Here is a 72089-nt window from a genome sequence, read left to right on the forward strand (position 1 = left end):
TTGGGGAGGTTCTGACTAAGAACAAGGATCCTGTGAAATTATCTTATCCTACTCTCTATTTTCTAAAATAAGCCAGTTCAGTGTAGTGGTTAAGGCATCAGGCTAGAAAATGGAAGACTGTGAGTTCTAGTCTCTCCTTAGGCACCAAGCCAGCTGGGTGACTTCAGACCAGTCTCTCTCTCTCAGCCCTAGGAAGGAGGCAATAGCAAACCACTTCTGAAAAAATCTTGCCAAGAAAACTGCAGGGACTAGTCCAGGCAGTCACCAGGAATCAAAAACTGACTCGAAGGCACAAAAAAAAAAAAAAAGACACCACCCAAAACCCCCAAAATGCATCAGTTGTCTGCACTTTAAATACACACACACACACACACACACGTGATTAGAAAAGGAAGTATGCAAATTTAATGTCCTTTCAAAGGTGCCGATTGTGGTTTTTGCAAGATGGTTATTCCCTCGTCTCCCAGAGCTCTGAACCCACTGGAGACCACTGCCTTGTGGTTGTTGGAAGTCCTGGCAAATCCAACATGCCTCATTTGCATGTGAATTGGCATGTAAATTAAGTTGTCCCACAATGCAACTCTGAGGAAGCTGTTTGTTGCCACTCCCACCTCCTTTCCCTCTTCTTCCTTCTTCTCCACCAGAAGCAAGCACATGGATGTGTGCTGCTCTCCTCCATTCTGGGCACCATGTGGTGGGCCTGGAATTCCCCTTTCTTCCACACAGCTCTTGGCAGCTGTAGGGCTGGGAGTTTAGGGCAAAACTAAGTATTTAGAAAGAAAAGAAGAACAAAAGAACTTCATCTTTTCACCAAGATGGAAGTAACAGAAGCAACAATAAATTCAGTAAGAAAATCTTCTACTTATCTTAACCTAATCTGTCTAAGCGTGTGGTTCTTTATGCTTGGGAGGGCTGAGTGTGTAAGATCCATAACCTGTGTTTCTCTGATGTGCTCACTGAAGCTATCTAAGGTAATGTTCTTTTTCTGTGCCAGCTTCTCAGCTGTGTTATAAGCTCTGCTCCATTTCACTGGTTCTAGCAGGCCACTCAAGTGGCTTCAGTGGTCTCACAAGGAGCAGGAGTATGGCACACTTGTGGGAAATCTCAAGCGCTCTCCCTATCTGGAGAACTTTCAAAAAGCCAGTCTACTCACCGGCTCTTCATTCTACTGCGGTCATTGGAACTGCTTTCTGTGGTATTGTCTTCAGTCTGCCATTTCTTCCTCTAGAGGACTTAAATTGAGTTTTCATCTCTAAGGGCTTATCCACATGGATAAACCAACTCTTACAGTTGGGGATATAAAAACTATCTTTTTTCCCACAGTCCAAGGACAATATACCTAAAGGTCTTCACAGATGTAAATGTTCCAGATCTGGGTGATATAAGTTAGTAAAATATTGACCTTTCTAAGCCTTAACTCCTTTGAAGAACCCAGTTCATCATAGCAATTATATCTAGCCAATATGGAATTACAAATGGACAATCCCATAACTCATGTATCATAGTTCCTTCACATTTATTACATATCCAGGATAAAAACAATAAGAGGCAGTCTTTTAAAAATATTTCTAAGGAGTCCAATAGACTAAACATCTTTTTTTTCTGAGCTAGCTGAGTTTTTAAGTCTTAAGAAATGTATCTGTTGTTGTTTATTCGTTTAGTCGCTTCCGACTCTTCGTGACTTCATGGACCAGCCCACGCCAGAGCTTCCTGTCGGTCGTCGACACCCCCAGCTCCCCCAGGGACGCGTCTGTCACCTCTAGAATACCATCCATCCACCTTGCCCTTGGTCGGCCCCTCTTCCTTTTGCCTTCCACTCTCCCTAGCATCAGCATCTTCTCCAGGGTGTCCTGTCTTCTCATTATGTGGCCAAAAGATTTCAGTTTTGCCTTTAATACCATTCCCTCAAGTGAGCAGTCTGGCTTTATTTCCTGGAGGATGGACTGGTTTGATCTTCTGGCAGTCCAAGGCACTCTCAGAATTTTCCTCCAACACCACAGTTCAAAAGCATCGATCTTCCTTCTCTCAGCCTTCCTTATGGTCCAGCTCTCGCAGCCATATGTTACTACAGGGAACACCACTGCTTTAACTATGCGGGCCTTTGTTGTCAGTGTGATGTCTCTGCTCTTAACTATTTTATCGAGAAATGTATCTAGTATTCTTTAAAACCTGGAGCTAGAGATTGGGCTTTTAAAGAATGTTTCATCATTTTTCAAGTTATTTGAGGTAGAAAGGTTTTAAACCCAGCTTCCAAAGAGCCCTTAGGTTACTCCAATTCTCCTCTCCATGTGACTTCTTATTTGCTTAAACAAATTCTACACATTGATCTCATTCATATAATCGGCACGATAGTATATCAGGTCTGGCCTTCAGAGGATACAGAGATAAAATTCATACTGTTATTTCCGCTCAACTCTTCTGTTCCCAAGATTATTTCTTTTCAAGGGTACTTCTATCTAATTTTTTTCCAGTGGCTCTCTTCTTTTAATACATATAAAAATTGACCATAGATCATTCTTTTTAAAAAGTTATATTACAGAAAAGATAACAATGAAACTAAGAGACATAGTAAGTGCTCATTACCATTAACAGTTCTTATGGTTCAGACTCTTTGGTGGCTTCGGTTCAGTTTATATATATGCACCCTGCAGAATTTATAAGAGCCCTAGTCAGGCACTCAGGTTCACACAATAAAAGCTAACCACACTCGAAGCGGGAGAGCCCTTTGGCATTTTCAGGGCTCTCCAGCTGGTCATGTTTCCTGTCTCTCCCATAGTTTTGAGGAGATCTGAAAAGAAGTTCTGCTATGAAGAGGTATTCCACCATGAGGTCTGCAAGATGAGGAATCCAAACCATGAGGGAACTTGGTATGGAAAGAGGTCCCTTTTGGAGACCTTCTCCATGTTGAGGACACAAGGGAGGGCACAACTAGGAAAGATGGCAAAAAAAAATCTTTATTTTCCAGCTAATGTGCAATCTCAATTACTCCTGACAAATTGGAACATAGACAACACTGCATTGTAGGGGAAAGCCTATAGAAAATATATTTACAAAAGAAATTACTTCTATCATTGTGTAGATAAGTAGATGTATTAGACCTTTATGATCATTCTTGAACCATGTGAATAATCACTTTAATGCCAGTTGTCAAGCTGATGCAATTTGGCTGCCTGAAGTGCTGAAACAAATCTGATTGAATTCAAAATGATGTTGAATACATTTGTGTAACTGTGAAAATGGTCTCAATCTGTCTCAATCAATTTGTATATGATTACTTTAAATCTGACTCTAAATCAATTTGTAAAGTCATTTTAAGTCAGACATTTGATCAAATCACTTTTTGAATCATATTTTGGAAATCAGCATTTGGATATAGCTAATACACAACAGGGGGAAATTTCAGAAAACACATGACTGTCAAGGTTTAGGGAGTTGGAAAGCTAATCTTACAGGGTCCAACTTAATGATCACAAGTTCTAAAATATCTCTAGGCCAGTATTTCTCAACCTTAGCAACTTTAAGATGTGTGGACTTCAACTCCCAGAATTCCCTAGTCAGCCATGGCTGGGGAATTCTGGGAGTTGAAGTCGACACATCTTAAAGTTGCTAAGATTGAGAAACACTGCTCTAAGCTAAGCAATCTGGGTGGCTGCTTTGTGGCAGGCATCTTATATCCAGCAAAGGACAATCAAATGCCAAAATTGTATTCTGATGGCAATCTCTGATTAAGTATTTTAAGTATTTGCAGTGGAAACTGGGTTTGCCAGTGATGGGAAACCAATAAACAATATATTACAGAACTTTCCCAAGAAAATTGGATACTGGATCAATGCCCCCCCTGTCAAAATTTTTCACTGCCTGGATAAACATGCATATATGTAACATTATCAAAAGATCTGCAAAGAGCCATCATTATTATCAGGTTGTACAGGGCACCTTGCCTATAATTATGAGTCATTTTTCAGAGCAAAGTTACCAACTTGACCAAATCTTAAAAACTTTGAAAAGGATGAAGAAACTAGACAGCCAGAATTTATCTAAGTGCCTCTTATAATAGAAAACCAGATGGGTTTAAAGATTAAAAAGGTAACTTAATGAACATATTTTGGTTAATAGTGTTTAGTCATGTGGGTTCTTGCAAACCAACAGATTTGGCTTCTGTAACCCCTCAATATTATTTCTCAGAGAAGAATAGCACCAGAGAAGAATAGGCCATAGTCTTCCAAGTGCAGTTGTGGCCATCTAAGAAGCATCTTTTTGAGGGAAGCCAGATTAACACCTGCAAAATTTCCTCAAAATATTTGCTTTAGAAACTAGAACATTTAAATGATAATGTCATCATCAATCATTCTATTGGAGCTTTAAGAAGGATATTTTGAACAGCCATGCAACTTCCCACCACTCCCCCCAAAAGCAAATAAAACACCTACTCCTTCAATACAGAAGCCTGCCTGCCTGCCTGCCTTCTGCTGGAGATGGTATAAATAGAGTGATGAGTGAAGCACTAGCCCAAATCCAGGACGGCATTGCATGAAGCTTCAATGGATTCCAAGGTAAATTAGAAATCAGCAGAATTAGGGTTTATTAAACTCTTTTAGATCAGGATTATAAATAGCCATAGTCTATTTCCTCATAAAAGAGATACCAAGTTCACCAAAATTCCACAGCATTAGGAGGGAATGAAGACTGGACAATTTGATAGATGTTGGTGTGAGCTTTTGAACTATGCTATTTTGAAATCTGATTTTAAACGATGTGTTGAAAGTTGCTATGGACTTTTTCAGATGGAGGGAATAGTTAGTCTACTCCTTAAGAACAGAAAAAAATGGGATGAAATAAATAATCTGCTTAAATTCCTCTTCTGCCAGTTTATTCCCAGAATGGTTTTGTTGATGTCAGAAATGCCAGTGTTGAACGCTACCAGGTGGGAGGATGTGATTGCCCAGAGATTTTCGATTTTCTATTGGTTGGACTGGAATGTAAATCTTCCTATTGTATCTGATGCTATTCAAAACATCCAATGTGGGCAGAAGAGGCTCAGTATATATTGTGGCAATCAAAACAGTTCCACCAGTATGCAAAAGATGATAAGATTAAACAAAACTTAATCTCATCACTCCAAACTGTGAAATTTAACATTTTTGTAGAATTTAAAAGGTCATTCAGAACTACCATTCCAGATTAATAATACTAACAAAGAAATAACAAGATAGGTTATCACAGCAAAAATGGTTGTCAAATAAGAGATAATTTCCATGTGAAATGCTCTTCTGTTTCTTCAGATGCATCTTTTGCTCAGCACTTTCCTCCTCTTCCTGATCGTAGATGGGTTGCGGGCCAATAATGTGAACATTAAATTGAAAGTCCTAAAGAGAACGATGGAGAAAAGCCCTCCCCAAGTGGTGCAAGGTATGTAATGTGGGGGATATCCATGGAAAACTTCTTCTAAGTCATCTTTCACTTAAGCCAGACACTGTAGGAACAAACCACAACCACCTTACCGAGAATCTGATCACAAGACAAATAAGCCAATGCTGTCTTTAATTGGAAACAACAGGTACTGGCATGTCTGCACAGTCTGCTTTCAGGAAGACTGTTCTCTTAAATCTCTGGGCTGATACTCACATCATAAAAGGGAATCCAGGAAACTCCCTTAATTCTTTAACATGGAAATAAATAAATAGAAATATAGCATTTTGCTGAACATGTGTGCTTTAATCTGTGCTCAAGGTCATCATTCAGATGAACTTCCCCGGTTGAACTAGGATAATTTTGTGTGTGCACAGAACATATAGAAATCTGCCATTTTACCTAGAGCTTTTCAAAGGACTTACAAGTAGTTCTCAATTAATAATCCTAATTGGGACCGGCAACTCCGTCACTAAGATAAGCTGTTGTTAAGTGACACATCACATGACTGCCCTGCTTAGCAATGGCAATTCCAGCAGTCCCAGTTGCAGCTGTTAAGCGAATCACTGTGATCATTAAGTGAGATATCATGTGATCGAAACTGCCAGCTTCCCCATTGATTTTGCTTCTCAGAAACTGGCTGGGAAGATTGCAAGTCATGGTCATGTGATATCTCACTTAATGACTGCATTAGAAATGTCAGGCACCTGAATCATGAACATTTGACTGTGGGGATGCTGTGACCATTGTAGGTGTGAGGACTGGTCATAAGGCACTTTTTTCAGCACCGTCATAACGTTGAACAGTCGCTAAAAGAATGGTAATTAAGCAAGGACTATCTGTATATTGAAAAGGAAAATAGAGAAAATAACCATATTTCTTCATGAAACATCAGTGGATTTCCTTTGTTTTTCTTTCATTTCCTTCTGCCAGGCAATGCAAAAGGCAGCGGTGTAGCAGTGAAGGAGGGAGCAGGTGAACAGCCTTCAAGTAGAAGCCTTGATGTTTTCTATGGAACTACCATGAGCTGGACTTGGTTCCCAGGATATCTCCCCAGTGGAGCTGTCTCTCATTGGAACAGCTATGCTAATCGGTGGGAATATCCTTGCATGGTTTCAGACTGTTCTGCTGGCTTCTACAGCCCCAACCACGGTTCTTACTGCTATTACCCATATGGAAACAAAGAATACTCCACCTCTCAGTTCTGGATTTTGGTGAATGGACATGACTTTGAATCACTGAGCTGGAAGGGGGGTTCATGGGGTAGTGTCCCATCCAACTCCATCAACACCTGCGCAGGTGTGAGATTATATGTGGGTAAAAATAAGTATGGATTGGGGAAGGTGGACAGTAAAAATGAAGCCTTCTTCCTTGGTTACAAAGGCAAGGAGTACTGGTATAAAAACTATGATGTCCTGACCATTAATAAAGACTATCGCTCTCAGAGCATCTCCAATGTCAGGTACATGCTAAACCAGGGATCCTACAGTGAGTCAGGCATGGTATTAGCCTCCAGCAAACTCACCAACAAAGATTGTAGGGCAGTGAAGAAGACCACCACCTTATCGGGAACAGTGACTTCTGAACATAGCTGGAATGTGGGCATGTCCATCTCTCAGAGCATCAGCTTTAGCATGACGGCAGGGATACTTGACATCTTCGGAGGATCGTGGGGCATTTCTTCAGAGAAAACCTTCAGCTGGAATAAGGGTTATACGTACAGCGAATCGGTCTCATATTCCGAGGCCGTTGAAGTTGAAATCCCCCCCAACCACACCTGTGAGTTGGTAATGAATGGCGTGAGAATGAGGGGACAGGTTCCCTTCACTGCCATAGCCACCCGTTATTACCGCAACGGCAGCAGCCGAAGTGCCACCGTCCAAGGTGTCAGCTACAATGTAGTTGGGATAAAGGGAGATTCACAGGTTGAGCGCTGTGTCCCCATCCCAAATGCTCCCCCATGTAATACATAGATTGGGCTCCCTAAAACGATTTTCTAGCTCTATTAGGTTGCAGCAAGAATCCAGAAGAAGTTAATTACTCTTGGGCCATTAGAAGGATACACTGTCGACTGAGTTTTTTGTCAGCCCTACTTGGTAGACCGGACCTGGAAATGAACCCCACAGGAAGGCTAAAACTATGTTGACTGAACTGAGAGGCTGTAATGACAGCATCCTGCAAGTCTGATTGTGTTCTTCCTCCTCCTCCTGATGCTCCAGTGAATTTGTGAGGCATCTGCCCGAGCTGCTTCTGACTGTTATCTTGCTGCTCTGGACTTAAAAAATGTTTTGGCCCCTTTTGCCTAGAATATACCCATCACCTTCTCAGTATAGTTCATGCCATTTTGTGAAACTGACTTTTTCCCTTTTTCATTATTGTCCAGGGTTGTATTAGAAAGAAGCTCCACTGGAGTTAATGTCTAATTCCTTAAAACTAAATATGGATCAGACTCCAACGACCCAAGTCCATTTCTATCTTTATATCCAGGTGGTTTTTCCTTTTATTCTCTCTTCCTAATTCTGTTATAAATTTCCTATTCTTAAATTATAATAATATAGGACTTTTTTTACAGAAGTGATAGAAACTATTGTATTCTAGTTTGGAAATTAATATTAAAGATGAAACATGCTTTAAAAAAATAAATGGATGCTATTCTTCTATTATTTTTATTGTACACTGATTTTGGTATCTTTAAAAAACCTACCAGAGTTTCTGCCTTAATTCTTGTGGTTCTTTACGATATTTTGGAAAATCTAAATATCAGACTGATTGACTTTACAGCTTTGGCTTTGGCCACATGACAAAAAGGAAAATGAGAAAGCAGAGGCTTCTCGCAAGAGCACTGGGCATCACATTGGAAGCATTTTTTTTCAATAGGAACAGGTAGAACCTTCCAGTATTCTGTGTGGACCATTTTCATGGGTCTTGCCTATTAACGTTATGAGATTTGTAGCCACAGGGAAGAGGGATTACCATTTCCATCAACTGCTTCAATCCATTTTACATCCCTGGTGGTGTTATTTATTTATTTGTTTGTTTGTTTGTCATATTTTTATTACCACCTATCTCCCCCACTCAGGGGACCCTGGGCGGTTCACCATAAAACAGTATAAAATACAATAAAATCAGAATAATATCAATAAATATACACATAAAATATAATAAAATCCAAGTGATGGAAGTTCTAATTCCACCCAAAGGGGACCAGAACCAGTTCCACCAGGACTAGGGAAGCAACCAGCCCCAAGAGTGGCTTTTCCTCTCCCTACTCCAGGCATGGTGACAAAACCAGGTCTTCAGCCATTTCCTGAAGTCCAGAAGAGAGGAGGCCAACCTCACTTCCAGGGGAAGGGTGTTCCAAAGGTTGGGAGCTGCTGCAGAGAAGGCCCACCTCCTGGACCCCGCCAGATGGAATTCTCTTGCAGACGGGGTCTGTAGCATTCCCTCTCTGCATGACCAGGTGGGATGGGATGATGTAACGGGGATGAGACGGTCCCTTAGGTAACCGTCTTTATTGATTTCAACCTGCATGCTGGTTATACTGTATGTAAACATCTTCCCACTCATGGTCTTGTTTTATCCATGCTGATTGTTTTAATGGGTTTGCACAATATTTGAATTCTTGGTTTTATTGTACGCCACTCAGAGTCACTTTGGGTGAGATGAATGGCCATATAAATTTGACAGACAGACAGACAAACAAACAAACAAACGATTTCAACCAATGATAAGTTCTCCACGCTTTCTGGATGCTATAGGAAAAGACAATGCTGCAATTCCTATTGCTATGTGGTGGGCATGTCACTGGCTTGGCTATTATGGCAAGTTACCACTTACCATATAATAGTTTTCCTGGGTGGCCTGTATTCCATCCATCTGTCTGACTTTGTTTCTGAAACAAAGGACAGCTTCTCACATGGTGCTTGAGCTCAGTTGGTGAGCTTGAAGATGAGCCTCTTGCCTGATGAGCCTCTTGCCTGAAGAGATGCATTTTTTTTCGTCTTTAATCCTTTTCTAGTCAAAGGCTAGTAATGTTACCAGCAGGCCACATTATGCTAAATCCAAAAGAATCTCTGCGTGCCTGGAACATTCTTATTATGTGCTCTGGTTACTGTATTGCAAGCCCTTGGGTGAAATTGATCTTGGGCAACAAAAGGTGTGAAATTGACTCTTGGCAAGACAACTGATGCCAGCTCATCTATCAGCTCATTCTTGTCCAGAGTTGTTTATTATATTGTTCTACTTTTTAAAGCACCTGTTACGGGGTTTTTTTTTTATAATGAATGTATCTGTGTATTTTCTTCTTTTTCTGTTATTATCTGAAAAAAGTACTTAAAATTAATTTAAAAAAATCAACGATGGCAGCTGCCAAAGTATTCTTTTCCAGTTTTATATCCCTTTGGCTTTTTTTCTGGAGGGTTTGCCTTTTTTCTAATTTAGCTTGAGGTTTCTGCCTGTTCTTGATATGGGATTGGTGGAGTTACGTTGTAACAGGGACAGTGACTTTCACAGAGGAACGCTGCTTGTGAGAAATAAGTGGCTGGTTTCCCTTCATTGTTTTTCTTTGAGACCGCACATCCAGGCAGCAAGACGTTTCCAGGGGGGCGTAGTCACCCAGCATCTATTTTTCTGGTGAATGCAATGCCAACAAGCAGAACCTCTCCTGATTCTGTAGCCAGCCAAATAGCTCTGTCTACAAATACCTGGAGAAACTGACGAAAAGACAGCAGACGGGAAGTAGCATAACCCTTCCCAGTTTCAGGCAATGAGCTCGGGGATGAGTTGTGGAAGCCTGAGTCACCCACTGCTGGATCTGCCTCACTTCCAAATTCCTGTAGACCTGGAGATTCCGGGACGAGTGAATAAATTCCATACTTGAGTCTGTGGGCTCCAGCAACCTCATTACTGCAGCTTTTGCTACCCAGGACAAAATCCCTGTGTGCTGAACTGCAAATCCCATGCTGGTGCAAACCATTGTTGGGTCAGTTGCCAACTAAGTACTCAGCAATCCAAGACATATTTGACAAGAAGGAGGCTGATCACCTTCTCTCTCTTTGCCCCAACAATTGTGCAATCGCTTAGTTCTGGAAGTAGCAGTCCCAAGGGGTCACCTATATGCCCTTTCCGAGTTGATGTCAGCCTTCCCAGGTAGACCAGACAGGAAATACAACCAGCTGGGCTAATTCTACTTTATTGTAAGGCTATTATCAGAATCTTGCAAGTCTGAAAGTACAAACCTCCCACTGTCTTGTTTACAGCCTGAAAAGCTAGGGAGGGTCACTTTTGAGCCTCTTTCTTCACCTATTTTGCAGCTGCAGGCTATGCCCTCTCTTATCTGACTGTTCCCTAGGCAGCATCTCTTCACCCCATCTCTCAAGGTCTTTCTCACACACCATTACAGCTGGAGACAGAGGCCCTTTGTCATCTCATTGTGAAAAACCTATAGAAGGGCTGTAACACCTGTCCTCTGGAATGATATTCCCCCAGAGCTTCATATAAACCCATCCTGACCTTATTTAGACTAGTCTTTAAGACCTGGTACTTTTCTCAGGTCTTGGGCTGGAGTAAGTGATAAGTCCCCTGTGGGATGTCTGATGTTGGTGCTTGTTTTCTTCAGAAAACATCTTTCTTTTTTGTATTGGGTAGATTGTTTTATTTTAAATTTTGTATACTGTATGCTGCCCAGAATTGTAATGGAATTGTGGGCTTATAAAATTAATAAAATAAAAATAAATACTATTACTACTAATTTACAGGATCTTCTCTTTTACCTTTTTTGGAAAATCAGGTATAATTATAGTTAGACCTCAATTCTTTGGAATCTGAATGACAGATTCAGTAGTGGTGAAAACAAAAAGCAATTTAAGGGCCCACCAAATTCCTATTTTTAATTTTAGTAATAAAATCAGACTTTGGCTGCTTGGCTATAGCCTCTCTTCAGGGAATGTACCCAGAGGCCATTGTGGGAAGAACTGTCATCTACATATGAAGCAAATTGGCTAGCTTATTTTCCTGTGGGCTGTCTGCCCACAAACACATGGAGACTTGTCCTTACTGTCTAAATACAGGCCCAACACAGTTGTTGTGGAATGGTTGAGACTTTGAAATCTGAAGGTTTCAAAACATTTCTTTTAGAAGCCCTCTGGGTCTTCTGGCAGCCCTCTGGCCCTGCCTCTTGCATTAGGGTCATTTCTGCTGCTACCACCTACTGTATCTTTGGGAGGTGCCTCACCTGGTGTATTTCTAGCCCCAGAGAGGTATGGCTTTCACAAGCTGTGTACTGGGGATTATATGGTAAAAATGGAATAATTTTGGCAGTACCACCTTCTTGCCATATAGCACTGAGGTATGTAGCTAGGTGTCAGGATCATACAATCAAACAAACTCAGTGCATTTGATTGCTGGTTCCTGTCAGTGCCAGGCAGACCGAGGTCTTCGACGTGTGTCAAGATTGTTTGTGCTAGATGGAGGGAGGGTCCCGACAGGATTCCAACAGGAGATGAAGCGCTGGGAACCAAGGTCATAGCAATGGCTAGAGCCAAGTTTGGGAGGGGGGGGGGAATATGCTTACTCAGAGGAGAATCTTTTAATTAGGATTTGAATGCCAGTTTCAACATTTGCAGCTTTCTGTTGGAATGCTTACTTTAGTCTCTAAATAAAACCTTTCCTTTTCTACCATGGAAATGTGTAAAGAAACAATTTTTGGGTTCTGAGTACAGTGAACCTTACATTAGGTTTGCGTATTTGCATTGATTGAGATGATTATTTTTCCTGTTGTCTTTTATGGTTCATTTTACTGATTTTATATACATCCTCTTGTTTTAATGCCTTGTTAGCCACCCGGAGTTATCTGATTAAGATGGGCAGCCATATAAATTTGCAGAATAAAATAAATAAATCCAGTCCCTTCTCCCACTTCCTGGGAAATATGAGATAACCCCAATCAACCTTTATGGAAAAAATCATGAATACAGACTTAGAAGAATCTCCAATAGAAAAATATATAGAGTAAATTTATAGACCCTGGGCAGACCACAAGATGGCATTTGCCTGTGAAAGAGGATTTCTCCATCTGAAAGTTCTGGTAATATCCTGATGATGACAATGACGATGACGATGATGAAGATTACAAGACATTTGAAAGGCATAAGATGTGTAATGCAGAGCAATGGCAAGCCAGTTGATATTATCATTGGAGGAATTGTTCCTCAGCAATTTCTTCTGTAGAAATATAGGCAACAGCTGGTGGCACTGGTTTTTAAGCCATTGTCATATACAAAACTTCATTAGTCTGACTAACGTATATTTACTGCTTGTGTCTCAGTTCAAAAGAGCAATGAGGGATGTGGTTTAGAGTTGTGGGTCCCTATGTTCAGAATCTGAAACACAGGACTAGGGCAAAGGTGGGTAGCCTCTTATGGCTAAGTGTTACACTTAACATATTTGGAGGGAGGGGCTCAATTGGTGGGGTGATGATATGATTTGCATGCAAATGGGATTTTTTTCCTGTTTGCAACGAGGTTAGTTGCTGTATTTTCTTTTCATTTTTAAATTACATCATGCCTAATGTGGATTTATTCATTTTTCATTTTCCCTCAAAATGTTGGGAAACTTTATTGATAATTTTCAGCAGTTAGGGTCAGAGGGGCTCTGAAGGACTATCTCACGCTGTACAAAACTGTCTTGGTTACTTAAATCAGCAGAAGAAATCTTTTTAAGATGCTTTTATTGCCAGAAGTTCCACTATCTGGTAATATGGAGAGGGTCTTCTGTGTGGCTCTCAAGCCATGGACTGCTGTCTCCAGGCAAGTGCATTTGGACCCTTCTCTTTCAGAATTTAGTAAAGTGGAAAAATGATCTAATTTGCCAAGTTTTTACCTGTTAGTTGATTTCAATGGTCTTGTTTTTAATTTCATGTTTTATAATGTATGGTTTCATTTTAATTGTTACCAACTACTGATTTTTTAAAAAGTTCCCTTTTATTGATATTTTCAATCAAGCATCAATCCAGGTATACAATCATGAAAATAATATATTTAAAATAAGATAATACAAGGTTAATTTCTGACTTTAGGCAAGGAGTTTATGCCAGAGCCTTGGATGCACAGAAGATATCAGTATTTGGGAGGTCAATTATCTATCAAATGGATAGATAATCTGATATACTTCGACAAAGTCACAATCAGTACTCTGGTCTCTGGAGGGCTGTTTTCATTCCATCATTCAGTAAACATTCACCTATCAAGCATATCAGCCACCTGCAATGCAGAAATGTTACAGGATATTGTTTATTTCATACAGATCCATAGCAGCACAATGAAAAGTAGAGAAAAGGAAAATCTGTAATAGGGCAAAGATGAGTCCTTGATTAACGGTTGCTTCAGAAATATTGTCTTGGCTGTCTAATCTGTTGTATAGTCTTAAATCTTATCTCTCCTTCTCTAAAAATCTACTATGGAAAAGCAAGGGTCTGGGAAGACATTTGACCACTAATATCTAATGTGTTGTTGGCCAGCATTATGTAGAGAGCTCTCAGTTTGGAGGATTCCAAGTATTCCATGGAGCATTAAGCCCCAGAGCCAGCTGTGCATCTAAGAAACAATAGCAGCCCTCAGGAGTGGGGAGAAGAAAGTAGAATTCCAGAAGATCATTTATTACTTTAGCCTACTGAATGGAGATCTGGTTGACTTGGTACCTGAAGTTGAGGTGACCTTTTGTTTTGTTCTTTGTACAGCTCCCTTTCTGAATGGATGATGTATTGATTAGTTTTTGGAAACACAGTGACTTGAGCCTTACAGGAGTCTGAGACATTCTCACATGGCTTTTCTAACATTCCATCAATCAGTCTTAATATGAGCCTGAAATCCGAATCTATCCACAGCAATTTGGGGACTTTGGATGTTGCTGGATTAATTATCCCATCACCTCCTATTTCCTAATCTTTAGAAGTCCCACTTTGGGAATAACTGGCTAGACAGAATGACACATTAAAGCTAGTGGGAAATCCTGGAATCACAGCCCATGTCATTATTTCACCTGAAATCATCAGTGCATGGTGATCTGAAATGTCCAGGAGATAATGGCAAACAGCCACAGCTGCTTTGCAGGGAGGAAGAGAGGGAAAAAAGCTATGCTCTTTTTCCTCCAGAAGGGAGGAGATGTTTTACTTTGGTTAGGACCATGTGGGGGAGAAGCCAGCAGAAGTTATATAGTGGAGGAAGCATTTTTATTTGTCACTTCAGCTTACTGGGTGGACAAGAAGAGATGGTTGCCTGCCTGCTTTGTCTTATATTTGCCTGCAATCTCATGCCAGTCCTCTCAGCTGGCAAAGGTAAGAATGATGCAGTGATTTTAGAGAGGTTGAAGGAGCCTGGGCCATCTGCTGTTAGATCCCATTTTTTCCCCCCATTCAATCATGTCTGATTCTTGGAGACTGCCTGGACAAGTCCCTGCAGTTTTCTTGGCAAGATTTTTTCAGAAGTGGTTTGCCATTGCTTCCTTCCTAGAGCTGAGAGAAAGTGACAGGCCCAAGGTCACCCAGTTGGCTTTGTGCCTAAGGCAGGACTAGAACTCACAGTCTTCTGATTTCTAGCCTGATGCCTTAACCACTACACCAAAGATCCCATATATGCTGTTGAGAACTTACTTCCAGTTTCTCTCCTCCCCAGTTTTCCTCTGGGTGCTTTTTCTTTCTCCTCTTCCTCTGCCCTCTCAACCTTGGTCATCTCTTACCCTTCCCTCCAGCTTTATCAGGTGACAACATTGGCATGTCTTCTTTAATTGCTGTTTTTTTAAAGATGTGTTGTATGACATTGAACTTGGGAGGTCTTCCAGATTGGACCCCTCTGGTCATCTTGCCCTAATGAAACCATTTCACTAATGACAGGAGATGTTTTTCAAGCTATCTCTTCAGAGAGCTGCAGCTAAGGATTGTATACAATTCTTTGAGGCATGTTCAACTCTGAGATGCCTTTAGTTGACTCTTAATTGGTCTGTTGTAAGAAGGGGCAATGCCAACATCAGGTTTAGGGTGGGAGAGCATATTTTCCAGAGTTTAGTCCACCAGTATAGATGAGGTTTTGAACTCTCTGCATTTGCTTTTTCCATTCCATAAGGTTTTTCTCCTATACTTTCATCTTACTTTCCCTTCCTTTAGATCAAGATTCAGCTTTCGTCTATTTTGTCAAAGGCTTTTATATAAAAATCCTGTATATGCTGCAAAACAGATTAAAGACAATGTTTCTGGAAATCTGTTTGGTAAATTGGATTTAAAAAAATGGGTTTGAAGTATTTTTCTTGGTGAGTGGATTTTTGTGTCAGTGAGAATGTTGACTTCAATCAGGCTTACTAAAAGATGGGGAAAATTTGAAAAACAATCTATTTCCAGACAGTTTAGCACATTTAATGGAAAGCCAGTATAGCTGGGATTTCTAATGCATATTTCTAACATAAATGTCTCTTCTTTGAATTTCTTTTGTTTAATGAATCTGTTTAGGTGGGCAATGTATTTAATTTCATGCAGTTATTAACTACACATATTAGCTCTGCACAGGCAGAGACCTGTGTATCTTAAGGCAGGGGAAACTCCCCATGTGCAGCAGGGAAGATTACATTTAGTTCTGCCTCCAGGTGTCAAGGGAATGTTTCATTACAGCATTAGGGTGCATCAGAACAACTTAATTAGATGATAAGCCTTGAAATAACAGATTTCCAGGGGCAAGTCACTTTTGGTATGTGTGTAAGCAGATAACCTCCACACTCAATCCGATGCATATACCCAGAAGAACAATTCTGAAAATCCTGACTTTGATAACTACAAACCTTGTATCAAATGAAGACTCTCTTTTGTTGTATTAAATTTTCAGCCAATGAAATCCACCTTTTGAAATATCACTGATTCAGTGAAAGATGTACTTTAGTTTTCCAAGGTTTGCAATTCCAAACTGGGGGCTCACAAGAGGAACTGAATCAATCCCTTATGTTGCATATATTTGTATGCCTTAAACAAACAGTAGGATTCATTGGGAAACATTATTGGGTAATTCTTTCCTTAAAATGGCACCTCTGGATGCACATGTATGGTCTTGTTTAGCTGATTAATCCAGAGATAGGATTGGGTCTTTCCTCTCCCAGTTATTGGCATAATTTAGAAATTTATTAATTGGATTCTAGCTATTTATTCATTATTCTGTGATTCTTAGGCTAGAATACACTGTTTCCCCATCTCAATCATTTTTTTTTCTTCCCAGGTTTTTCCTCCTGTGTCTTACCTTTTGTTTTTAATGGGACATTATATTCATCTTGCACTAGAGATGGGTCTATTGATGAGCAGCTTTGGTGCAGCACAACAGATAATTATGACATAGATGGCCAGTGGAAGCACTGCATTATTAAAGGTAAGTAATCCAGAACTCTATCAGAAATTAGTAATCTAGAACTCATTAGACCTATCTTCTTCTCTGGGCAATGTTTTGATATGTAACATTTTAACAGTTGGCTCATGGGTTCTAAGCAAGACATGAAAAATAGAATTAACACAGTATCTAAATAGGGCTACTGTTTGTCACTGTTATAAGCCTCTCATCCCTTGCCTGCATCAGCTGCTGCTTCTGACAACAGATGCTGGGATTAGGGAACAGTGGCATTGTAAAATGCTGGAAAATGAAGTGGTATGTGCCAGGGAGTCCATCCTATGTTCTCTAAGCTAGTTTGCTGTCCTCAGATGTGATAGAAAATATTTCCCAATTGGCAGCACTCAAATGAGAAATTATCTGCTTGAATGTAAGGTAAAGGTAAAGGTTTCCCTTGACGTAAAGTCCAGTCGAATCCGACTCTAGGGGGCGGTGCTCATCTCCGTTTCTAAGCCTTGGAGCCGGTGTTGTCATAGACACTTCCGGGTCATGTGGCCAGCATGACGACTCGGAACGCCGTTACCTTCCCGCCGAAGCGGTACCTATCGATCTACTCACATTTGCATGTTTTCGAACTGCTAGGTGAGCAGGAGCTGGGATTAACAACGGGAGCTCACCCCGCTGCGCGGTTTCGAACCGCTGACCTTCCGATTGACAGCTCAGCGGTTTAACCCGCAGCGCCACCGCGTCCCTGCTTGAATGTAATACTTCTATAAATAAATGGAGAGGCAGTACAACTGTTTTATCTCAAGTAGTAAAATGTATCAGACCAGCCCTCAAAAGGTGGTCAGCTCATGTAATTCCCAAATCCAGTAGAGCTCAGGAGACACAAAGGATAATTTGGACTTTAAAAGCTTCTGATCCTGTCCTAATTCTCAGTCTGAGCAGCTTGTTACTTTTCCTTACTGTGGAATGATGTGTCTGAAACAGGGGTGGGCAACTTACAGTGTAGCCATTTTTAGTGGCCTCTTGAACCCTAGAGATTCCACTGTCAACATTCAGCAAACTGCCAAATCACAGAGGCATAATTTATCATCTTTTTTTTTACAGGAGAAGAAATATAAAAAAGCATAAATAATCCCAAAGTATAGAAGCTTTCAGACAGACTTAATGCATTGTTGTTGTTGTTATTCAGTCATTCCAAATTACCAACAACAAATCCTACTAAAAACATAGCCATTCATATATATTACATCATTGATCCTGACCATTGCAGAAAAGATTTAAAAATTCAAAGGCAAAAAGAGAGCATTCCTTACATGAATCTAAAACCATTTGCTTGCCTTTAGGCCACTCGGTTGACAACAATGAATGGAGAAGACAGGAGATAGAACTGAATGAGTGTTACAGGATGTAAATAAGCAAGTGCAGTTCTTAGCTATCTCTTTTTCAGCCCTCCAACTAAATCCATACACTCCATATTTTCAGAGCATGGAGGAAATTCTGGAGGCAAATCCTGCGTGTTTCCCTTTGTCTACAAAAACCAGACATTTTACACATGTACTGATGAGGAGAAGGGAAGATTCTGGTGTGCCACCACAAGAAACTATGACAAGGATCTTGAGTGGAGCTACTGTGCTGACATCAGTAAGAGCAAGATATTGACTGCTATAATTATTTGTCTTACAGAAGCATAGAAGAGATCAAGATCTCCAAGTCAACAGTTTCAAAAGATTTTTATTATTAATTAGACAACCCGTGACCTGTTGAGTTATTGTTTCAGAGATATTGTCTTACCTGATTCCTCAAAACCTTCAACAATGGCAGAGCTTCTAATGTACTACCTTCACTGGAAAAGTTCTTAAAAATTCAGGGAGATATTCAGAGATATATCTGCCTTGAAAATAGCCCATGTGATTCATACTGAACTGCATAGCCCAGTCAAACACCAGGAGTTGACCACAGGAAATGTTTTATGACACTTTGTATTATGTCATAAAATGTTTTATGATAATTTTTTGTCAGGCCCAGCCCAAGAACAATGGCAAGTCAGTGTATTCCAAACTCCAGTTCTTTATTGCTCTCACCATACAGACAGAATCTTGCCAGACTAAAGCTATCCCAACTAACCTAAGGGGAAATAACCTGGGAGACTCTAGGGCTCAGCTTCTCTAACTCTCTTTGACCTCTGCAAAGGCTCACTAGACTGCGACTCCTCTTATCTCCTTGGAATGAGCTCTGTCTTTCCTGAGAACCAGTGGCAGCCTCAAAATCTATCACATTTTTATGTCATAAAATGTTTTATAATATTTGCCAAATTTCAATTCCACAGGAGTCATGGATCCCAGTTTTTGGATGCATTCTGTAAGTTAGTCCATTTGAGGTACCTTGGTTCAAAAATTGTTGGCCTATGATGCACTGTTTCACCCAGTTAAAGGTTACAAAGTATCAAACAGACACAAGAGTTTTGGTAGTATATAGATTCAGGCCTGGGAGACAAAGTATTTCTTCAAGAGTAAGAGAGTACCAAGAGGGATAAAACTACATGCTAAGAAACATCTAGCAATGTGTGAAAATTCATCTACTGTCAAGCTAAAGGAGAGTGATTAAAAATGAGTACAGTATAACCTGGAAAGAGAAAGATTTAGAGAGTATTTCAATTGCAAGGCTTAGTTCAGCTGGAGAAGGAAATTGAAGGAAGAGTTTGGATTTAGATCTAGATCTGACAGACAGAGAGAATAATAAAGACATTATTAAGGGAGTAGACACTCTTCAGGTGTCTGGGAGCAGAATAGCTTGATGTATGAAAGTTGCAGGGAGGGGGATAAGATAATGACAGGAAGGTGGGGGGGGGGGCGCTTGCTTAGCCATGGAGTTTTGAAAGGGAAAACAAATGAATGGTTGTGGCCCAATTTTCACACTCACATTTCTAACTCATATAAGAAATTTTCTGATAGCAGAGTAAATTGCAGCTTGTGAAATGGTGCCCTATGGTGCTTTCTTGCATAACCTGCACTGGTTACCAGATTTAACTGTAGCCTTAATTCGGATGCTGATGTAAACCTTTAAAGCAAAGGAGGTTAACTCATGTTTCAAAATCATATGCAGCACTGAGCTTTCCCAGCTTCCTTCCTTGTAGGTACTGGAGGGGGGGTATTTTTTATGGTGACACTGACCTCATGGAATATTTACCCCATGAAATTTGTCAAGCCATAACACTGGGGGAAAGCATGACTATTCACAAAAGGTGTTGACTGAATGCTCATTTGTTTTGGGTTAATTGTCTTCCAGTTTCCAGTTCTTTTTCCAGAAGCTGTTTGTTGCTGCTGTTTTTAATGTTAATATTGGGCATTATTTGATCTCTTTTAGAAAGGGTGGATGCAGTATATATTTCTTTTTGTAAATAATGTTTTAACTGCTTTGAATTCCTTTTTTTGTGATGGAAGGGGAAAACAAGGCATATGTTTTAAAATATTTTTCTTTTAGAACATCTGTTTTAAACATAGATTTAAACTGGCTAGATTAAATTTGCACTCCCCCTTAAAAAAAGAGGACACATTGTCTTTATCTAAATATCTTTATCATTACTCTTATTTATATTATTATTGTAATTTTATACTGTATATTTTATGATGTTTTAATTGATTATTGTAAACCGCCCAGAGTCCCCCAATGGGAGGAGATGGGCGGGGCCAAGTTGGATAACTAAATAAATAAACAAGCTTGTAACAGGAAACTAATCTTCATTTCTGCACAGGATTAGATGCCAATCCTAAGGGCCCCTGTGTCTTTCCTTTCATCTTCAACCATACGTCTTATTCATCATGCACAACAGATGGAATTTCTAACAAGAAGCCATGGTGTTCCCTTACCAAGAATTATGACGTTGACTTGCAATGGACCTATTGTGAATCTTCTGGTAGGATGGTGGCATGCAAAGTATTTATGGTCCTTTTCCTTGTGTAGAATGAGGGGGAAAGGTTATCTAAAAGAATACATGATATTGGATGGTGGGGATTGGAGCAGGAGTAGGATATTAAGACAGGATCTAAAAAAATAATGGATAGTCTGAACCACTCACACCTTTCTGTACAAGAGAGACTTTTTATCTGATAGATGCAAATACTTATGACTGGTTTCTTTGGAAAAAGGACCATGAGAAAGCAGACATGTTATTTTTGTGGTGTTTGCAACATTGATTCTTTTGCTGACTTTTGTCTTAAATATTTCCCATTATTGGATGGCCAGTAACTATTTGAGGTGAATATTTTATGTCAATAAAACTAACTTTTCCATGCCTCTATAGAGCAAGTCCTGTGAATTCTTCAGCTACAGGGGTTATACAGGTAGACCTCACTTAATGACTGCCCTGTTTAGTGGCCATTTGAACTTACTACAGTGCTGAAAAAATAACTTTACAACTGGTCCTCACATTTACAACCATCACAGCATCCCTGCAGTCATGTGATTGCCATTTGCACAATTCAGAGCTGGCTTCTGATAAGCAGAATCAATGGATAAGCTGGTAGTAAAATCACAAGTCATGGTCACATGATGCCTCACTTAATGACCATGGGTGATTTGCTTAAAAACCACAGCGGAAGTGATACTGTAAGTCCAGTACAGTCTTATGTTGTTTCCCTTAACAACCACATCACTTAACAACTGAGTTGCCAGTCCCAATTGTAGCCATTAAGCAAAGACTACCTGTATGAACATTTGTTTCCTCTAGTTATAAGTGAGGATAGGAGTAAGGTAGGGAAGAGAAAATGCCTTGTTTTGCTCAAAGCCTAAGGACAGGGAAAAAGATAATCCCAAGGTAAAATAGATGATTGCAACAGGAAGACACTTCTTGGAGGTCTTGGATGTTACACCCAACTAGAAAAAAGAACTAGTTAGCGATGTAAACATAGTGAAGGCAGGGGAGGCAGCCACAGTGGGCAAAGGTTGCCTCCTAGCCTCCTTGATGCCCACACCTTGTCCCCAGCTTTCAACAAGCTTGACTGCGTGGGGTAAGGTTACCATATCGGAGCTGGAAAAACCTGGTAACTACTAGACGGCAGCAAACAATTAGAGTTGTTGGTATCTCTTGCTGCCATATTGTCCTGATTTTTGCAGTCAAAATATGGTCATCCAAGCATGAGGTTCCAATCGGAAGGATGGAGAGATCAAGTTAGGGAAGAGTTGCCACCACTGCTATCCCCTTCCTCCTCTGCTGCTATTCCAGAGCCACTTGTTGCATCTTCATGCACTGGAAATAGAGCCCTCTGAAGCCTGGCAGCTTCACTGCTGATCATTGCTGGCCAGTCTTTTCTTCCTTCCTGCTTGTGAAGGAAGAAAAGGGTGAAAGAATAGGCATGCCATCTTTGAGCTGCAAAAATTTGAATAGCAAGTAGCTGGCAGCACAGATGATCAGAAAACTCTAGCCTCTAATAGTAGTTTGAATGTTTCAGCCCAAATAATGGTATAAGAGAAATATTTCCAGGGAGCTGAGTTAGAGGTTGTCCAAAGGGAGGGGCCATGAGTGCTGGGTGCTGTTTGTGGCTGAATTCTGAATGGGAGAGAGAAAGGAAGTTTCTCCTGAGTCTAACAAGGTATTACAGAAACTTTAATGCTAATTCAATCTTTCTGGTTGAGCAGGAGGGGAGAAGAAATAGTTTGACTCTTAGCTAAGGAAGGGGAGACTCATTAGCACCTGTTGCTGCTGTAGTAATGGTGGGACAGAGTGGCTATGTGACCCCCTTCTTTCCTTTCTGCAGCAAACCCTCATTTGCTGTAGCCTGAATGCTCTCACAACTGGGAGAGAAATTAGCCATGGGATCTAGGGTCCACCTATGCCCTGGGACTAGATCAATCACAAAACCTTGGAGAGACTGGGCATGAACTGAAATAAATAAGATTCTCCCTGCTTTGCAGAACATTATCTATCTATCTATCTATCTATCTATCTATCTATCTATCTATCTATCTATCTATCTATCTATCATCTATCTATCTACTGTATCATCTATCTATCATCTATCATCCATCATCCATCCATTCATCTACTCTATTGCTACCTAGCTACCATCTGGCAGAAGTAGGGTGGTGGGAATATCTGCAAAGCCTTTATATAAAGCATGCTACTGTACAGTGGACATTCCATATTCCTTTCATCCTTCCTTCTGACAATTATCTCCTTGCTCTGAGCATTTCCCTCTTCTACCAGTCAGCTGGGTCTATGTGTGATTGTGTGTATGTGCAAACATTCAATATGAGGATATTACTTTACGTGTTCAGCTATACTGCACTCAAAGGAGAGAAAATAACAAACCCTGAAAGCAACTTCTTGCTTTCTATTACATCCACTTCTGGCTTCAGTATGCTTCAGTTTAGGTTGTAGACTTTTATGTTGCAAAATTATCCTTGGGCAATTGCTATTCTCCATACCTTTTTCCCCCTTTAACTATTAAACATCAGAGCCTGAAGAAAAGGCAGAGGATCTACCTTGTGTCTTCCCATTTGCCCATGATGGCAAGCTTTATCTCAGCTGCACTGCAGAGTGGTGGAGTGGTGGGAAACACTGGTGTGCCACCACTGTCAACTACGATCTTGACAAGAAATGGAAGTTCTGTCCAGAGGAACTGAGTAAGAGAGAAAAAGAGAGAGGGAAAATAAACAAAACTTTTCCCCCAAATAGCCTTTGAGGAAAGAAGTCTTGAACTGGTAAATAATATGGGTGACATCTGCTTGCTCAGGGACCTATTTTAACCTATTAGATTTAATGCAGGAATCTCATGCTGCTAGCTTGTTTGGCTCCATGACAGAGACATGCTTACTGCTACTTGCTCAGTAAGGAAAGAGGTGGTGATGTCATGAAGACTTTTGATAGTATCCTGATGCAGGGGCTCATGCCTGCCAGAAGAAAGTGGATGAGCTCTTGTGTTCAGATCTGAAATAGAAAAGGTGCTTCAGAGAGGACATGGGCATACTTGCCACATCTATTAGCAGTTCCTAAAAGAAGCTGCACCTTTTCCTGGTCTCATATGATCGTCACGTATTCCACAATAGCTGTGTGGTTCCAGAAAAATATACATTTGAGTTAAAGAGGCATTGACAGAGTGAGAAGGTCATTTGCACCTGTCACTGCCTTCTTAATGGTTCTTGAATTCAAACATATATTTGAAGTTCCCAGAACAGAAGCACTAGTGAATCTTGGATGGTGGGTTCTGTTGAACTGCTCCTGACAAAGGAAAGTTTGGACATCACTGTCCCAACCCCCAAATCAACCTCCCCAGATGTTGTCTATGGCTCTGGATGTCTGCAAATGCCATATTTTGCCATCAAAATATGCCGTATTTTGGCATTTGATGGCCAAATGTCATCAGATGGTACAATAACATCTGCTTCTCTTCTGGGAAGTCCATATATCTTTCTCCATTTGTTTTTTATTTTAACATTCAGGGGCAGATCTACAGCAAGATGGTCCAACTTGTGCCTTCCCATTCATCTTCAAGGGCAAGTCCTACAGTGCATGTACTGATGAGGGCATGGATAATGGGAAACTCTGGTGTGCCACAAGTAGCAACTATGACATAGATAAGAAATGGCAATATTGTAACGTAACAGGTAGGAAGAAAAGTGAATACTTTGTTCTGTTGATTTTCAAGGAGTGGGCCCAGTTAGATCAGGGAATGAAGGCTAGTCTTTGAAAAGGTATCCTACCAAAGGTATCCTACCATTAAATGAAATAGAAACTGCTTTACGGGAGCTTGGTGTGTGTATGAGTACAGTATAGCATTGTCAATGTGCATTTGTTTTTTATTTGTGGTATACAATCCTCATGAGAAATATGAAGAGATAAGAAATAACATGAGAAATATGAAGAGATAAGAAATGACTGCATGTTAATATTTATATAAACTAGTCCTTCACTTTGAAATGTAGGGCCACAAAAGTTATAATGTGGACAAACAATGCAGTATTTAACAAAACCCCCTTTTTATAACTGAAGTTGGTTTAACTAATACAAAATTATGCAGAATAATCCAGAAGTATTACGTGAGGACTGTTCCATGGACTGTGGGGAAAGGTGATATTAGCTGAAACAGAGGACTTTCCAAGTCTGATGGAGCCATAGCTGTGCCAGCATGTCTGGAAATCTATAGGTCTCTAGGAAATCTATAGGTCTCTAAGAAGTCTATAGGTCTTATAGGTTCCATAAAGGCAAATTGGCCTTTTGTTGCAAATTCATTTAGGAGGGAAACTGCAGAAGGCAAATCCTGATTTTGTCATATGCTCAGCATCATTGTGAGGAAGTAAGCAAATAAATATTTTTCCATTCTGTGTTATTTACCACTCTAAACATAAATTATATGTGAAAGGTACCCACATCCTAGTCTCAGCTTTTTCTTTTCAGAACCAGAACTTGATCTAATGGTAGAGAATCCACTTTGTGTATTCCCATTCATCTACAAAGGCAACTCCTATAGCACATGTACAGCAGAGGGCATGAGTGATGGGAAGCTGTGGTGTGCCACCACGAGCAACTTTGATTTGGATAATACATGGGTGTACTGTAATATCACAGGTAGGATTGTTACAGACAAAATAGTTGCATTGCAGGGATAGAAGTGAACAACCTACAGGTCCAGGGCCACATGTGTAGCTCCTGGACTCACTTCAGAATTGATACTGGGTTTTTGTTTGTTTGTATGCTTAATGTAGGACATATGAAGTTTATTGAGTACACTGAAAATAAACATATTAACAGATTTTAGTTAGTGTAGGTCTTTAGGTATTTGGCTACTAGCTCACTGGGTGACTTTCTGGCCAGAAGTGTGTTCTCAACCCCACCATCTTTCCTTGAGCTTCAAGGGAAAAGGCAAAATAAACCAGAAATGCAACTTTTAAGACCAAGGATTACATTTGGCCTTTGCCTGATAAGTTGGAAATCATACTTCCCAAAGTGGTGGGCTATGAGAAAGAAGAGGGTGTGACCAATATGAAAGTAATTTGATAGGATATGAGAAACTAACCATTCCAAGAATGGAGCATTCTGGAGAATCTGGAATATTCTGTTCCTCCTCTGGACTTTGCTTATCCAGTTTTTCTGGGAGTGATCTGGTGGTATCTCAGAAGTTAATCTTCTGAAACAGAAGTCATTTGTGGTGTTCTGGATGTGGTCCACCCCCTGAAGAAGCCCCTTTTTAATCTAGCATAACATGTCCACGAACAAGATATTTTTATAGGAACTTTTCTGAGGATTTCTTTTATAATAATGAATGAAATGACATCATCTTGCTTTGAATTACAAAATTATGTTACAATATTTCTTGGGTTAAGCAATGTTTTTTTTTTCTCTAGGGTGAATGGGGGTAGGACAGAGAAACCAGGGAAGAGTATTCCAATTATGTATGTCTGTATGAACTATGGCCCCCAAGAAGATATATTGCTGAAGGCCCTCTGAGCCCTGGTAGCAGCAGCATTACTTCATATTTTACCATTGGTGAAGGGAAATCGTCCTGTTCCTTAGTTGAGGACAGTAGACAGATTAGGGCAAGGATGGTGTCATGAGTACTGATGGTGAGCAGGAGGGGGCCCCTATCCAGGGGGGAAAACTCATGCGTAGGACTGAGGAGTTAAGCAGTCATTCAAAGAGACACAGATCAGACCCGCCTTAACTTTTGGGGTTTATCTGTCTGGGTTTTTCCCATGCTTCTTCAGTTTGTTAGGATTTTCTGTCTAATGTAGCAGTAATAAAACACTAGAGATCTATTCCTTGTCTCAGCATGGTTCCTGACTGTTAGGACAGATGGGCATCTTTTTGATATCCTAGGGCTGACCACAAACTTTTTAGGTGGCCATGAACAGCAATGAATATAAGAATGCAAACTAGGTAAGGTCAGGTTTTTCTAGTCTTTTTCTTTTTATGAGGGGTAATTTATGAATTTCTTAGCTTTTTAATAGTTATTTTAAGTCTATTTAAGGGCTTGCACTAAAGGTTTTGAATCATACTACCTATAAATGGTAGGAAATGACGCCAATTATTTTTAGCACCTATAGTCAGAGTTGGCTCTAGATAGTCACAAACAAAGGACTTGAGGTTCACCTTTGGCTATGGGATTTCATATGTCCACCCCTCATTTAGGAGTTATGGGACAGATAATCTGGGATAGACCGCTCTATCCTCCAAAAAAGTATGGCTAAAATTAATTGCTGTTGCTCTTTACATACTACTGAACTTTTCTAAGATGGCTATTTCATACTGCCTAATGATAGGCCCTGCCTCCAAATTGATGCTTTGGGCTGAAACAGACCTAACAAGATCTGGAGAACCCACTGTAATGCTTGGCATTCATATGCTTGCTCTAAGACTACTAGGTCCCAGTGCATACTTTGGGCTTTTACCATTGCCCTGTGAGGTTATCCTTGGAGGGGAAAAAAGAAACATAATTGGTATCGGGTAACCTGCAGTAGATTCAAATGCCATACCTGTAGTTATTTCTACATATACTCATTTAGCTCAGTTAGCATCATAGCAACTAGCAACATATGCAGCAACTGATTCCTCTCACTGAACATGAATGGCTGCTTTGGTTTCTTATTTAAAGTTTACCTTCACAATGTACAACTCAGCTATCAATAAGAAGTTTCTATTGGACCTCAAATGTGAGGTTTGAGGCCATAAACATAAAATTAATCATGGACTCCTTGGTGCTCTCTGAGCCTTGTTGTTTCCTTGCAGAGGTTCCATTGCCAGACTAGGCAACATCTTCAGTGCGAAAAGGGAGTGGGCCTTGCTCTCAGTTTATATACTGTCCAGATTGTGTTGGTGGAAGTGTTGTTCTCTCCTTGGGAGTTCCTTGATTGGGCTGTTGTTTGCTGCTTGGTTGATTGACTGAAGAATTCAGTCAATTCTTATGTTAAACAAGTATAGGGATTGGTGAGAGAGAAGCACACAGTAGAAGTAACTGCACCCTTGTTCACACACACATGAGGTATTTATTGAGTGTGTGGGGTAGATATGAGATTCTGCTTATTGCTCAGCAAAGGTCTAACTGATGCTTATTCGTATCACCCAAGCAGGGTGACTGTGTAATCTCTCTTCCAGGCACTGAATAAATACACTGAATGAAAGGAATGACTGTGTGCTTCAGTATACATAGTACATTCTTCTACCTCCAGATCGTTGAATGCTTGGGTCAGTGGTTACTTTGCTGCAAGGATAATGCTGAGTACTTTCCTTTCTCTTTGACATACATTTCTTTTGTACTATTAAATATCAGGGCCTGGTGAGATCATGGAAAGTCCACCATGCATTTTCCCATTCATCTATCAGGGAAAGCTCTACAGAAATTGTACTGCAGATGGGCGGAACGATGGAAAGTTCTGGTGTGCCATGACCCAGAATTATGATGTTGATAAGAAACTGAAGCTCTGCCAAGATTTAGGTAAAGAAGTTAAATGTTACAAGAAGAAAATAGAGGACCCACAATAGAATATGAGGGAATCTGTTTGAATTGAATGATTAAGGGATCTTTGAAGCATGGTTTTGCAGATTCTACATGTAAACCAGGAAATGGAGTCATGTGCTTGATGCTGTACCTGTCTGCCAAGAAATAATTGAATATGAGCAACTGCTTTTGGGTTGATGCTCACCATGATCAATGTCTTTCTGTAGGTGAGAATTTTTAAGTATCTGAAGCACGTTCTGATAAGGGCTTGCTCATATTCAACTATCCCTTTGTAGATGTCCATAGGGATGTGGTGGGAGAGAGAGAGACAGAGATGTAAGCTTGAGGGCATGGGCCTCTGTTGAATTTTACATGTGGCAAGATGCCTACATACTGTAAATAGAACACACTGCCAACCAAACAGAATGGAATTTGAATGTCAGCGAGCCCCAAAGGTAGCTAGATGGCAAATAGGGCAATAAGAAATGTCCCAGCTGCTCCACCAGAATGTCACCTTGGGCTAAGACTGGGGAGCCAGTTTCAACCGCAAAAAGAAGTTATAGAATAACATCTGGCTACCCACATCTGATGATTCCCAATAAGGATGAAACGGGTAACATGGTGCCTCCTGGTGGCCATTGTAACTGAAAATATCACATAGGTTATACACTGGATAAAAATAGATAAATCCCCCCTCCCCCTGAGGGATGTATGGAAGTCATTGAAAACTCTGTACATGGAGGCGTGACATAATGTAACATCCTATCTCTCTCCTTTGAGAGCTTAAGGGTAGGTGTCCTCTATGTACCACTCTGATAACATCTGTTTAAAAGTGGTATCTCTAAGACTGAATGAAAGGACATGTCCCTGGACCTCCCAAGAAACAGAGTCCCCAAATTTTGCTCCACAAGTATTTTTAAACATCAAATGACTGAATGAATGTCTTTCTTTCTCCTCCCCCCCCTTTCTGGGGTAACTGGGGATAGGAGAAAGAAACTGGGAAAGAGTACTCAGAAGATGGATGGATGGGGCCCACAGAGGACATCTTGTCCAGGGTCCTTCCAGTCCTAGCAGCAGCACAATTAGTACTTATCCAAGCTGTTTTACTTCAGGTAGGAATAAAGGAGAAAAATGTTTGAAAGCATGTGAGCAGACCATTTCCATTGTGGATACTGATGTTTGGTTTTTTTATTCTTTGTAGAATCTAAGTTGACATTCACTACTGGTAAGAATGGACCACATATCCCTGTACTCACTTGCTTTTTTGTTTAAAATCCAGGGCCAGATCCAATGATAGAAAGCCCATCATGTGTCTTCCCATTCATCTTCAAGGAAAGGTTCTACAGTACATGCACTAACGAAGGCATGAAAGACGGGGAATTCTGGTGTGCCACCACCACCAACTATGATGTAGATAAAAAATGGATCTATTGCAATGATACAGGTAGGAAAAGAATATCAAATGACTTTACAACATAAGTTCAAATATGATCTAAAAGTTGGAGAATCATTAAACAAGATTCTTACAGTTGTCAAGAAGAATAAAAGGAGCTCTGAAGAGGATCAGATATAGAAAAAGAGTGGAGCATCTGTGGGGAATATCAAAAAAGTCAAGAGTGTGTGCAATGTGTGAGTGTGTAAAAAACCCCTAGGAGTTTGATTCACAGATACATCCATCATCTTGTTTTTTTTTAATTCTCCCCTGTGCATGCTCAAGAAAGAAAGACAGATCTTATGGTTCTCTTCTCATGTAGACTTTCCAGAGTTTTGTTCTATGCTTCTATGGGGTAGGAAAGTACAAGTAAATCTGTTCTTGTCAAGGACACTTTTGTGTGTGTTCACTTACATGCCAGATGTATCAATCTAGTGCATATTTAGATAAGCATTTTAGAACAATCATTTTTACATCAAAATGCAGCTGATACAATTTTCCCCCAAGTATGCATTTTAAAAGAAGGTTTTGATTTTTTTAAGTAAAAATGTGTTGGAATATTCAAAAAGTGCAAAAATCAGCACTAACTTCTATGTTAGTCTAGGATGTCTGAATGTTATATACTGAATTGCTCAGGCTTCCTGTGAAACAGAGATATCAGCATTCAGATGTGCAACACCGTAATCCTTTGCAATCCTTCTCTCTAGGAGAACACATCATTTCCTTGTGTGATTAACTAATTTACTGTCTGGGCAGTAGTGCAAAAAATGCCGTCAGCAGCATCTATTTTATGGTTGTGTTTTGCATATGGGAGGTTCTAATGCACAAACTGGGTGTCTTAAACTTTGCAGATACTTACAGTATTACAAATACCTACATATCTGAAGTCCCCTCACATAATGTCCTTTGTCCTTCTTTGGAGTGCGGCTCTTAACATGCTGTACAATTGTGGGCCTTGAGCTAATGGAAGCTGCATGACCTTGATCTAGGGACTGTGCGAGATAAAATCCAATTTCTGTAGGGTACCACATTGGGTAAAGCAACTGTAATTAAAACTCTAAAAGAATTAAGTATCCTCTGAGAATAAGCAAATAATAAGTTGGAGGGAGTTTTGCAATAATTAAGAATTCTTCTTTCCTACTATCAGGGCCTGATGAGAATGTGGAAAGTCTACCTTGTGTCTTTCCATTTGTCTTCAAGAACCAGGTTTACATCAGCTGTACCACAAATGGCCGGAGTGATGGAAGATTCTGGTGTGCCACCAGCAGTAACTATGATATTGACAAGATATGGAGGTTCTGTCCAGAGGAAACAGGTAATCTCAGGAGAAATGGATTAAATTTCATTCCATCGGCAAAAGTGGCAGGGTATGTATAGGTCAAGATTATCCCTCGCTAGGTGAGATTTTGCCAAAAAAATTCTCATCTCTGATTTCATGGATTCCTCTTAGAAAGATTTTGGTATTTTTTGGGTATAGGGAATGGAGGAAGAAATGTTAGGGCAGTATACAGGAATTTTCCCATTACACATAAGGCATTTTTAAAATAAAAATCCAACAGTCCAACTGCCCATATCAAAAATGCAGACTTCTCAGCAGAAAAAAACCCCTCCCCCATAACATATTATCTTCTTTCCCATAACACTGATTCAGATAGACATAACATTTCCCCAGCATGGCAACTCCCTGTGCAGTCTTAAACTCAGACTGTCATTTTAACTGCCTCAACACCAAACCACAATCTTCAGCTGGCATTATTTCCATCTTACTAACAGTAGAAAAGTCCCCATCTTTACCAAAATCTTCATCATCCATCATAACATTTTCAGCCAGATGACACATTTTAGCAACAATCTCTTCTCCAATATCCTGAACACTCTGCAGAATAGCTTGACAGCACTCTGAAAGGATCTCTTTGAAGGTCTGCTTACTCTCACGACGGAACTCTGAGAAACCTTCTTTAAAATCTTCCATGCTTCAGGCGGTAGATTATGGTGCCCCCTGGATAATTGACTTGTACAAATAGGAGTTAATCAATTAATAAAAAACTTCCATCTGAAATTGACAAGAGAAAGTGTACTAGCAAACATGTGCCAGAGAGAGTGAACAGAAAGCCAAAAATTTAAAACATCAAATCCAACGTGTAGGAAAACAATCTATCCTTCAAATTCAGTACAAGAAATAGTAATGGAAAGACAATTATATATTCTCAGCCCTTGTTACACTTTAGATGGGAAAACAAGCCAAAACTTTTTAAAAAAAAAATAAAAATATAATCCAAAAATAACGATAATCACCAAGAGATTCTGCTTCTTCTTACTGTAGAAAGCTTCTCCTAGGGTACAAAACTTAAAAATAAATTGAGTGCTTTAGACATGGGAAGGCAGGACTTACTTCCCCTTTTCCAAGCTGCAGCACAGCTTGGAAAAGATGAAATCCCAGCCTCCCGGCGAAGTCTTACCGTTCAATCGTGCATGCTGTCCACGATCTCCTGGCTACAACTCACCATCTGGAGGACAAATGGGTCAATTCCCAGCGTTTTCCTTACTCTGGAGAAACACTTTGGGCTACAGAAAAAGCCAGCCTGTGCCCAAAAAACCTGCCACAATGCCAACTCTGCCCACGGAGCTCATGGGCAGGGCTGTTCAGTCCACCATAATCCCATCGAAAGTCCTTTTGTTCTGTTTTTCCAAGGAAAATGAATACGTTGTCTGGGCTAGGGCACCTTTGAAACCTACTTCCTTCCTAGATAAAGGTATTCTGGAACATACTGTGCTGCTTTTGAAGGCCAGACAGAACAACACGGCAGGCCTAGTTGGCCATCAAAGCAAGCCATTTTTGTAAGAGAGGGGGTATATACAGTTGGGGGTTACAGTATGTTTCTTACCCTCCAAGAAAGGCATGTGTATAGTTTGCTGCCATGACTTTTGTATGACAAACATAATAAAACAAGGGTAACCTTTGTCTATGTTTCAAATATTTGTATGAACTTCTTTCATCAGGGCCAGATCCAAATGTTGAAGATCCAACGTGTATCTTCCCATTCATCTACAAAGATAAATTATATACAGCATGTACTGCAGATGGGATGAATGATGGAAGATGTTGGTGTGCAACCACTAGCAACTATGATGTAGATAAGAAATGGACATACTGTAATATCACAGGTAGGACAACAGCAGCAGCAGCAAAATACTACTAACCACCACCACCAGTTTTCTGGACATAAACTGTATAACACCAACTTATAGGCAACATCAACAATCAAAAATAGAAATGCAGTAATACTTTTAAAATAATTAAAAAATAACTTATTTAATCTATCCCTCAGGTCAGTTGGTGGCAATGACCCTGGGTTTGTGTTTTAAGAGCCAGTATAGTGTAGTGGTTAAAATGCTGGGCTAGGAACAGAGAGACTGTGTTCTAGATCATCATCAGCCAGGGAACTTCCCTGGGTGACTTTGGGTCAATCATTCTCTTTCAGTCCAACCTATCCCTCTCTCTCTTTTTGTTTTTTTTCCAGTCCAACCTATCTCATAGGATTGTTGTGGAGAAAAATAGGTAGCAGGAGTGCTACATACGTGCTTTAAGCTGCTAAGTGAAAGCAGGATATACTTTATTAAATATGTAAGAATCCAATTAAAGCAGATTTTGGGGGTGGTTTTTATCTGATTTACTGTATCTCTCTTCAGAGATCCTTCTCTACTACCTTGGTAGTAACACTCCTTGCAGAGGAGTGGGGAGGAACAAAAAAGTTGGGATAAAGAGGCAAAATAAACAAATATAGTGCATTTCTAATGTCCTGGATTTTAACTCACAAAAACTTCAGCAAAGTCAAAGTGAATTATCTGAGTAGAATCCCAACATATTAGAAGGCACAGGATGGGACAATTAGTTTAGGATGAAGGGCTGCTTCTCTAATTATCAAAATATACACCTCATGATTCTAAGTGAGAAAGAACTTTTTGAACCTCTTTGCAAGACAGCCTACAGGTTTTCTCTTGATGAGAACTTTCTTTGTTGTCTCTTACCTTTTACTTCTCCAAAATCAAAATTTTGCTTTGGAACAGTAAAGGGAGACTAGAGGCACTGCCATTCAAGGATTTTGATCCCTTAGGAAGCATCTCTGTTCCAAAGGCATTAACAGTATTGGAAAGCTGAAATCAATTTATTTCTGGCTCAACTATCAGACAGTTGAAATTGCAGCAAAATTAGGTGTCATCCCTCCTTCAGAGTTTGGTTTTTGACTGCTTGATACAGTATAATATTCTCCCTACATGACATTCACAGTTTTATGTTACTCCTTCAAATCCAGTGAGTATTTTGCCAACTGTTGACTTTTTGTTTTAAAATCTAGAGCCAGATCCAAAAATAGAGGGTCCAACTTGTGTTTTCCCATTTATTTACAATGGCAACTCCTATAGCACATGCACCAGCGATGGCATGAGCGATGCGAAGAAGTGGTGTGCCACTACTAGCAACTATGATGTGGACAAAAAATGGGTGTGCTGCAATGACACAGGTATGAAAAGAGCAATAGATATGTTTTAGTTGGCCTAGAAGAAAGGGGCCCATCTCTGAAAAATCTGAATAACAAAGGCTCTGGAGTTGAACAGATGGAAGGCACTTTGTCATAACAAACACACTTTCACTTTTAATTAGTTCTACACTTTGCACATCTTTCTCTTGAATTTTGCTTCTTTACCTTTCTTTTTCCTTCAATGCAGGGCCAGACACTCCCAAATGTGTCTTTCCATTCACCTACAATGGCAAGAACTATAACAGCTGTACAACAGATGGACAGAAAGATGGGAAACTCTGGTGTGCAATCACCAATAACTATGACGTAGATAAGAGACTGACTTTTTGTACCATCACAAGTAAGAGAATGGAAGAAAAGCAACTTTTTTCATTGATTGATATTCACCCATGAAAATACTAAATTCATATTCAGTCAAAAACATTGAGAATGGTGTAATTATGTTTTCATACAGTGATTATACTTCTTGCTTATTTCATTTGTGAAGTGATATGTAATTTTTTTTCTCCATGCCAAAAGACATCCAATTTTCATTTCTGTGATGGGGATGGCCAGTGCTTGCATACCCCACTGTTATCTATTCACAATAAAATACATGAGATAAAATCACATTATGTCAACTTTATGTCATGTTCACTGTTTCAATGTGCCTGGTACATCGTAACACTTCACATGTCATTTACTGATTGCGTGTTTGATTTACAGGGAAAGGAGGTTTCCATTGCCCGGACTGTTATCTCTGGGCTGAGGGAATGGAATGTGTTTGGGTTTTCTCAAATATTCAAGGTTGCTTTCCCAGGATGGGTGAAGACGGTTACTGGCACCTGGGAGGGGGGTGGTTGAAACGGCTGGGTGGGGGGAGGTGTTACGTTTTGAGGCGAGGGTTCTTAATTTGTATTTGGCACGCTTTTGCTCATTCTCAGCTTTCTCTGTACTTGCATACTAACCCTTCAATAAACCAGATTTCATAAAGTTCACTTGTGAGTCTGGCTCTGTTAGGTTAGGCAGTCATTACACTTTACCAAATACTCAAACTGTAATTTGTGAAGTGTGTTTAGTAAAGCAATGAATTTGATGAATTGTTCATCATAATTCCTCTCATTATCACAGAAATGGAGTCCCTTGCTTTTCCTTTTCTCTCCATTTGTGATCATTCCTCACAAGGATCTGTATTGTCTCTGCTGTGCTTGGGAGAGGGAGAGCGTTGATGCAGTTGACTCACTCAATATTGTACCACAAATCTGTAACAAACATAATGCAAAATCTCTTTTATTTATGAAATTCTGACACCTGCAGTATGGTGGCTCTGGTTGAGAAAAGTAAACTGTCCATGACAGTGGGGATGAGAAAAGCACATTTCGCTCAGTAATATCCTAGTATGGCATGAATGAAGAGAAAGAAGAGCAACCTGTAGTTTGACTGTATCAATCTTTTCACATTGGTGGGAAGAACTTCCATGATCTTTCTAATTATTCTGTAATGAAGTCTAGGACCATTCTTACTATACAGCAGATGATGGGCAGGGAGACTGAAGCTGAGAAAAAGTGATAGTTGTAAGACAACTTTCCCAACCTAAAGCCACCCAGATATAGTGATCTACAATTGCCAGAACTACTGCCCACTTGGGCCAAGCTGACTTGGAATTCTAGGTATTGCAATCTGGCAGAACTAGAGGGGACCAGTTTGAAAAACCTTGTCTCATTTTATCTAATGTATTCATCACCTCTGTGAGATTTGAAGAGAGAGATTTCTTGATTTCAGGCAAGTTTCTTATCTATGGAACAAAGATTCTTCAGGGACAGGCTTGCTGAATATAAAGTCTGCAGATATTCCTTTAGGAGGAGATAGTTACTGATCCTTTGATATTTACCATATGAGTGAATAAAATTAATGGATGAATAATTTATTTAATATAGTCACATATGGCTGTTTGTTTCTTTAGTCTTTGCCAATTTGTGTTCTCTGTTGCCACCTTATGGTAACTGTTTTTTTTTTTTAATCTTGATCTAATTTACTTGAATGACTTTGCCAAGAAACTGAAATTCAGTGACAGAGAAACTAAGTCCAGTTCTAGGATCATCAGCTGCATTAGGAGTCCCAGCACCTCAATAAGACTCATCAACAATGAGAGGCTTGTTATGGGAAGCTATGTGTTTACATTTACCACAATGCCCTAAACACTCAGATGTGCATGATCTTGGGGCATGATGGAAAACTTTCAACAGTGGGTTTTCAGTTTCTCACTTGCCATGAGTAACCTCCACAGCTCTGTAAATTAATGTATGAAATGATGTAATCTACATACTTCACAGATTAATATTTAGATGGAAACTTAAACTATTTGTGGTCTTTACACTTCTTGGATGTTCGAGAGCAATTGGCTAAAAATAGAAGCAGAATATATATTTCATCTCAAAATAAACATTTGAAAGATATGGAATAAAAGAGGCATTCAAATTCCTCTATCTCTACATTTACACTGGGGTGATGCCCACTTACCTGGCATCACTTATCTTCAGCCCTGGACTAAAACGGGACTTTCTGTAAAGAGTTCAAAAAATTAATCAGAATTCATTCCCAAAACTGCATTTAGGCAGAACTTACAGGATTTATTTAAGTGAATATTGAATTCAAATAAATACTGATTGCCCCCTTCTCTTCTTTTGTTCTTCTTTTTTAAATGCAGAAACAGGGTGTGTCTTTCCTTTCATATATAAAGGAAAATCATATGAAAGCTGTACCGCCCTGGATCGCAATGAAGGAAAAGCTTGGTGTGCCACCACTCCAGACTACAAAAGTGATTTGACATGGAGATTATGCAATGGTGAGCCAGAGGGCAGTGGTTGTGGTAGGAACTTATTTTTATGTTTATTTTTCTGAACAGGCTACATGTTGCCCAATACCATACCACCAGTATTTCATGTCTTAAAATTTTTCCTTCCATTTCCGCATCTTTAATACACATTCCCATAGGACACAATTCAGTGAATTGTTCTAGTATTTTGCCATTTTTGTATAACTTACAATTATTAAGTACATTTTCCCTGCCAAACATATTACAATTAATTGACATTAATGTTCACACTGATACTCCTTGCTGCATCTATATGTATCTAATAATTTATCTAATAATCACTGCAATTCATTTGAATGCTCGTCTAGTAACATGACATTGTCTGCATACAAAAGCACATGGACATTCTTGTCCCCAGCACCTCTAAAATTACCACAAACATTCCTTATGTATTTATCCATAAATATATTAAACAATCAGAGGATATCACACATCAGGGTTAAACCATCTGCTAAGTAAGTCATTTATTTTCTTGCACACTTTACTTCTATTGTATAGTGCTCATTTTGCATTCAGCAACCAATCTTTTCTGCATTTGTGCAAAACATTCCTTTATTCAAGCTTATTCACTTTATCATATGCTTTTTCTAAATTAATAGAAAACAAACTTCCTTTCTCACTTTTCTGCATTGCTCAGTGATCCCCTAAAGAGCAAAAATCAATCTGTGCATTCCACCTTGCATAAAATCTCACTGCACTTTCCAAAATCTGTTCATTATCACAATTTATTTATTTATTTATTTATTTATTTATTTATATTGGGCTGCTTATTTATTCATAATTTTACTCATCATTTGTATTGTATGTTTTTAAAATAATTTATTGTCCCAATGTCCTATATTTTATACACTTTTATATATTGATTTTGTGATTTTTATGCAACAATGCTGCATTCTGCTACGCCATACAAAATAAATAAATAAAACTGGGCTGCCCTTTCACCAACGATTCTGGGTGGTTTACAAGTATTAAAAGGAGAACTGATGCATCAACATTTCTAATAAAAATGGACATACGGGGGAAGTGGGTCCACAACCTCTCCCAGATCAGTCCTAGGGAGAGTCAAGTCTTCAAGGCTCTCTTCAAGAACAGCAGGATTGGAGAATGTTGTTCCAGAGGGCAGGATCTATAACAGAGAAGGCACATCTCTTGGGTCTCATCAGACAGCTCTGCTTACTAGATGGGACACAAACCATGCCAATCCAGTCAGTCAGACCCAGGATAGGCAGAAACAACGGTTTCTCAAATACCTGGGCCTTATCCTATGAAGGGCTTTAGAGGTGACAACCATCACTTTTAATTGCTCCCAGAAATCCACTGGTGGCTAGCAACTTGCATAGCAGAGGTGTTAATTGACATACCAAGGTATGACCTTAACTATTCTCACCACTTCATTCTGGACTAGTTGTAGCTTCAAGCGGTCTTCAAGGGAAGTCCCAGATAGTAACATTGTATCTTGAGATTAATTTTTAAGTACTTTTACACCTGTGCCGGAAAAGGTCAGAAACCACTTGTCTGATATGCTTTTTTGCTTATTCCTGCACCAGTCTAGCTTTTCCTGTTTCTTTCTTAGACTTGTATTCTGTTGGTCTTATATTCTACATTATGTGTCTTAATTATATCTTGAACAATTACTAAGTAATAATAATAAAAAAAGAAAAAAAGGGAAGTCCCATATACAGCACACTGCAATAGTACACATGAGAGGTGACTTAAGGCATAAATGACTGTGAGAAGTGCCTCCTGGTTCAGGAACAGATACAAAACTGGCTGAAAAGGGTCTAAACAATTTGATTCCTCCAGAACTGTTTGAAACCCTCTCAACAACTTTCTCTAGAAATGGGAGGTCAGAAATTGAAGAGGGGGTATACATTAGCTCCTTCAAGTCTGGTGGGACCATCCCCTCCAACAGGGATGAATTTACACTGCTTGGACTCAACCACATGACAACTTCCAGGAGGCCTTAACCAGCCAGAAGGGGCACAGATCTAACATACAGGTGGACACCTAACAATTTCCTTGAGAGTTATAGGATTAAGTGATCTCTTCCTAGATAACAGAGGAAGACCATGCTTCAGTCAACTCAACTGGATCTGCCCAGTTGGAACCCAAGTTGGAATGATTTCAAGCATCTGTGTCCAACAAATCCCTAGAGTATTTCTTACAGCAACCATGAAGATATTCTTGTGACCCTTTCCTCCCCAACAGGAAAGGGGTCACTTGCAATAGGGCTGATGGTTAGAGGATACAATAAGAATGGATACAATAAGAATGGAAAAATAATTACCCATTTTCTTATTGCCACAATGTAATCCCTAATATGGGGGATTACAAATGTGCAGTTGGATTCACCCTTTATGTTTCTCCAATTCTACATGTTGCTTCTGCTGTTTCACCTTCCAAGGGTCCATAGGAAGCCATGGAGCCTCATGGGTTCAACAAACAGAGAGTCTGCATAGGAGCAATCTGATCCAAGGCCCTTGTTGAACCTGTTCCAGGCAGAGACTAAGATCTTGGTCGAACTGCTCAACAGACCATCGGAAAAACCCCAAGTTTCCTCTTAAACCCATCAGGACCCATTAGGCACCTGGGGTAGCCCAAGCTAATAGGTCCATCCTCCCTATGGGGAGGGACAGTTCCCAACAAGCCCAAAGGCAACCAGAAAATGTTGCTCTGGGATAACAAATAGATCTAATATGTGATCACCTGCCTTGCTGGGCCTCAATGAAATGGATCAAGTCTATGATTACCATGAACTCCTGATTTATTCATTCATTAGAGTCATGTCATGCAAAGGCAAATTAAAGTCTCCCACTCAATCTAAGACTACCTCCAATCCCACAATTATTTACAACATACAAATCCCTAACATACTCTTTCCAGAATTCCCTTTCATCAGTTTCATCCCAAGTCAATTCTTACTTTGCTTCTATTTAGTCTACTGGAGGCATCTTATATAGCCCTTCCCACACACTTCCAAAAAAACTTTTATTTTAATCAAAATCATTTTATTTTTTTCTCCCCGTTTTATCTGTTCCTTGCTCTCTTTGACTACATTCTTTGCAACTGTCACTTTCTCTATATACAGTTTATAAAATGTCTTTTTCTCCTCATTTTATTCCAATCATTTGTCTATGTGCATTTTTTCTTATCCACAGCCTCTTTCATTTCACTATTCTACTTCCACACACTTTGGTGCCATACTGCAACATAAAACTGCTGTAAGCAACTTCTATATCCCCTTTCTTTACATCTACATTCTATTCATTCTGCTGGGGCATTAATCTCTGTTCTAATACTACTACATACAGGACTCATACTTACTTTTCCTGCATACTTCTCTACTCCCCTTCTACTTTCCTTCTAAATTCTTTCACTATTTCCTCCTCCTCCTCTTCCTCCTTCCATGTTAACTTTTTCCCAAGATCCACTTTGGACCCTACCAAATAATTCTCTGTTCAGATGTCTTGCCATCATTGCATTAATTTGGAATGCTGGACAATTTCCCCCCAAACTCATCCCAGGTTCTTCCATTAACACCATTCACTGCAGCATAACTATGACTATCACCAATGCATGTATTCCAATTTTCATGTACACTCACAAAATAAGTGACACAAATTCATACATTTTAGTGCTTTCAATCATAATTAAATCCACACCTTCATTTTCCAGCATGTATTCTTCCTCTCCTTTCCACATAATCAGACTACTTTCATTCAGATTTATTACATCCCTTTCCCCTTAATTTTACATGTAATATATCATACACAGACACACACACACATGCAGAATTTGTATTGCTTGTATATAATTAATTGAATACATTTTTCCTTAATTTCCTTAACTTCATTTTTTGGAGTCCAAGTGAACACGCTGCTTTTAAATATAATCTTATAGCAAATCTTTTGTGATTTGCATTGGCTGTCATTATAGGTGAGTAGAGGAAAAAAATCTGAGGGAAAACTGAGTTGTATTGGTTTTTATTTTTGAGTGTGTACATTCCACATTTTGGGGGTGGCTTTAAACTGTAAGCTGTTTGAGTGTTCATTTTGTACAAGAAGATGTTATATAGATCAAGTAAATTAAAAAAGAAGTCTTCCATCTTTTCTTCTTTTTCCCACTTAGAAACAGACTGTGTCTTTCCCTTCATCTTTCGTGGCCAGTCATTTGACAGCTGCACCAGTGATGGGCGTGCTGATAACAAACGGTGGTGTTCCCTTACCAGCGATGCTGATGCCAATCATAGTTGGCTTCTGTGCTGACTTGGGCTGAAGAATTTCAGGTGGGGATGGACAAGGGTGGAAGCAAAGTTACCTTCAGATGGTCAGTTTCTAAGATTACCCATTCATTGCTCTTCTGTTGTCAACTGACTTCCTACCTGCTGGAGATGTTGCACTTTTTATCTGTGAACATCCTGCTATGCTATTGGGTTTGATATACCTCTGTAGTGGGAAATAAAGGTACCATTCATCAGGATAGCACCTATGGTTTTGAAATAAGTTTTCTCATGCCATTTATTTTGTTTTGTTTTTAAGATTAGAGCAGGATTGCAGAAACTATGCTCCTGGGGCTGCATGTAGTTCCCCTGGAAAACTTGGAACACTTCCTGAGCCTACAGCCTTCTTGCCATCAAATTTTAGCACTGTTCCTAAAGCACTACAAGTTGGCATTTTCTGGGTTAAAATGACTGACTTTCTGCTGCCATGGGCAGCAGAAACCCAGCAATATTCTTTTCCTTCACTGGATAGAAAAGGGAAGTACAGATGTCAAAAAGAGAAGGAAGTATAGAGAACAGAGTCCTCGTTCCTCTTTGATTCCTATCTCCACAAGTCATGTAGGCTAGCTGTATTCCCTCTGTATGGCATAATGCTTCTCTGACCAGGATGCTGTGTAGACCCATTGTGACTAGTAGCCATTGCTAACCTTATGTTCCATGAATGTTCAAATTCCATTTTTAACTCAGGATCTTGGCAAAAACCATTTGTCATAATGATTTTTTAACATCTGTACCATTCAACTGCTTCCTTATCATACATTTGCATAGTTAGAGGACCAGTTATCTGGCATTTATGGAGTTAATTTGGGTATTAAGAAGTATTATGATCAGTCTGAAAGAAGCACAGGAAAAAGTAGCTGAGCTATATGAGACACAGGAGAGAACAATCATTTTACCTGAATCACACAATAGCAATCAGGTAGCAGACTTAAGGAGATATGTGAATCCTGAGGAAGTAGGGAGAGTTACAGTCCACAAGCAGTTTTCCCAACATGCATGTAAGGCCAGATATGGTCTTATCTCACCAAGAAACTGAATCATTTACAAATAAGGGGCCGCTTAAAAAAAGATTGCTTCATATTGAGATAAAAGGATACTCAAAGTTTATATGAAAATACATCCTTGCTAAGAAGGACATCACATAGATTTCCAGAAGTCAGAAAATTTCAAAGAAAAAGCAATGACATCATTGTCACAATTGTGTGCTTTTAGGGTGACAAAGTTTTTTTTTTTAATGGACTGCTTTGGTTAGAGAGTGCAGAAAGATTTCTTGGCATGCTTTTTGAGCCTGTTTAAACATGCAGCCAGAGCATTTCCCTTGACATGCTAGAATAGCAGAAAAACATCCAGTCTATTTTATGCTTCTTCTGCCCTCGGCCTACATTGGCTGATTGGCTAATTCCCATGTGTGAACAACCCAGAGTCCTTCCATCCTTCCTCCAGCCCACCTTTGAGGACTGACCAGGTTGGAAATGCTACATTCCACTGGGCTTGTGACACACTGATATGACTTTTGGACTTGATCCTCTCCCTTCCCCTTATAGACCTTTCTCATGAAAAGTAGGTAAAGGGACTTGGGAAATATAGATGCTATTGAATGGTTCCACGTTACTAATGTAGTATTAGGTAGAGAAGCAAGAGAGAAAGAATCTTTATGAAACACTGTTTTTAACAGGGATTGTCTATCAGATTTAATGCAGCGAAGGAACTATATGAAAAACTCCATGAGTGTATGCAATTGCTTTAGTTGTATTGTCAGTCCATAATTTAGTTGTATTATGTCTGACCATAATAATCCAAAGTTAAGAGCAGAAACCTCCCAGTCAAAAAAATATCCAGGCTGAGGTAAGCTGTTTCGGATTCTTTCACTGAAAATGCTAAGGATTACATCTGACAACTTCCAGATGGAACCACACCTTACGCTTCTGAGACTTGGTAATACAACCTTACAGTGCATTTCATATGAAGAGGCTGTATTTTGCCTTGTATATAAAATGTCAAAGAATATTATCTTGTCTCTCCTGGTGTCTCCTGAATTAGCCAGTCAGCAGTCTTCCAGAGTGAGCTCTGTATAGATTTGACACATTACATTGACACACAGACTGATTACACGTCCCTTTGTATTTTTTGGTTCTCTTTCCAGCTCATGTCCTCAAAGGTAGACCAGCCAATCATCAGGCCTTGCTGAAGCTTCTCAGCAGTCAGGATGGCATCAAATGAATAAAGAAATAAACCAAGGACAGCTGACTTTTCCCTACTTCAATGAATTCTACATCTGGGAATAAAATTTTTCTCTAGCTGTCTGTAGTAATTACTACTATTTTTTGTTTGTAACTCCCACATGGCGGTAGCAGGGAAACATGTGAGTTCCCTAATTGATGTGTGTCAGCCCTTTGAGATAGATCAGAAAACAGATCAGAAAACAGACACCACAAGGACTACTTGGGAATTCTGTTGTTACAGGTTATTATAGCAGAATCTTGAAAGCCTGACGTTTTCCCGCTGCCTCCTCTTATACTAAAGAGAATCAAAGCGGGATTATCTTTCTGTCTCATTCCTTCTTCCTTTTTAGGGCTAAGTGGATGTTTACTAACTAATCTTGCATTCCTTCTTCAGAGTTAGCTCCTCCTTTCTTTATAGTGTACAGTGATACTCATCACAACCTCAGCCATGAAAAGAAATAGCTGAAGGTCAGTTGCACAAAAGGACACACAACTTGCAGCCACAGGACCATGTAAGCATTTCCAAAATTTTGACTGTGGATCCCCAAGGGACCTCCCCAAATTATAGTTTTTACATTTACAAATATGAATTCATATTAATGGTATATAATGAGATTAAATCCAATTATAATTATAATTTGCCCTGGCCCTGCCCACTTTTTGGAAAACAACTCTTTGCATGCCACTCAAGACCAAACAGGGTCCTCGGCATGAAAAAAAGCATACACATTTGTTATATGTGCTCTTTACTTAAACCCTGAACATGGCTGTAGAAATGCAGAAATGTAGAAATGCAGAAAATATATAGTGGAAAGTCTTGCAGGCAGAGGTTCATGGAGGGGGTAGATTTTACTGATGGAATGCCTACTTTACCTATACAATATCCAAGGATCTATTCATGAATCTACATTAACACAAAAATAAAACATATCCTGTCATTGACTTTGAAGAACTAATCAAATATAGACTATAGCGAGCTAAATAAATCAAGACTATGAGATAAACAGGGGTGGACGCAGTGGCACTGCGGGTTACACCATTGAGCTGCTGAGCTTGCTGATCGGAAGGTTGGCGGTTCGAATCCGCGTGACGGGTTGAGCTCCTGTTGCTAGTCCCAGCTCCTGCCAACCTAGCAGTTCGAAAACATGCCAATGTGAGTAGATTAATAGGCACCGCTCCGGCGGGCAGGTAATGGCATTCTGTTTAGTCATGCTGGCCACATGACCACGGAAGTGTCTACGGACAAACGCCGGCTCTTCGGCTTTGAAACGGAGATGAGCACCGCCCCCTAGAGTCGGATACAACTGGACTTAATGTCAAGGGAAACCTTTACCTTTACTATGAGATAAACACCTTCAAAGTGAATATTTACAGGGCAGGTAACATACACCAGAATTATAAAAAATAATGATCTCATGCAGTTGGAGACCGAAATCAAGGGTTGGCAACTTGGTGCTTTCAGATGTTTTAGAATTCAACTCCTATTTGACTCCAACTGACATGGTCTGTGGTAAAGGATAATTGGAGCTGTAGTGCAAACTGGTAGCATTAGTGAGGACTTTTTTTCCTCATTCTCTTTTATTCACTGAGGTCAATATCCCAGTCATTAGAAGAGTGTGGGAAAACCTGAAATACTGACATAACTCTTGCCATTATATTTAAACTGATTCTTTTTTTACCTTCATGAAAAATATGAATCCATCTGATCATTTCAAATATTACATTATATGTTGGCTGCCCCCCTCCCTCCATGTGGGCGAGTGCTGGGTGAACAAACTAAATGAATAAATAAATATATCAGCTATCTTTTAAATAAAGCATACCTCTCATTGAAAGGTATATGTGATTATCAAGGGGTGTATGCAGATCCACGTAAAATTTAAAACCTGCCTCTGCACTTGCTTTTGTTGCGTCCATTGGGACCAACAGTCCTGTAAGGGAATTAGAAAGAAGCAAAAAGTAGAAAACTGTCATCTCCCTTTACTTTTTGCACTGCATAACTTGGCTGTGGACTACTTCTCCTCACTCACAGTAGCGTTAAAAATGGAAGTATACAAGCCCTCAGAACAGTCACACCAAGTATATGAAAGAGATCCGACCTCAAGGCTGGAACAACCTGTTTTGAGCTCGCATCACTTCTGTATAAATGCCATTTTATGAAGCCAGGCTACTTTTAGCATTCGGTGAGTGAGATTGGACTACCCCTACTGCATTTGGAATGAGCTGTTCCAAGGTTCAAATATTTAAAACTTGGAATATTTTGCACATCTTTAATCAAAACCAGCCACCCTTCGAAGAGCAACAGGCAAAGATGTTGTCTTCTGGCCTTCCCTGGCTAGCTAATTTCTATCACAGCTAGTCAGTATATGAATAATGGCACCTCATTTGCAACTAGTGTTTGCATTACTGTATTTTCTTTCCTTTTCCCTTTCTTCTTCTTGTTTTTTTCCTTTTGTGTCTTTTAAAAAAAATGATTGTACATGTGAGAGCAGGGGTATACTTGATTTTTTATTATTACATCAGCTTCTCTGGAAGTCTTTTGATCTGAAGGTGAGTAATAAGTACTTTAAATACATTCATCCATGAGTGTGGAATATGAAAGAGCCAGTACCTCCCAAATCTATCTCTGAAAGTTGAGTTTTCACCCCCTCTTGTCTTTTACATAAATTTCCACTAAGATCTAGTCTGATTAAAAAGCTATAAATAGTAGCTATCATTTTCCTGGACTTCCAGTGGGGACATGGCGGACTGAACAGTTGTGCCCATGGGCTCAGTGGGCAGAGCTGACAACATGGCAGTTTTTTCGGGCTCAGGCAGGTTTTCCTGAAGCCCAGGAGTGTTTTCCAGAAAAAGGAAAACACCTGGAATCTCCCCATCTGTCCTCTGGATGGCTGCTTGCAGCCAGAAGATTGCAAACAGCATTTCTCATTTTACTGATAAGAGTTGGCTGGGAGGTGGGGACATCACCATTTTCCAAGCAGTGCTGTACCCTTAAAGGGACACTAAGACTGGCCACCCCATTTCTAAATCACCCAATTTATATATTTTTTAAGTACGCATACCCTAAAAGAGGCTTTCTACAGCAAGGAGAAGTGGGCTCTTTTGGTGCTTATCATTATTTTTGGGATTTTTAAAAAAATTCTTTTTAAGTTTTGGACTTCGTTTTCCCTCCAAATATTAAGGAAGATTGAGAGTAAAGTCTTCCTGTTATTATTTTTGTACTAATTTGAAGATATTAGCATTTTTCTACACATTGAATTGGCTGATTTGAACCTTTGGCTTTCTGCTTCTACTTTCTCCTGGGAAGTGTTTGCATATCTCACTTTCACTTGTGTAAACACATTCTGGAACTTTTTCATATCTTTGACTTTCGCTGGTTAAGCTCCTAGGGGGTGCCATAATCTACTGCGTGAGACATGGAAAATTTTAAACAGATTTTCTGACTTCCACCAAGCTTTTAAACAGATTCTTTCTGACTCCTATCAAGTTTTTATGCAAGACATTCAGGACATGTGGAAAATATAAGGTCTAAATGTGTCATCTGGCTGGGGATGTCGTGGATGAAACTGAGGAATTCAATAGTGATAGAAAAGTTTCTTCTATAAGTGAGATTGGGATTTCTATTGAGATGCTGGATGAAGATCAGATAGTTGAGTTGGAGAAATTTAAGGGAGAGATCAAGTTGCAAGCCACAAGTGAAATTGATCTTCTGGAGGACTGCCATGAAAAACAAGGTGTTATTATATATGGGAGATTTTCTGAAGAGAAGTCAGAGTTTTTGAGGGGGGCAGTTGGGCTGTATGCTTTTTTTTTTTAAAGAAAAATGCTCTGTGTACATTGTGGGGATATGTGAATGCTCTGGTTTATTCTGAAGTGGGATAAGGGTTAAAGAATATTTATCTGGATTGCTTTTAAGATTTGGCTGATTTCATTTATCTCTAATGATTTGGATTAAGATTAATAAGGTATAAAAATGTCTACTTGGATGGTTTTGGGTTTATTAAGACCATTAAAATTGTTGTATTATTAAGTATAATGGCAGGCAATTTATGTGCTTTTTAGTTTGATTTTTATTATAGTAGACAGAAATGTATAGAATAGTAGTAGGAAGGGAATAATTAAATAGATGTTATCTTTGGGGAGGGGGAAATTGTTTAGGAGGTTTATATGAATTTTTTTTCTTTTAATATAACGGGAGGGAGTAACTGTACTTAGTTATTTTTATAATGTGCCAGTGTGGAATGATTTATAGAAATAATGTGGTTTTGGTTTAATATAGAGTAAGGAATTGATTTTGGAAAATTTTTGTATATCCTTGCTGTTAAAAGTAGGAAGTCACATCTTTCTGTAACTTTGAAAAAATTTTCTCTTGTGTTTTTCACACCTTTTTTAGGTTTTTTTCCTCTTTTTTGGTAGTTTTTTGTTTTTTCATAGCTTTTATCTTTGCTTGAAACTTAAAATTCTTATACTGTATATATATATATATAAATAGTAGCTATATATATAAATAGTAGCTATCATTTTCCCAGGGATTAGAGTAAGATGAAAAACATGAGCAGGCTTGTGGGCTTCCCAGAGGCAACTGAAAAGATGGATTAGATTACCTGTTTGATGTGATCCACCAGGACTTTTCCTGTATTCCGATCTACCTCTTGATTTTCATTCCCACCATCTGCAGAATACAAAGGGATTTCCAAAGGGCAAATCTGCATTTTCCCTTTTGTTTATGAAAAACGGACATATTATACTTGCACCAGTCTCTTGGCTGTATTAACATTCATGCGTTGTTCGCTTGGCAGCCATGTATATTTATTCTGTATTTATTTTATATTTTAACTGTTTTAATTATAATTGTTTTAACTGTTTTATGGTTTTATTGTTGTAAGCTGCCCAGAGTCACTCACTGAGATGGGCGGCTATAGAAATCAAATCAATCAATCAATCAATAAAAAATATCATTCATAAAGAAAAATAGTAACTGGAGTTGGTCACATTGGGAACTGGTACCCTGCTTAAGCTGGATTGTCAAATGGGAGTTCGATTGTTAACTTAAGTCAACTGAGAGGATTATGACAGTTCATTAGTTGCTGTGGATAGAAATGGGGAAAAAGGTATAATAATGCCCCAAAGTTGGGTGACATGTCCCATACTAAAATTGGAAGAAAACAACAATTTTATGAATAGTGAAGTACTGAATGACAATGAAGCTGACCTTGGTGTAGGTTCATGCCATTTCTTAGAATAGGACTAGAGTGAGAGACTTTAAGTAGCCTGGATCCCAGAAGCCTTCCAGAATGGGTGATACCAAAAAATTGGAGGCTCTTTTGAAGAGGGTTTTAAGGGAGAAAATAGACACTTTAAGCATCGAACTTGTTTCAGGCATCTATTTCACCCCTTAAAACTACTGAGCCTCAGAAATGATAGTTCTAGGGTATGGTCCTTAATGTGCTATACAAAGTCTTGGGAGGCCTTTGAGCCAATGACAGTAGCACATTCCTGCTTTAGAGCATGGAAGGAGAACTTAGTCTTTACAAATACTATAAATTATGGACTATAAATTCTTTATCACTCAATCATCACAGTCAGTAATTATGGCAATTGCAGTTCAACAACTCCCTGTAGTTTTTTTTTTTTGAGATGTGTGTCTGGGTGTTTGTATATGATTTATTCTAAAATGTGACAAACTAGACCTGCTGCTTTTAGGATGTATTTTGGCCCCTGCAATCTCAGCAAAGCTGTGGTGGATTCTGGCACTGCCACTGGCTCCTGGGGGAGGGGGGATACATATTGCAGACTGATAAGTGGCTTGTTGCTAGGAAGGTTAAGAGGTTCAAGGTAGCTCTGCCCTAGAACCCTTCTGGGGTATTTTCTCTTAGGTTAGTTGAGTAGTCTTTAGTCTGGCAAGATTCTGTTTATAGGGTGAGAACAGTAAAGACCTAGAGTTGGAAATATTGGCTCAGCATGGTTCTTGACAAAAGCTGGCTTTCTATATTTTGAAATTAACTTTGTAAAGCACATTCTGTGCAGGTAAAGTAAAGTTAAAGATTCCATTGAGTTGAGCTTGCTTCCTAGTGACTGTATGGGCACATCTCTGTCATTTCCTTGGCAACACACAGAAGTAGGTACTATTTTCTTCTGTGATATTTTTTTGGACTTCCTAGTCGAGCCTATAACCCTGGATATCCTGGTGGTTTTTTATCCAGTATTAAGGAGTCCAACCCTGCTTAACCCCAAGTTCAGACCCTGGCACATCTGGACAGAGATGGTTTCTTGAAACCCTAGAGGCTCCAGTCAGACTAACAATACTGGATGAAAAGAATGATGGTCTGATTCAGAAGAAAGGAGCTTCCCAGATTCTTGTGCACTCTTTTCCAGGACTAAATGCAAATCATATGGGGCCATGTGTCTTCCCATTCATCTACAAAGGCAAAATCTACTCCACTTGCACAATAAATGGGGAGGCCGCTGGAAAGTTGTGGTGTTCTCTCACCTACAATTATGATGTGGATCACAAGTGGACATTCCGTGATTCCTCTGGTAAGAAAAAACATTGATGCTAAAAGAACAGGTAAAATGGACTTGAATGTCAGTAAGCTGATGTAGCCATTTATGCCAGATGGTGGCAGTAGAATGTTTCTACTGACTCTTATTCAGTTACAATTCAGACTGTGCAATGAGATACTGTATATCAATAGAAAATCTTTGTGTTCTGTGTTAATGATAGTTTTTTTTGTTTTGCAATTGTAATTTTTAAAAAACATTTGTTATATGTTCTTTGTTAATTTTTTTTGCATGTTGATTTATATTGTCTGGCTTTAATATACTGTAATGCTTCCTGGTACTTAGATTATTTTTAGTGGAGCAGCAGGATACCTGGACACACATAAATAATGAAGCATCCCCTAATTTCCTATTGGTCCTTTTTCTCATTTCCCAGAACCTCTTCCTTGCGTTTTCCCCTTTACTTTTGGGGGGATATCCTACTTAGCTTGCGCCAAGAAGGGATCTTCTGAAGACCAATTATGGTGTGCCACAACTGCTAACTATGATAAGGACAGTAAATGGAAGGCATGTGCTATTTGAGGTAGGTAATTTTATGTCAGTTGACATCTGTTATGTATTTTCTTTACCACATTTTCTTTGGGAGCTAAAGATGGTAAACATGGGAATGTCCCCTAATTGTACCTCCACAACCCTAAGTAAGGGAAGTAGGATGAACTGAAAGAGAATAATTAACCCAAAGTAGTGCAGTGAGCCATATGGCTGTGTGGAAACTTGGATCTGGGTCTCAAGGCACAGGCTTAATACTTTAACCAGTTCAGTGTTTGGCTGTATGGTATCTAACTCTCTTGCCTTGTGCACTGTTAAGCAAAACAATTATTTACTGCTTATGCTATGGGTGCATCAGCCTATTTTCTGCATAGAGAAGCTCTAACTAAAATAGTTAAATAGTTAAGAAGGGATGAAATAAAGATAAGGCTATATCTCTGGTAAAGACAGGCTAGCAAGAATGATGTAGCAGTGGCAATGATGTTAAAACAAGAATAACATCTGACACAATGGCTTTGTCTAAAGGTGTGACAAATGGACAGGAACATACATGGCTTAATGATTTCAAGATATTGGGAGTGGAATTGTGACCAGGAAGGATTGGACATCAAGAATGAAATGCAGTTCAACCAAGAATTACCAACAGGCCTAGGATTGTTTGCCTGCTCATGAAAATTATGCTGGCCCAAACACCTATAGTATATAGAGCAGACTTCTGTTGTAAAAGTGAAATGATGTCTTCTAGATCAATCAGATATCTTGTACTTTCTGGACCTTCTGATCTGCCTCTGTAAAAGACCCAAGAAACTAGTTCTTATCACTTTATTGTCTGTCAGAAACTTACTATTTATCCTTTGTATTCCATATGCATTCAGAGTATGAAGGGAACTCTTGGTCAGCCTTGCGTTTTTCCCTTCATCTACAAAAATCAGACATTCTATACTTGAACCGATGAGAATTCAACAGATGGAAGATTCTGGTGTGCCACCACAAAGAATTATGACAAGGATAAGCTATGGAGCTGTTGAGCTGACACAAGTAAGATAACTGGGGCAACAGGTGTACTCTGCTTGCAGCCAGGGCTATAAAGAGAATCCTTATTTTTAATATGTCTCATTCTGAAATCTGGTGAATAGAAACTATTTATACAGAAGAAGCCATGCTATTAAGTCAAATTCCAAACAAAAAAAGAGAAATGAGTCTTAAGTAACCTGAACCATGTAATGTCTTTCTTTTCTTCTATAAGTAACATCCACACGCTGGGTATCTGGAAAATCTTTATTGTCACTCACTACAGGCAAATTCAAAGATGAATGGCAAATGCTAAATTCTCTTCGTTTTTATATATCACCCATCTGATTTGGGACTTGCTCTTAAAACAACAGCAACATTTTGTAATATTTATTGTCCCTTGTGTATCACTAACATAGTCAAGACCAGAAGGTGGTCTAAAGGAGAAGAAGGAAATCTTATAATGTAAAGTAGTGCCATGTAAGTCAATAAGGGATCAACTATGCCTTTTCACAAATAATGTTGTGTAGTCTTTCATAAAGAGTTATAGTAGTTCTTCATGCTGTAAAAAAGAAGTGCAACCATCTACTGACAACATGAGTAAGGCTTTGTTATCGTAAGGATTGCCTAAGCAATGCATCTTCTTGGGGGCTGGGGAGTGGAACTTAACAAGTTCTGTGGTACCTTGTCTAGCAATGTGGCAGCACCCAGTCAACGCTGACTGATCTCAAACTTATAAGTGGCACTGGATGTAGTTAATATTTGGATGAGAGTCCATCAGGAAACACCAAAGCTGTAGACTAGTCTGGGAAGCTGAAAAACCGTGTCAGAAAAATGCAGTGGCAAATTGCTTTCATACTGGTGCCAAGAAACCTACATGGATTCCTTGGCTTGAAGGGGACTTCATTTTGCAGCAGTTTGAATTCTAATAAATCTATTATGACAAAGTTTTCTGGACCACAGTCCACTTCATCAGATACCATAAATATTATACTTAGAAACAATTATGTAGTGTGTCTAAGAAGGTAAGAGAATGAAATATAAGAAGTGCAGGGTGTGTTAATTACTTTAAATAGTCACAGAACTGTTGGGTGTAACATACTGCACTGCTGAAATGAGTGATGTAAATAATTGTGCAGTGATTTGGATCTGAAGAAAAAACATTGCTCTGGATTCAGGGCTTCTCCAGGATTGCATGGCTGCCCTGTGCAGCTGTAGCATAAACCTGGGGAAATAAAGCTTTGGTTTAAGGAGTTGCCAACAGGTACTACAGTATATATGCACTGGTGTGTGCTTTGAAACATCTTTTTTTTTTCTTTGAATCCAAAGGCATTGTACTTCCCAAATATGTAGTATGATAAAAAAAACAAAAACAAAAACAGAAGAATAATTCGATCTTTATTTAATCCATAAGAAATAACTTAAATTTCCTAATGATTTTGAGGTGTTTCACAGTTTTTATCATTCTTTTGCTTAATGATACCCATACTGTATACCATCTTCATTTGCATTTTTGCTATCTTAAGGAGATTGGGGAATATATGTAGGATTTTTAAATTCCAAAAGAACTTGACAGGTTAAATAAATATTTTGCATGTTTCTCATTCTTTTTCTTAATTCTTCTAGGATTGCCATCTGGATTTTATTTTATTTATATTTATATCTTGTATTTATATTTTATGTATTATTTATGGTTTTATTGTATTTTAAATCTTTTACCTTTATTGTAAACTGCCCAGAGTCTCTCCTTTGCGGGGAGATGGGCGGTGGCAAAATTTGATGAATGAATGAATGAATAAATAAACAATAAAATTAGATTCCAATCCTACAGGACCATGCAACTTTCCATTTATCTATAGAATCAAATCTTATTCCTCCTTTACAATGGCAGGATCATCAAATGGGAAGTCCTGGTGCTCTCTTACCAGTAACTATGATGTGGATCCTAAATGGACATATTGTGAGCTCACTGGGAAGAAAATGTAGGAGAAAAAAGAGGTCAAATTTGTCTGTGGATGGGGCTAGTGGTTGCAACATGGTGCAGGATAAAAATGATAATGGGAAGATCCAGATTAATTAACAGAGATCCAAAACCACTCAATAGCCCCCTTTTTAAAAAATGAAAACTGGTCTTTAAAGAATACTTCAATTTTTTTCTTGCAGTTGTGATCTTGGGCAACCAGAATGCTGGCAACCAGAATGCTGTATGACTGGGCTATTTACTTCCCAGGTTTTAGAAGTGTAGTCACTTTTAATTAGAGATAAAATGTGGAGCCTTATTCTCAGGGTACTTCAAAGGCGTCTTTAATTGCTTGCAGAGGCTCTCAAGTCCATACAATCAATTCCTACCAAAACAGTCAAAAGCTCTTTTTGTTCCTCTAATAGCTGTCATCTCTTGTCCAACTGAGCTGTTTCCTTCAGAAAATAAAAAGTTGTTACATGGAAGTTCTGAGCCAAAGTCTTTTATTTTATTTATTTTCTATCCTGCCTTTATTATTTTTATAAATAAATCAAGCTGGCGAATATACCTAATACTCCTTCATCCTCCTATTTTCCCCACAACAACAACCCTGTGAGGTGAGTTGGGCTGAGAGAGAGTGACTGGCCTAAAGTCACCCAGCCGGCTTTCATGCCTAAGGCAGGACTAGAACTCCCAGCCTCCTGGTTTCTAGCCTGTTGCCTTAACCACTAGACCAAATGTGGTGAGGTTAAGAAAAGCAGATTACTTGTAAACAAGGAGGTGGCATTCTGAGCTTCTCTATAAAACCATGTTGAATAGACTTCTAAGGAAATTCATGGATACATCATCCCTACGCACCAAACTGTTTCTTTCATAGCACAGAATAGAGGAATAGTCATTTGGTGTCCCACTTCCCCTATCTAAAACTGTTTTAACAGTTAAAGCACAACATATCCTAAGAACCTTTCTTCCTACCCAGAAGTAACATAATTTAAAAATAAAATTAAAAACTAAGAATGTGCTGCCTTATAATGATTCCCAAGTGGCAGAGCTGCAATTGATTTAGCTTTGGAAATATTATTTGGCTTTAGGGAAAGCCTGTGGAAAAAAAAAATATTAGAGTCAAGGTATACTTTGAAGAACTGGGCCAATGTGTTTTGAAGTACGGGAAAGAGAATTAAAAGGAGCCATGGAGCACTTGGATTAGGATTAGACCCTGAAGAAAATAGAATACAGTTTGCAAAGATCACATGGTAAATAAAAATGCTGTTCTTAACAATGGAGTGTGAGAAGTGAGATATTTTATTTTATCCATTTATGTAAAATATTTTAGCCTCATCTGTTCAGGCAAAAAAGCTCGAAGAGTAGTTTAGAAGGACCAGTAGTACAAGTATTACTGCTTCAGGGACAGCATTCTAAAAGGCATGGTACACAAGAAAAAAAAAGAGATGGAAAAGGAAGAGGAAAAAAGCAAGTATGGGCACAGTTATACTGATTATTTGGGATGAGAATACTTCAATAGTCTTGTTTTTCAGTGTTGGCTGAGGGAGGTCAAGGACAGCTCGAAGATGCCTGCTTCTGTTTGTTTTCCTCTGTGTGATTAGTCAAGGCTGGACATGTGAAATTGTATGATTATTGGGGGGGAGGGGAGAATACTATTGCTCAATGGGAATAGATAAGCCAAACAGGAAATATTAAGATGCAATGATGCAATATTTCATCGATGTACAAAATTGGATATACTAAAGGTGAGTGTTGATTTGGGTAATCAGAGGGGAAATTTTAGTATTAAAGATATAGTTGGATGTGATCAAACTTGGGGAGAGGGAAAGGGATAATAATTATTTATTCTTTCAATAGGAGAATATCTGTAGTTCAGGGTTGAGCTATGGAATCCTTGGTGCTCTCTGAGCTTGGATGTTTGCTTGTGCAATTGTGCAAAGATGATGTTGTCTAATTTGGTAATGAAACGTCTACAAGCAAACAACCAAGCTCAGAGAACACCAAGAACTCCACAAGTTATTCTTTGTTTTGAATTATTGCATAAACTTACCCAGAAACCACAGAAGAATAAAGATGCAAAAAGCAAGATAAAAAAGCATAATAAAAACATTGTGAAGAGGAACTTTCAATAACACATCCCCTCCATTTTCCCCCAACTACTTACTGCTGCTTAAATATTTGTGCTAGGCTTGAACATGAACCATTAAAGGTGATTGCTTACATCTGTTTAAATTGATTCACAGTTATTTTTAATTAGTCTCTTACTCTTTTCCTAAAAACCATATCCCAAATGTCTAAATTCGTAATGTGTCATATAATAATTTATTTTAGGCACTGACTGACTTCAGAACAACTCTGGATGGCTCACATTTTTATTGACAAATAAAAATGCAATATGAATAAGGAAAGAAACAAGATAAATAAGAACAAGAAAAATAAAAAACAATCCAGCCAACAACACAGAAACATATACACAGACAACCCACAAGGGGCTGCAGCCATCCAAGCCCAGGGCCTGGGAGAAAATAGCATACTGTAAAATGTAGATTGATAGGTGGCTTTTTTACATAGTACATGACTGGTTCATATTGCAAGGCAGACATCTGATTGGACAGTAGGATTCTAGGGGTCAGTTGGACAGTTGGAAGCAGATGGAGAGATTGGCAAGATCAAAACCTAGCAAAAAAGTGAGTTCCCTCAAATGTACATAGGCATATCAGATCTGAGTATTGTTATTAGAACCCACCTTTTATACAAGATAGTATACCTAGTTTTGACTCTTTTCTCTACACGATAAGTCTATGAGTAGGTTGGGAGGACATATATTGATTGGATCAAGGTCACATGCTGCTTGTGTTTATACAATATTCTTAACCTGGTTACTAAATTAACCCATGTTTGAGGTTCAGACAATAAAATGAATTAATTATAAGTTAATTTAAAAAATGAATTTATACAACATACTAAGCCACAAAAGCAAAACAAGATTATCACTAACCAAATTTAGTATACAGTTCTAATAAAGCCACTATGTTCTTTAACTTCTCTGTAGGTTGCATGAACATACCCCGTGAGATTTTATTCATCACATCATAGTTAAAGAAATCATGGTTTACTGTGGTATATGAACCCACCTACTGTAACACATGGAAGAGACCACATTGGGGGTGGTTGTGCTGTACTGTCACTAATAAATTCACATCAGCAAAGATTTTCAGTGTTCCAGGGAACTAACCTTTCAGAATAAAACAATTTATAATATTGATCATAAGCATCAATATTTTTAAGTGAAACAAAAGTAGAAGTTTGGATTATGTTGCTTTGCTAACTTCCTTAGCTTGTCTATTTCATACAAGGCCTTCAGAATTACTAACTACTTAAAAAAAAACCTGCTTTCTTCACTTGCCCTTCAAGCACTGTTTGGGCAAAGCCAGCCCTGGACATATGGAGGGTCCATGTGAGAGACTCCATGCATATATTAAAATGATCCCTGGCCATTATCACTATCATCCTGGACTGAGCCTGCAGGCTGGATAGCACAAATAATTCACTTTTTCTGGCACAAAGTTTGATAGGTTAATTTAAAGGGTGAGGAAGAACTTACACAGAAGAGATTTTGGAAGACCATTATTTATCACAGAGGTAAACAAGCTATCTTTCCAAAAGCAAATGCACTCTTCTCCCCACCCCCTCTGCCCCTGCCCCACCACCTTTGGGCAGACCCTCCAGAGCACTTCCAGAAGTTACCAATGAATTGTAAATTATAATGCAACAGAAAGAAAGAAAGCATCTATATTTAAATGAATGTTAATGACTAAGTGTGAACTAAGGACTGTGATCCACAAAAGCTAATGAGGTTATAAATAATCTTTAAAATATTGTGAAAATCTTTGTTGTTTTTTTAGTAAGCTGATCTTTCATCTCTGCAACAGCAATTTGATCTGCGGTAATTTTCAGGGGCTCCTTTTAAACTAGCTAACTAACTAACTAACTAAATTTGTGCAGACTGTAAAATATTCCACTGGCTGAATTCTGCCTGTGAAGCTTCCATAGAAAAGCAGCCAGCCTGGTTTCTTTACTCTGACTATTTGCCAGTCCTTGGGATACCCATTGCTCTGTTTCCACTGAATCAGCAGTGCTAACTGCACAGAAATGGAGGGCTTCATGGCTGAATATAGAAGCAGCAACCTCATGTTGTCTGAAATGCTAAGGGCTGACATATTTGATATCCATTCATTTTCCAGTTACTGTCTTAACATAAAGTTTGAACATTACCTTCTTTTGCAGTTTTGGGAAGAAGATGTGGCCAAGCAGACCTTATAAAAAGAATGAGCATGGTTCACTTTTTTCACACCTGTCAGATTCCCTGATCAAGAGTGAAAATGGCCTTTTCTATAATGTTCCTCATGTACACCTGGGTTTTCACAGCATTATTTGTGGGAAATGATGGTAAGGACCAGAATCTCTTATAATTGCTACAGCTTTAAAAATTCTCTGTTTTTCTCATGAGCACATAAACAAATATAAATATACATGTACTGTATTTATGAAAAAAACCAATCTAATCTGGCTAGGGTATAGTGCTTCTGCTTGACCTTCCTGTTGATCAGAGATGATACTTTCCAGTATGGTCAATGTTCTGTTTTTTAATGTTAAATTTGATTTAAAGTAGTCCTAACGATTCTAGGAGAAAGGTGAAGCTTCTTTAAATAATTCCACAGATGTGCAAAACTTGCATCCCCATGAGCTCTGAGGCACCATTTAGAGACTTAATGGTCTCTAAATGGTCTCTACTAGGACTAAACAGTTCTGGTAGAAAAGCTTGGATACCACTGAAGCACCAAGTACCATGATATTCAGGAAGAGATTAGTGTTGGGAACAATTGAGTAACAATTGAGGGTCTTATAAACGTTTACATCTTTTTAGCAGCTGTGAAACTGGGAAAGCCAGGCCTGCTGCTCTGAGGACCCTCCTGCTCATTTTGCTGACCAAACTCAAGAACCTTTGCCCAAAGATGGCCTACAGACCTGTTTGCCTCAGAACTCCTTAGATCCCAAGGAGAAAGCTATAGAACTGATCTTTCCACTCTTTGTTCTTTTTACCACTGTTTCTCTTCAGAGTGGTTCTCTTTCTTTTCAGCACCACCTCCACCATGTGTCTTTCCATTTCTTTATGAGGGAAAATATTATCCGTCATGTACCACAGATGGTTCCGGCAAGGATCTGCTCTGGTGTGCACTAACTGACAACTATGATGAAAAACGCCTGTGGAAACAATGTGCTGTTACTGGTAAGAAGTGCAACAGTACAACTACACTACAACCAGCAGTTTTGGGATTAATGCAGCTTCCCAAACATGGGCTGTTCTTAAGTGTTGGGACTGCAGATACAAGCATTCCCCTTTCACATGTCTCCTCACTATGCTGGCTGAGAAATGCTGGACAGCTTAGTCCCTATGATCCGCCTTAAAAAAATTATTTACTACACCATTGACTGCGCCATTCTATGGCCAACTCCCATTCTCAGAGTTACACTGGAAAGTCTTTGAATTAATTTTGGCAATACTACCTGCTGCAATCAGTGCAAGGTGGAGCTGGACCATAGAAAATGGAAGAGAAACTTTTTTTTCACCTGCAACATACAGAGGTTTTTAGTGTTTTCTGTGAGATCTAGGAAATGTCTTCACATGACAACTTATGTGTGAATACTACTATCTTGCAAAACTTTATGACCTTGTACAATTTCTGCCATTATCTTTCATGTTGCTGATCCCTGCCCAAATTCTGTAATTTTGTGTCACATCTGCTTCATGGACTGCCTTGTGAATGATGGAATGTGATATTAACACAGGAATTATGGCTAGTGGGGAGGTGTAAAAGAAAAGCTACATATCATTTTCTATCAGCTACACTTCCTATAATGCTGGGCAATATGACCATCCTCAGAGCAGCCACAAGGCCTACTCATGCATATTCCAAAGCACATCTTTCAAATAATTTTTAAGGCATGCAGAATACTATTTTATATTACAGTATTTGCTAGAATCCCATGAGGATGATGGCATACTATCAATAATCAGTGTTAACAAGAGGCTTTATTTGATTTTATGGCATCCCACTTATACAGGCATAACATAGCTGGCCTGTAAAAATGCAAAGGATCACAAAATGTCAGCAAAGAGATGCAAGAAAATCCTTTCTGCTGCCATCTGCATTTTACAGCCCAAATATACCAAGTCTAATTTATATCTTACCTGGAAGAGGGGTAGTATTTGCAATTTTTTGTCCATTCTGCACAAGTGAGTTATGGGGGAGGCATTGTTGTTTCCAGGGCTTGTGGAAGCTTGGGAACTGTCATTTCTGAAGTGTTTTTTTTTCTTGTACTGTCCCATAGCAATTAGTAAGCAAGCATTGATTGACTTACAGTATTTCTGGCAGATGTGAAGAGAATCACAGGTTGACTTCAGATGGGTTTGCAAGGAATTGGGGAGTGGAAACAGTATAGGGTTGGGGTATCCTAAGAGGACATTTGCAATTAAATATGTATATTTATGTGTAATATGAAGCTATTTCTCTGATCTTTCCATTGACAATCTCAGTATTAGAAGAAAACCTTCTCTGCAATCCAAATTTCCTAGATTCCAACTCCCAGCAGTCCCAGACAGCACAGCCAATGTCATGGGACTGTGGGAATTGTAGTCTAAAATATCTGGACAGCTGTCATGATCACCGTTGCAATGCTTGTGACATCGCAACGGCTCACATGACAATGCAGGGAAATGGGTCCCTGGAGGATTAAGGGAAAAGGCAACTAGGTAACAAAAGAGAGCAACAGGTGCTGGAACAAAGTATCAACTCTAGCCAGGGGCACGGAATAGAAAGATACAATGTTGCAAAGAAAGCAATTGACAAGACCAGACCAAGAGGCGCACCCGAGCTGTCAAAAAAATTACGAACCTAATCGCCCAGCAATGAACCATCACCGGCCAGGGAAGCAATCAAGAAAACGCCCAGAGCACAGGAGGGGCTCCACGACCCCTCACCTACCGACGACGGAACCGGCGGGGCTCGGGGGCGCACCCGGAGTAAGAAGGGGTGGAGCGCTGACTGGCGCGGGCTATTTAAATCCCATTCCGGCGCGCTCCACTCACTCTCAGCTTTCTTAAAGGGCACACATACTGTTACTCGAATAAATCCAGAACCTAAGCCTACGCTAGCGTCTGTGTTTTTACTGGGTAGCAGGCAGAGCCTGACAACAGCCTCAGTTGCCCAGCCCTCTTCTAGATAAAGACAGCAATGTCTGTATGTATAATATGTATACATTGTTCTAATATGTATAGTATTTACATATTGCTCTTCTCTTTGTCTAGAGTATGGAGGCAATTCTGGAGGAAAACCCTGTGTCTTCCCCTTTGTTTACATGACCCATAGTTACTATACCTGCACAGGCAAATCTAGGTATAAAGGGCAGTTCTGGTGTTCTACAACTGGGAGCTATGATAAGGATAAGAAGTGGAGCTACTGTGCTGATACCAGTAAGTGACATGGAGGACTATTAGATTAGAAGCCATGGTTTATGGTAAATTACAGTCAAAGAGACCTTTTACCCAGAATACCCCTTTCTGGTTGTGCTGAGCATCAACAACTATTAGGAACTTGTATGTACAATAGAAAAGAAAAGATCAAAGGTACATTTAAATATTTTGGGAAGATAGAATTTTTTTATCAGTCATTCATTGGAGAGTTGTGCAGTGCAAAATGAAAGAGTAAAAGCCCTGATTCAGCCAAATTTTTCCCCACTGACCTCAAATTTTCCTTGAGTGATTTTATGGAACATAGGATATAACCTTGCATGCTGTTACCTGTAATTCAAAAGGACTTACTTCTGAGTAGATATGCAGAGGACTACACTTAACCCCCCCCCCTCACTGTATTAGATGATAGATGTGGCAAATGGTCATTCTCCTATTCTTCTCTTTCTTCCAGGACTTGATGCAAATTATCCTACTGGACCATGCATCTTTCCTTTTATCTTTGAAAATAAGCTTTACTCAACTTGTACAACAGATGGGAGATCTGATGGAAGGCTTTGGTGTTCTCTTTCAAGTAATTATGATAAGGAGCCTGTGTGGGCATACTGTGAGCCTTCAGGTAAGCAAAACCAAGAAAGAGCCAGACAAAGCATGGATGTAACTTGAGTTCAGCTCTTGTGAAAGCTGGACAAGGTGTGGGAAGAAGAGCAGTTTGATTAATGAGAAACAACTCATTTCATGGCTGGAAGGCTTATAGGAGGCAACCTAGTGCTTTCAGATGTAAAGCTGCCAATTATCCTAGCTGGTATAGCTGATAACAATAGACCCTGGGAGTTGTAGTCCAAAAAATAGCTATTGGTTGCCATATAGCCTCTCCATTATTAAACCTTCCTTCTTCATGTGCTTTTGTACCAGTGGCTACTGTTTTTTTATGGCTGCTTTTCTATGTAGGGGAAAATTTGAGGGATCCAACTTTGGACCTAACTCATATATATTATTTAAATAAACAGCACTGCAAACTCAAGAGAAAGCAATCAGGTGCTTGTAATTCTCAGCTGCACTAAGGTAACAAAAACACTAACAAGATAAGTGAAAGTGTTAACCACCAGAATGCAAGCTGGCTGCTGTCATGAGTAAGGATGGCAAGCAGGGGGCTCCCATCCAGACTGTCAAGCGCGTGCGTAGCACTGATGAATTGTTCAGCCATTCAAAGAGACACAGATCGGGACCGCCTTAACCCTTGGGGGTTATATGGCTGGGTTTTCCCCACGCTTCTTCAGTTTGTTAGGATTCCTGTTAAGTACTAGCAATAAATATTAGAGACCAGTTCCTTGTCTCAGTGTGTTTCCTGGTTGTTAGGACAGCTGCAAAGGATTAAGAGTTAGCACTGGGAATTCAGGGTTAACCTTATCAATTAGAGTGATTCCATTATGGCCTATCTCATAATTAATGAATGCCTGTAATTGTAATGTGAGCAATTAAATAAAGATATTATCTGCATAAGTCTATAAAGAAGGTTTGCAACCCCACCCCTCTTTGGACTTCTGTTTTCTAGCCTTGGGTACTGAACCTGTCGATAAATCAATCTGTACTTCAATGTTATTGTATCCTGATTCCAGTTCAAAAATACCCCTTGGGAAAATGCTCCTTCAGTACTGTGTTCTTCACTTCTATGCCCCAAAACAGCAATGTGGTTTCTAATCCTATTATTTGCATTACATGCTATTTTGCTCCTAATTTATATTATCTATAGAATCTGATCATTTCCTCTTATATCTGACAAGGATATTTCTGACTACAGAACAAAGTTAATCCCTGTTCATCCTTAATGCTCACATCAACCCTTTCTTTATGTTGCTTCAATCACTGCTTCTTCTTCTTTGCTGGGTTTCCTCTCTAGATCCTGCCCCTTGCAGTTTTCCCTTCATATACAGAAACAAATCCTACTACTCCTGCACCACAGATGGGAGTTTTTATGATCAGCTATGGTGTGGCATAACCCCAAACTATGATAAGGACAGCAAATGGAAACCATGTTCCCTTCAAGGTAAGGGGATGGGTCTGCTTGGGGAGGGGTGGAGGAGTGATGACAGAGCTCTCAGGATATTTGAAAATTTCTTTCGAAGATCTCTCTTTAGTATTTTGAGCTTATTTACTGTGCCAGAAGTGATGAGGAATGCTACTGCTGATGTTTCCTGTTACATGTTTTTCTATCACACTGAAGCCTCCGTGGCTTTCCAAATTTCTCAAGCTGAAAAAGCCCCATCAGAGGAGTTCCTTCCTGAGGTCTTTCCATTGAATTTATTGGAAGAGCAGAACACTGCGGAGGCAGGAAATCACCAGATAGAGACACTGACAGACACACCCACACAAACACACAGATACACACACACATACAATGAAAGGCATGACATTTATAGTTCTTAAACTTATACAGACTTTGGTCATCTTGCCATAAATTAAATGAAAAAAAAATTCCATCCATGAAAATTACTCCAAAATTCTTTTCTCATTTGAAAGAAAAATCTAAAGCAAATTTTCTTTTATCAAATGGGAAGATAGGAAAAAATGCAGGGAGACGTTCCATCTTTTGTTCTTGATGAGATAGCACTTCCCCAAACTGGTATGCAATTTGGGGTTCCTCCTAGGCTTGCAACTCCTGCTTAAAGAGAAGGTGGCAGACATAACCAGGAGGGCCTGTGTCCACATCCATCTTGTGCACTGATTGCATCCATTTCTGGACTGGGAGGCACTGCTTATGGTCACTCATGCCTTGGTCACCTCTCAGTTGGATTACTGCAATGCACTATACATGGGCTGCCCTTAAAGACCACTTGGAAGCTGCAACTGGTCCAGAATCCAGTGGTACAAGTCATTATGGGTATACTTCTGTATGCCCATGTTACCCCACTCTTCCATGAGTTCCAGTGGCTTTCAATAGGTTTCTGGATGCAATTCAAGGTGCTAGTTTCTCCTACAAAGCCCTTAATAGCATAGGAATGAATTATTTGTGGGACCATCTGTCTCTAATTATTTTTGCCCATCCCACCAGATCTGTCTGAGTGGGCATACTCCAGGTCCTATATATTAAACAATGACATCTGGCAGGACCCAAGAAGTGTGCCTCTGGAACCACCTATCCTCCCGCCTCAGATTTGTATGGCCCCAACCCTGCCTGCTTTTTGCAAAGTGTTTTTTTAATAGTAATTTTATTAAAGATTACAATTACTACAATAAAAACTAATAGAAACTAAAGAATAAAAAGAAAAAAGTAAAAGTTGCAGAAAAGAAAGAAGAAAAAAGGAAGAGAAAAATTAGAAAGAAATAGAAAAGAAAGAAAAAATAAGAATATAGTAAAGAAAAAGGAAAAAATATATATAAAGAAGTGACTTTCCTCTTCATCACAAGTATAAACAATTTTAGTAACTTATCAACTTATCTTAAAATACAACAAATGATCTCTTCATCCCATATCCCATCTCTTAGGTAAAGGTAAAGGTTTCCCTTGACGTAAAGTCCAGTCGAGTCCGACTCTAGGGGGCGGTGCTCATCTCCGTTTCTAAGCCTTGGAGCCGGCGTTGTCCATAGGACACTTCCGGGTCATGTGGCCAGCATGACTCACGGAACGCCGTTACCTTCCCGCCGAAGCGGTACCAATTAATCTACTCACATTTGCATGTTTTCGAACTGCTTGGTGTGCAGGAGCTGGGATTAACAACGGGAGCTCACCCCGCCGCGCGGTTTCGAACCGCCGACCTTCCGATCGACAGCTCAGCGGTTTAACCCGCAGCGCCACCATGTCCCTTCATCCCATCTCTTACCTATAAACAAATCCATAAAGCCTCATCATTTCAGTCCTAATGTCAACAAAAGTCCATTAAGGTTTTTTTTTAAAAAAATCTGTTCAATCGTGTCCGATTCTTGGAGACTGCCTGGACAAGTCCCTGCTGTTTTCTTGGCAAGTTTTTTCAGAAGTGTATTTCCATTACTTCCTTCCTAGGGCTGAGAGAGAGTGGCCCAAGGTCACCCAGCTGGCTTTGTGCCTAAGGTGGAACTAGAACTCCTGGTCTCCTGGTTTCTAACCTGATGCCTTAGCCACTACACCAAACTGGCTTCCATATATATATTTTAACCTTGATCAAATCAACCAACTTTATATTCCTTCCTTTTACTTCTAACAATCTTGAACTTTAGTCCCTTCAAATAATGTCCTAGAACTTGATTTCTTTTCATATTTTCTTTGCCCCTTCTCACAAAATTCTTCAAAACTTTAACAAGCCTCTTTTGTAAATCCAATATAGGAAAATTATCCAGGTCACTCTCTTGGTTTGTTGTTTGTATATCCCTTTTAATTATTAAGACATCAGTTGGTTTCTTTTGTATGTCCAGTGTAACATCTTTTTCTATGTCATTCTTGTAGCCTATCATTTTTAAATCCACTTCCAAGTCAGTCTCAATCTTGTCAGGTAGAACTTGTTCCTCTTCCATAACATCTTTTAAACACAGTCTGTCTATAGAAGCAGACACTATTAATATTAACTTCTGGGTCCATTGTTAAAAAATATCCTTCAATATGTCCAATGTTAAAATATTTTGCTTCATTCTGTAATTGTAAGTCAAGTTTGAGGGCTCTTCTTTAATTGTAATTTTTAGTTTCCTCTAGTTCCCTCTTGTGTCTAATTTTTAAAGTCTTATCTTACTACGGTTTTTTTTTTAAAAATCAAAACAAAAGCATTTTCTCATGGGAAGGATTCTTTAGAATTAATTCCAAAATCTTATTTCAAATTTATCTGGACCCTTAGTCCATTTATAACTTTCTAAAGTCAAAGTTTTAATCACCGTTTTGCTGTTTATCCCCCCCCCCCAATTTTTTTAAAATTCTTAATCCTGTAGTTAAGACTTCTTTCACTACAGATTGAAGGAAACTCACCCAGTGCTGTCAAACTTGTCAATCCAAAGGTTCCTAATAGCTGAAAAGCCATTAACAAGCATGAAAGTGATTAGAAAAGGAAGTATGTGAACTTACTGTCCTTTTAAAGGTGCCAACCACAGTTTGAGCAAGATGGTTATACCTTATCTCCCAGAGCTCTAAACCCATGTGAGACTGCTGTTTTGCAGTCTCCTCACAAGGAGCAACTGTCTGGAGCACTTGTGGGCAATCTCAAGTCCTTCCCTTGTCCGGAGACGAATTATTGAAGAGCTGGTCTACTTGCCGGTTCTTCATTCTGCCGTGGTCGTCTTCAGTCTGCTATTTCTTCCCTGGAAGCCCTGCTTTTTGAAAAGTTAACACTCTGAGCTGGATGTTCTCCTGGGCAGGGGGCCAGGATGTCAGGTGGCCTGTTTTATGTGTTTCTTGGGTTTGTTGGAGATGGATTATGAGCCTCAAGCACGCCTTTATAGTTATACTGTTTTTTGCTGTTCATTTGTTGTTTGTTGTGATTTTTTAATCAATTAGTCATCTGGAGTCACAAGTATAAGTTGGGTGGCCATATGAATTGACATAATAAACAAATAATTTTTCCTGTAATCCCTTCCCCAAACTGGCAAGTAATGTAGGCCTTGTCTCCTTTGGTGAGGTCACTGCATCGTAAGCCAAGTACTCTTCAGTTCTTGGAGCTTCATTAAAATATGAAGATGCTCCAATGTGATGCTCTGTGACCCAAAATGGAGTCCCAACCCAGTGTAGTCCAGAGTTCTAAGTTCTTGCTTTGTTTCCTTTTCTTGGACAACTGAACCAAACTCTCTTCCAATTTTGTTTTTGTCCTCCCTACATTCTACAGAACATGGTGGGAACTCCAATGGCCAGTCTTGTGTCTTCCCTTTCAACTACAAAGGTGAGATAATTACCACTTGCGTTGATGAGGATGAGAAGAATGAGAAGAATGGGAGATTCTGGTGTGCCACTACAGAGAACTTTGATGTGGACATGAAATGGAGCTTCTGTGCTGATACACGTTTGAAAAAGAAAAAAGGCAGGTAGCTCCGAGATGCCCAGATGGTGATAAATGGTTGGGTTCAGGCCCACGGTATAATTTTATTTATATTTACTTGGAAGTAAGCAGCCTTGAGGCTCATTCTTAAGTCAAAGGGCTATTGGTTTGGAGAAATAATTTCCTCACCCTCATTGACACTAGTGAGTGATTTCCCTGAAGTGAAAATACATGTTCCCAAGTGAAAATACATGTTCCCATTTCTTACCTAAGAGATGGGAACTTTATGCATCTGCATTCTCTCTTCCCACCAAGTGTGAGCCAAATAATTACCCTTCACCTCCACTATATCCATTTAAAGCGTTATCCACATTTAAGAATTGCTCCTACTAAATCCCAGACCCTTACACAGACACATTTAGTCTGATATTCTGAGATAGCAGATGAACAAAAAGCAAAACCAAGAAGGAACAGCAACAGTGGGACCCCCTGTATGGCAAGAACTTAGATCTATGCCAAATGCTGCCAGCCCCTGATGCTGGCTTGGCTGCTAGGCACTGCAAGCCCTAAGTGAATCCTTGTGCCTTCGGGTAGTTTCAGCTTTAGCGCCACCACTTCCTGCCATTTGCTACTGATACCACAAAGGAGAAATACAAAATTCCGTGAGTATTAATTACCATTTAGTATGTCAGTGTTACAAGCATAAGATTATTTAACTTTTCATCCACAATTCACATCAAAGTATTAGTTATATGATATAGTTTCAATCTTGAACTAATTAATATTAAGATCTCCACTGTATTATTACTTTGTGTGTGTGTATTTATATGTATTTACTGTATTTCCTTATGATAAAAGGAAATAGAAGATACACAAAGCAAATTTAACACAGCCTGAATTTTAAATGCACATTGCTTGTTTCTTGTTATGACCATGGGAAAAAAAATCACCAAGGGGTCATATATTCCAAAAAGTAGAGCTGTCAGCACTTTGGATTTGAAGGCTAAAAGGGCTTAAAGAGCTTTTGGGGCACAAAACACCTACCCGCATTTCCTTAAAGCAGCCACGTGTTTCCCCAAGATTGCACCATTGTCTTGGGCAGCTGCTGTAAGATTCTGGAAAAAAAGATGTTTTAAGGAGCTGCAGATGGGAGCTACATTTGTGCCCCCTATGGCCCACAGTACCTTGTTGCCATCAAGGATTGTACAGCTCTAACTGAATATAGCATGACTGGAACTGTATTCCTCTGCTTTTAGAATTTGAATCTCATGCTTTTTCCTCTTTTTCTCCTGCACACATTTATCTCCAATTATTTTCCAAGAAGATAAGGAATCAAAAGAGCCCTGTGTTTTTCCTTTTGCCTACAAAAAGAAGATTTACTCAGCCTGTACAACAGATGGGACTACAAGCTGGAAACTCTGGTGCTCCCTCACCAGCAATTATGATACAGATCACAAGTGGAGATACTGTGAGCCTTCAGGTAAGAACAGGAGCTGGTGAGAGCAAAGGGCTTAGATGAAGACTGGGAGGACAGATTTATAACTGCTTTTTGTCTTTATCATTTGCTCACTTCCCCAATTGGGACAGTTTTGTTTCTATGCTTTTCCTTTCTCCTTTCTCTCCTTTTCACACACATTTTATTTTAAATTTAACAGATTTACCAAGTGAAGATCCGTAGCAGCCATGAAGACTGAAACAAGCAGCAAATACTCTGCCAGTTAGGTGGATGTTAAAGCATTCCTTATTCTTTTTTATAAGAATGTAAGAAGAGTCCTGCTGGATTGACTAACAGGCCATCCAGTCCAGCAGTCTGTGTCACACGATAGCCAGTCAAATATATCCAGAAAACTCCCAGCCTTGGCAAAGGGTAAAAGTTCTTAGCAGCTGGTATTTAAAGTATTAAGCTGCCTGAGATTCAGCGGGCAATCAAACAGCCCATCAAACTGATGGCCATTGATAGCTGGTCCTCCATGAATTTTTCTAGTCCCTATAAAAACTACTTAACTGGTAACAAATTCCTGTAGCAAATCCCACTGTTTAGCTATATATTATGTAAGAAGTATTTCTTTTGATTGGTCCTGAATCTTCATGCATTTGGATGAACCCAAGCTCTAACATGGGTAGACAAGGAGAAAAACATCTAGATTTCCACAGTTTCTCTAGCATGTGTGATTTTTATATACCTCTCTCCAGTCTCTTCTTTTCTCCAAGCTAAAAACCCTAATTGCCATAGACATTCCTAATCCTACAATTTTGGCTTGCACATTGCCTTCTGAATAAGGGCCATTCAAAAATTCCCTCCCACTTGTACCTCTACTGTATAAAAGGGAAAACTGAGGCAGAACTTGTTAGTCCATCCTGGTACCACCCACCTCCCAGCCCTATCTTATGTGTAGGTGGCTGATGTAAGGACAGTCTAGGAAATACAGAAATGTGTGCACATACTTCAGAAATGGTGCTGTGGGCAGAAGGGGTGCACAATGTTAGGGGAGGGGCAAGTAGGCAGGGTCCCTCTTCTTTTCCACAGGGAAGTGACTTTTTGAAAAATGGTGGTAGAACTCTAGGATCACCTTTAAGAATGCCATGTTCTTAGTGCTTCAGTACAGAAGGAATGGGAAGAAACAAGTAAGGGAAGAACCTTTCTTATTGGCTTTACCAGGAATCAGTCTCAGAAAGCCATTTTTTATAAACCAAAAACCAAAACCCCAACTCCACCAAACCAAACCAAACCATAAAAACAAAAAGCTTGTTTTCTGCACTCTGAGCCTAACTCTGATATTTAAACATTTCTATGCTCCCATGAATGAAAAGCCACATATTTAAATGCTTCTCTCCAAAGGCATCCTGTTCCATTTCCCGCTACCCATTTTTTCCCCAGTTACTTGGGGGTAACCAGAGCACTATGCTAAAAGCTTGTCAGGAAAGCTTTCAACACTGGCTGCACCCCAACTCCCAAGAATCCTGGTGAAAATATCTTCCCAGGTTGCCCATCTTCATAATATGCACATCTGGTATTAATGATGTATCCTAAAACTTCTTTTACTTGCAAGATGGAACTTTGCCATTTGGGGTGCGTATGGGATAGATCAGTAGCCTTTTGGGTCGCTCACTTAGGGTTAGGTTAACCCTATCGGTCCTCTCCATTATCTACCAGATGTGACAGTGCACATGAGTGTGATTGAACAATTTGCCTCTGTTTCCAGATTACAAAGCCATTCAACCAATATATTGGACATCTGTGATTTCTACTACTGTGTGTTATTTTTGCAGTAGGATTTAACCCATCGTCTTCTGGTTCTAGTGTACTTTCATTGATACCACAAGTAAAATGAAGTCATTTTGAACCTACTGGTCTATATTTCACTTGGCCCTTGATCTCTGTGGATGATTCACTTCAGCACTAATGACATTTTGTCTCCCAGCTTTTAGTTATGTGAAGAATAGTGTTTAAATTAGATTGAACACTGCTTTGTCTGAGCATGGGGATTTGAGTTAGACCAAGACTGTGGTTAATTCATTTTCTGGCTTCACTCATAAAATAGACATAGCTCTTAAAATTAAACTCTTGATATTTAATAACTAAGTTTTGATGTGGTTGTATGGCTGTGTGTCTTCTATGTATCTGTTTCATCCCTTAATGTTTCACTTAGGTTTTTTTTTTAAACCAGCACATTGTTAGTTATCTACTTATTTTAAAAAACATACCAAGTTTCTAATCCTTTGATTGTGCAGAAGAGTCTAAGAAGGGGGAGTTCGGTCCCTCATGATATGTCAGAAGCTTGACTGGCATGTAGAGTTAGTGGTACAAAGAAGGAAATACAGTATTCCCCCCCCCCCCCCCACCGATGACTTATAATGACTTATAATTTCTGACTAATGCTCACTGGAGTAAACTGTTAGAAGCAAAGAAGCTTAGTTGGGAACATATCTGAAATATTTTAGGGTTACTTGGAAAAAAAAGGCCCCATGTAACCAACAATTCCTGGTTATTAAGGACTTATGATTCAATGCTTTGGACATCTGCATTTGAGCATACTTCTCACTTAACATTAGTCATCTACACTGTAGTTTCTTATTTTGATGCAACTATAAGTAATACCAACATATATATTACTTGGTGTACCAAGTACATCACTGAGTTAAAAAAAAACTTTGTATGTTACAATAACCTAATTTAATAATTTAATGATTGATGGACGCAATAATTGGATGAATATTTAAACTTGCTGAGAAAGTATTGACGGCTTAGGATTTCAGACTTAGTGGAAACGAACTCCCCCCCTTTCCAGTTTAAAGATGAAGAAACTAATTGTGTATATTTCATCTAATTAAAGTCTATGAACTTACAAAAGGGAATAGTTTTATAAACTGTGAACCAAGAATAAAGACCAAAATCAAATATGTTGAGGTAAAAAGTGTATAGTCTTTTTAGTATCCAATCCCATTTTTCTTCTAGTAATGCTTTTGCAGTTCTCTGTGTCTTCAGTTCCACTTTGTCCCTCATAATGCCTGCTCTGATCATTTTAGACAGCTGAACTTGTCTACTGCCTTAACATACTTTTTCTGAGTTCAGCCTTCCATCAACTATTTTCCAGAAAATAAGGGGCAGAGCTCAAACAAAACCTATATTTATTTTCAGTTACATCCAATTAAAATTAATTAAATTATAGCTATCATCTATATATTTCATATTTTCCTCTATCACTTTAAACATTTTAGTTTGATAGGCAGTTGGGCTCCTCTGGTATACACTGCCAGTGAAGATGTTTAAAAATGGAGAAAGGGCTATCACTAGCTAGGTGGAGTCAGCCTGCTGGCCTTTATGTTCCCAGAAGGCCTACACACATTTGCAACTTGAGGTACTTTCTCCATCATTCACAAATGCAGTATTCTCATGGGCTCATTTTTTGAATACCACTATAGTTGACTTTCCAAAGAATACCAAAAAGAAGTCAGTATGTGCTTCATTGATTATAGAAAAGCCTTCAATTGTGGGGATCACATCAAGCTGTGGAAAGTGCTCAGAAAAATGGGAATCCCAGAACATCTCATTGTCCTCATGAGAAGCTTATATACGGGTCAGG

General features: G+C 39.3%; 4 protein-coding genes and 1 pseudogene across 4 annotated transcripts; all 5 read left to right on the top strand.

The window, feature by feature from the left end:
- Nucleotides 1-4541: 4541 nt before the first annotated feature.
- On the top strand, nt 4542-7539 carry LOC134496346 (natterin-3-like). Its single transcript, XM_063302079.1, has 3 exons — nt 4542-4553; nt 5283-5409; nt 6343-7539. Exons 1-3 carry the CDS (start codon nt 4542-4544, stop codon nt 7380-7382), a joined length of 1179 nt encoding a protein of 392 aa, XP_063158149.1. The 3' UTR covers nt 7383-7539.
- Nucleotides 7540-14673: 7134 nt separating this feature from the next.
- LOC134496347 (epididymal sperm-binding protein 1-like) lies at nt 14674-26110 on the top strand. Its single transcript, XM_063302080.1, has 7 exons — nt 14674-14740; nt 16659-16805; nt 18249-18407; nt 20518-20679; nt 24204-24368; nt 25159-25329; nt 26106-26110. Exons 1-7 carry the CDS (start codon nt 14674-14676, stop codon nt 26108-26110), a joined length of 876 nt encoding a protein of 291 aa, XP_063158150.1.
- Nucleotides 26111-28017: 1907 nt separating this feature from the next.
- Nucleotides 28018-41488, top strand: LOC134495489 (fibronectin-like). Its single transcript, XM_063300981.1, has 8 exons — nt 28018-28192; nt 29475-29639; nt 30775-30942; nt 32628-32792; nt 33983-34147; nt 34353-34505; nt 36852-36989; nt 41148-41488. The coding sequence occupies exons 1-8, from the start codon at nt 28042-28044 to the stop codon at nt 41282-41284; spliced, it is 1242 nt and encodes a 413-aa protein (XP_063157051.1). The 5' UTR covers nt 28018-28041; the 3' UTR covers nt 41285-41488.
- Nucleotides 41489-49815: 8327 nt separating this feature from the next.
- On the top strand, nt 49816-53791 carry LOC134496348 (matrix metalloproteinase-9-like; annotated as a pseudogene).
- Nucleotides 53792-57837: 4046 nt separating this feature from the next.
- Nucleotides 57838-70243, top strand: LOC134495490 (epididymal sperm-binding protein 1-like). The gene is made up of 9 exons (XM_063300982.1): nt 57838-57993; nt 58685-58834; nt 60914-61078; nt 61530-61694; nt 62976-63122; nt 66856-67047; nt 68330-68485; nt 68661-68727; nt 70209-70243. The coding sequence occupies exons 1-8, from the start codon at nt 57927-57929 to the stop codon at nt 68681-68683; spliced, it is 1065 nt and encodes a 354-aa protein (XP_063157052.1). The 5' UTR covers nt 57838-57926; the 3' UTR covers nt 68684-68727; nt 70209-70243.
- Nucleotides 70244-72089: the final 1846 nt, after the last annotated feature.

Source organism: Candoia aspera, chromosome 4, assembly GCF_035149785.1.
Source record: "Candoia aspera isolate rCanAsp1 chromosome 4, rCanAsp1.hap2, whole genome shotgun sequence".
Classification (NCBI taxonomy): Eukaryota; Metazoa; Chordata; class Lepidosauria; order Squamata; family Boidae; genus Candoia; species Candoia aspera.

Coding starts and splice junctions, on each gene's coding strand:
- LOC134496346 (XM_063302079.1), top strand. Junction 5,410..6,342: donor CCCTCCCCAAGTGGTGCAAG/GTATGTAATGTG, acceptor TCCTTCTGCCAG/GCAATGCAAAAGGCAGCGGT.
- LOC134496347 (XM_063302080.1), top strand. CDS start 14,674: ATGGTTGCCTGCCTGCTTTGTCTTATATTTGCCTGCAATCTCATGCCA. Junction 14,741..16,658: donor AGTCCTCTCAGCTGGCAAAG/GTAAGAATGATG, acceptor TTTTCTTCCCAG/GTTTTTCCTCCTGTGTCTTA. Junction 20,680..24,203: donor GACCTATTGTGAATCTTCTG/GTAGGATGGTGG, acceptor TTTAACATTCAG/GGGCAGATCTACAGCAAGAT.
- LOC134495489 (XM_063300981.1), top strand. CDS start 28,042: ATGGAAAGTCCACCATGCATTTTCCCATTCATCTATCAGGGAAAGCTC. Junction 30,943..32,627: donor GTTCTGTCCAGAGGAAACAG/GTAATCTCAGGA, acceptor TTCTTTCATCAG/GGCCAGATCCAAATGTTGAA. Junction 36,990..41,147: donor GACATGGAGATTATGCAATG/GTGAGCCAGAGG, acceptor TTTCCCACTTAG/AAACAGACTGTGTCTTTCCC.
- LOC134495490 (XM_063300982.1), top strand. CDS start 57,927: ATGGCCTTTTCTATAATGTTCCTCATGTACACCTGGGTTTTCACAGCA. Junction 57,994..58,684: donor ATTATTTGTGGGAAATGATG/GTAAGGACCAGA, acceptor CTTTCTTTTCAG/CACCACCTCCACCATGTGTC. Junction 61,695..62,975: donor GGCATACTGTGAGCCTTCAG/GTAAGCAAAACC, acceptor TTTCCTCTCTAG/ATCCTGCCCCTTGCAGTTTT.